A 72,089-nucleotide genomic window follows, 5' to 3' on the forward strand; every position below is an offset into this window, starting at 1 on the left:
TGTAGAAGGATACAGAAGAGGAGGCCGATAGGAACGACACCAACTGTGGTGTTAGTGTAGTAGGATGCGGGAGAGGAGGCCGAGAGGAACGATTGTAATAGGACTCGTTAGAGGAGGCCGAGAGGAGCAACGCCGGCGGCGATGCCAGTGTAGTAGAACGCGAGAGAGTAGGCCGAGAGGAACGATTGTAATAGGACTCGTCAGAGGAGGCCGAGAGGAGCGACGCCGGCGGCGATGCCAATGTAGTAGAACGCGGGAGAATAGGCAAAGAGGCTGGTGTAATAGGACGTGGGAAAGGAAGCCTCGAGGAATGTCGTCGATGATGGTGCTAGTGTAGTAGGATGCAGGAGACGAGGACGAGGGGAACGACCCGGCAGTGACGCCGGTGTAGTAGGAGCGTAGAATACGGGATAAGAGATTAAGTGAAAGAGATTAATGAGTGTCATTAAAACGTACCACACATATGTATATATACAGTTCATGAGAAGATGTAAAAAACATGCAACACAAAAGTCATGTAAAATTGCAAGATGAATCTGGTGGCCAAAGAAATTTCAAACGATCAACCAGCTGTGAAGATTTTGCCGAAATTTATCAAAAATCTTTAAACAGTAGCACGAAACTAGAGATTTAATTTGGAACAGATTGTCTGAATGAAACACGTTGATGTGCATCTTTTTTATTTAGAGTATATCTCGTATCGAAGCGTCATTGTGTAGATTAGAAAGGAAGATTAAGAGGTGATTAGAACAAAACCCGTGAGAATTATGTACACCCACGTGCACCTGTGCACGAGCCGGCTCCTGCCTCGTCGGATAGTGGCAGATAGAGGATTTGAAGTTGCCAGGGCAAAAATCAACGCCACGACAACCGATTAAATAAGAGATTCAACAAAATTAACTGGCCAAGTAGTATGCAATCAGGCAAAGCGATAATAAAAACTAATTATTCAAAGTAGATTCATTCTTAAAAACTAGATGAAAAATATATAACGGAACGAGAAATTCATATAAAGTCTAACTTGGACTTTTACAGCCTTGTATTAGGCCAACGTTACAAGAAAATAAAGAATGATATAATGGAACGGGGAGAAGCAGACCCAGTAAAAAACAAGATTACATGACGAAGAGAAGAACATGATGATTGCAATTTTAAGCGGGCCCCACCCAGCAAAAAACAAGATTACATGAAGAAGAGAAGAACATGATTATTGCAATTTTAAGCGGGGCACAGGGACCTCCTATACCGTTCGTTGTGCGCTGGGAGAAGACACAACATGCACCGCTAGCTGTGCTCTTTTGGGCAGACCCCAGTGCGGAGCGCTTTATTTTTAAAATGTTGTTTTTTCATTTATTTATTTTCTTTTTAAATATTTTATTTAATTTGGTATTTCAAAATGTTTCAAAATTTTAAAAAAATGTGCATTCTGAAAAATGTTCAAAAATCATAAAATGTTTGCGTATCAAAAATATGTTTGTGACTTTACAAAGGTCTCCTATTCAAATGATGTTCAAGATTTTGAAAACAATGTTAAAATATATTCCATGTATAGATTGTTAGGCAACCTGACACTTGGCGCTCTACAACAGGATATTGTGTATACCTCGGCAGGCTACCATCTCTCGCTTCAGTGCAGAGGCTGAGTATCGTATTGTCCCCCATGCTGTTGCCGAGTGCGGCTGGCTTCGCCAGCTTCTGCATGAGCTCCATCACCCTCTACGCTCAGTGATCGTCGTCTTCTATGATAATATCAGCGTTGTGTGCATGGCCTCCAACCCAGTGTAACATCGCCGCAACAAACATATCGAGATCGACATCCACTTCGTGCGAGAGAAGGTGTCTCTCGGTTAGGTAAGAGTTCTCCATGTGCCGTCTGATCAGCAGTTCACAGACATCATGACTAAGGGACTGTCATCCCAATTCTTCATGGACTTTTGGTACAGTCTATGCGTTCGCCCTCCTGAAGAGGCACAGACTGAGGAGTGATGTTAAAGTATATTCCATGTATAGATTGTTAGGCAACCTCTTCTACCGATTCTGTCAATATTCGGTAATTAAGATTGATTATATTCTTGCCTTGCAAGACACCTTGTACATGTGCTATAAATATATATGAGCTGAAGGCCCCAAGCGTGGCGATTTCCCTCAATCGGTTAGTTGTTTACAAACAAGTTCATGGATTTACAGATAACTTGTGATTACGAAAAAAAAATTGCATATCCAGAAAAGATTCATGTCTTCGAAAAAATGTTTGCGTATTCAAAAAATATAAAGAAATTGAACAAATGTTTGCAAATTCAAAAAATTGTCCATGGTTTTTATAAATGTTCAAAAAATTCAAAAATGTTCATGAATTACAAAAAATTTCATCGATTCAAAAAATGTTCATGTATTCGAAAAATGTTAAAGCATTTCAAAAATGTTCGCTAAAACAAATAAATGTTTGTGAATTACAAACTTTGTTCCCCCTATTTCCCAAAAATGTTCATCGATTCAAAGAATGTTTAATAGTCCAAAACAAATGTTCACGGGTTTAACAAAAATGTTTGCAAATTCATAAAAAAATGTCATCAATTAAAAAATGTCCATAATTATAAAAACTATTCATGAATTTGTGAAAAATATTTCTTGAATTTAGAAAATGTTCACGAGTTCGGGAAATGTTCATGATTTTTTTATGATTTGAGAAAATATGTTAACATTTTTTAAAGATGGTCACAAAAAAGATTAAGGAACAGGAAAAAAATGATGAAAAGGTAAAAAAAATAAAAGATAAAAAATCAAAAATAACATAAAGATACAAAAAACAGAAAATAAAAGTAAAGAAAGAAAGGAACAAAGACAAAGACAAAACGAAAAAAATTGGTCCAGGGAAGGTTTTAGAGCCTTCCCAAAATTGATGGGAATGAAATCAGATATAGATCAGCCCAAAAGAATCGGACGTTGTAAGGGGGGTACGCGCTAAGTCACTAACGCACCAAATAGGAGACGCCCGGGGCACGTTGTTATGGCGATGATGTCGCCTGTGCAGACGGCGCCCTGCAAAGGAACGGGTGTTTCCAGGTAGTCAAGCCCAGAGATGCTTTAAAGTTTGTATGAGCCAAAATTTTGATGTAACACGGACTACCAAATAGTCCAAAACTGCACCGCATGGGCCTGGTGGACCTAATGCAAGTAACTAAATGTAACCTGGATGCACGGGGCTGTTCCTGGCTGAAACACATGCGAACACAAGGGTTGTGTTTCATTGCCAGCATCGTTTTTGGGCACTTTGAATATTTGTCTTAGTTAGGCCCTGCTTACAAAAAGCAGACAAAAACACATTGAATGTATATCATTTGGTTGCTTGCCTGTAGGCTGACTACATTAGTGAGACAATTTTTGCTTAGTGTTTGGTTGTTTGCATTGGCTGAGCTAATGCACGTGCCCAGTATTTGGTTGCACACAAGCAACATGATTAAAAGTTAACAAAGTTACAGTAGGAATTCCTTGGCAGGGTGCTCGAGATGGTGGCGCCGGGCACAACATGGCGTCCATCCGGCAAGGTTGACGATTGGCACAACGAGGTAAGATCTTGAGCCCCCCTCCCCCCACCCCCTCGTCGTCCGCTCTCCTGCCTGGCACAACCGGTTGACGATTGGCACAACGAGTACAGACATAAGTTAAACAAGTCTTTCTTAAGAAGGCTAGCACAAACTAAGATACAGATCGAAAGAGGCGCATGCCTCCTGCCTGGGATCGACCTAAACTACTCCTGGTCGTTGTCAGCGGGCTGCACGTAGTAGTAGGCACCTCCCGAGTAGTAGTAGTCGTCGTCGACGGTGGCGTCTGGCTCCTGGGCTCCAACGTCTGGTCGCAGCAATCGGGTATAGGAAAGGGGAAAAGGGGGAGAAAAGCAATCATGAGTACACATCCAAAGTACTCGCAAGCAAGGAGCTACACTACAATTGTATGCATTGGTATCAAATGGAAAAGGGGGTATCATATGTGGACTGAACTGCAGAATGCCGGATAAGAGGGGAATAGCTAGTCCTGTCGAAGACTACGCTTCGGGTAACCTCCATCTTGCAGCAGGAGAAGAGAATAGACAGAAGTCCTCCAAGTAGCATCGCATAGCATAATCCTACCCGGTGATCCTCTCCTCGTCGCCCTGTGAGAGAGCGATCACCGGTTGTATCTGGCACTTGGAAGGGTGTGTTTTATTAAGTATCCGGTTCAAGTTGTCATAAGGTCAAGGTACAACTCCAAGTCGTCCTGTTACCGAAGATCACGGCTATTCGAATAGATTAACTTCCCTGCAGGGGTGCACCACAAAACCCAACACGCTCGATCCCATTTGGCCGGAGAGCAACCCGATGTGGCGCAGCAGGCGCCCGCATGCTACTTCAGGCGCGGCCAGCGGGGGGGAGGCACGGCAAGCCGGGGCGCGCGCTCGCCGGCGGGCGGTGGCGGCCAGAGGAGCAGCGATGCGCGGGGTAGAGCGGGCCGACGCGAGCGGCAGCTATCGCTAGAACAGGCGGAGCGGGACGCGGGGGGGGAGGGAGGCGGCGAGCAGGAGCAGCAGGGCGCGCGAGCGGCAAAGGGACGCAGCGGCGCGACGCGACACAGGCGGGACAAGCACTACAAGCGCGGGGCAACGGGGGCGTGGGCGCGGCCTCAAGTGGGTGAGCATGTACGGGCGCGAGTCCAGCGGCGCGAGGGGCAGGGCCGTCGCAGGTGCGACGAGCTATGGCACGGACCGAGCGGCGGGAGCGGGGTCGACGCGTGGTGACTGGACGGGAGGAAAGAAGGGTCAGAGGAGGGCCTCACATGCGGCGTCGATGCATGGGGCGGCGAGGCTCGTAGGAGCCAAGTCGAGGGGGAAGTTGAGGACGGGCGACGACGGTGGGGCGGTCCGGCAACGGGGAGGGGCTCCGCGCGACGGCGACGTCGAGGCAGAGGAGCTCCGGTGGGGTTGCCCCGACGAACGGCGACGGTGTTGCTGGAGATCCGACGAAGGTGCGACAACGGCCGCAGGGGAGGGGACGACGTGGGCGTCTTGGCGGTGGCGGAGTCCGGCGACGGGGTCGGGGCGCTGACGATGTGGGGTGATGGGGTCGGGGCGCTTGCTCGATCCAGATGGGGAGGAAAGGGGGATCGTGGGGGTGGGGTGCGAGTGGGGAGGTGTAGCAGTTAGGGTTTGCTGGGAGGGGGTCTAGTAGGCCAGGGGCGCGCGGGGGTGGGCCGTCAGGCCGCTCGGCCACACGGCCAACTGGGCCAAGGCCCAGTCGGGGGGGGGGGGGGGAGTTGTTTTCCTATCTTAGTTTCTGTTTTTATTTAATTTCTTTTTCCTGTTTTCTTTTACATACCAGTTTGCTTTTGTTTTATATAAAATACAAAGGTTCTACCTAATTTAGTATTAGTAGTTAATGCCACTGCCACAAATATTTTGGCACATTAAATAAAGTACTTGTATTTGTTTATTATTTTAAGAGCATTAAAAAAATAGTTTTGTCGTTGTTTTACATACTATAGTGCACTTAAATACTTTACAGAAGTGTGGTTTCATCACCAATATTTAGTATGGATTATTTGCCACAAATCAAACATTTTAGTTTTAATATTTGAAAACTTTTATTGTTTGCTTGATTTTGAATTTTGAATTCGAACCGGGTTCGAACTAACGCGGGTTTATCAACAGTAACCGAGGTGATGTGGCATCATTAGCAGGGAATTACTGTAGTCTAATTATCCGGGCGTCACAATTCTCCTCCACTACAAGAAATCTCGTCCCGAGATTTAGGAGGTAGAGAGGGGGGAGGTCTAGTTACGAAATTCTAACGGATCTTCTCGGCCTTGGTTGCCATTCTCGAAGAGATCGATCCATTACATTGACGTCTTCATTTCTTTGCTTCAGGTCATCATGATGATGTCGGCATCCTTTCTTCGGGAACTCCATCGTACTTACGAATAGGAAAGGGGCAGCCTGACAATGTTAGAACGCTACCAGGGGTAATCATCGAAGGTTATCCCACGAATGAACATTTGAGTATCTCTCGAGTTGAACGAATAAAACATGCCGAGAGCAAAATAATATGGTACAATAAGAAGTTTCAAACGGGTAGAAACGGGTAGACAATCGTTCGATGACTGACACAAGGTGTGAAAGGGGTACAGAGTAACGAGAATAAGTATTACGTCTGATACCATAATAGATCACTAGGAAGGTGGTTCACGAATTACACACGAAGCCTAGCATGAGGAATAACCTTGGAAACAGGGGGTGTACACGAGGGTCAGGTTTCGATCCTGGGAACTGTGGGTTATGGGCCCACCATGTGGTAAAAAGTAGGAAGGTCGGTGACATCTTGTACGATCATGTAAGCCAGGCATGTCAGAGGATAGTCTGTCGGTTATGTCGGCAACAACATCGGTACCAAGGGCGAGGGACGAAGAGAACCATTTTCCTGCTCGTTAAACGAGGCGGACCAATAGGCAAAGTTCTCGTCCATCGGTGGTTACCGAAATGCCATCAACAAATGCAATAGGGTCTTATTGACACGGTTGTACACCAAGGTGTTTACATAAGCAGGAGAAAATTGCTGCTTAGATCATATAGATCACCAGAAAGGTTAAACAAGACAACGAAAAGGAAAATGTGGTTATCAGATTAAACAGGACAATGGAAAGGAAAATGTGTATAAACACATATTTCAAGGATATATCCTTCCCAAGGACAAGCAGAGAATGATATCCTTGGCAGGATATAACGTATAAGACTCTTTAGGTAAGGTGAGAGAAATTTCATGACTTTACCCATACAACGGTGTTTGGATAGTTGAGCAGGAAACATTTAGCATTGGGCTTCAAATGTTCCGGTTGAAAATCGGATTACCATAGACATGTTTCGAGATAGCGTTGACATGGTCAACAGGTGAAGATCATACCTTGGGAACAAAAAGGATCCATCAAGAACAACTTATAACATAAGTCTTACAATTTCGTCACGAAGGAATGGATAACCTTGCTAAAAGGAAACTATAACAATAGGTCCTCCGGCCAGGTGTGATGGGCATGACATCACCTTACCGGGTCATATAAAGACCAATCTTATAACTCTGAAAATATGATCCAACCATCATATCTGACCGATATTCAGATCTGATTGGTGTCAGGATACCTCAGACTCAGGATGTCTGAGAAGAAAAGGTGCAACAAAAATTGACGGGATGACATTATTGACACAAGAGATGGTAATACTCCAAGGTAAAGAAGAACAATTGTTGGATAGCATGGATCTCAAGGTATAACACAAAACACTAACAAGTTTGTGTTGAACGGAAGGCAATAAAGTGGTCGATGATAACACAATCATCGAGGGGCAAGGATGGTATTTCCCATCATGAATTCGATTCAGACATGGAAGAAGGCATATCATTCTTGGTGATGATCACGACACATTTGTCGAGAGTTTTCCTGAAGATGTAATTGATCGACGATGACATCAAGTCAAATGAATGATGGAGCGAAAGGTTATTGGAACCACGGTTACAACACAAACTCGAAATCAAGCTTGTTGTTTAAGGTGAAAGGGTATGACGAGGAAGATCGACGTAAGCTTAGCTATCGTCCCAAATTGTGCTCCCGGAAGAAGGACCAGATAGTACAGTTAAAATTAGCACTATCATGATATAGCCGACCAGGCTAGGAATGACGTGATCGAGTTCAAACTCGTAAGTAAAGAAGATTACTAATAGTTGTTTAATCACGATGCGGACTCGATTCAGTTACCGATGTCCTTGAGTGTTTAATAACTCAGGGCCTGTGAAAAATTGGAATCAGTGAGAATGTAGCACTTGATGGAGAACTCATAAGAAGTTATGCAGTTCCATGATAATCTCGAGATACCAGGGGGGTAATACTCGACGACAGATCAAAGTAGAGGTTGGACTAGGGTAATGCTCTGCAGAAGACAAGTGCTTAAACTTGCACGAGAAATGGTATTTAAAAGAGAACATGTGCGGAATCCACGATCATAAAGGATCGAACCACGGATACAAGATGTACTTATAATCAAGGGGGTAATTGTTTTTACGAGCAGCTTCCATGATAAGTTATACATCGTGTCCATGGGCATGAACGCAAGGTTCAAGGTCGACTCCCACTTCTTCAATGTATAACCTTCCATTCACTTTTCGCTTTGATAAAGGCATTAGTGCTGAAAGTTTTAGCTGGTGAAATACCAGATGAGTATGACTCGTGAAAACTTCCGAGTTCACACATATAAAGGAAGGCATAGGTTCAACCTGTCAGGGTATTGTGGAAACATATACCACAAGCTTCAATAGTAAATACCACCAGCACAAAAGCAGAGCATGGTTGGCCAAGCAGATGATACAATTTACCAAAGGCATTATGTATCAGGTAAATAACTCACAAGAATTTTGGTTGTGAAGGACATTGTCGGATAATAACCCGGCAATGGGTATGGCGGTCCACAACGGGGCTGATGTGAATATCGGTACTCAATCAAAGGAAGAAGGAATGCCAAGGCATCGGATTATAGAAACAACTGACTAATTCAAAGCTTAATGCAAAGAAATTTTATGATTTCCAAATCAAGGGATCAGAAGCAATCGTTCTGATCGAAATTGAATAAGTTCAATAGACTTAGAAGCACAACTGACCAAGGCATTGATTGGTCAAGAACCAGCTCATACCCAAATGACGTCTGAGTCGGAAGGATAATCCTAGGATTTGACTGATGATTGTGAAAATTCGCAACGTATTGAATCAATAGACTCAAAAATGATAGTGACAAAGGATGCCAATAAGATTATTATACTTATAGGATTAACCATAATGCAAGCAAGTAAGAATTTCAAGAACAACAGGCTGTTGAGGATTTCCGCTAGATCAAATAGTATTTCGAAGGCTTTGGTGAAATACATGAATCAACTAGGATGAGCGGATACTCGATAAGTGCGAGGAATTATCCAAAGGGGGGGTATTCATTAGGCAAGAACTTCAGGGCAGTAAGCTCAAAGGATTCTCGGAACAACGGAGAGCAGTTCAGGGCATCTTGTAATAACAAGATCAATGGGATTAATGTAGGCAAGTGTGTTCAGTTATCCATACAGATAATAGTGGTAGGGATTTGCAAAAGCGGTCGGCACAAGCGTCTCGCGAAAACAATAAATAGCATCTACGGAACCTTCTGGTGCAGCAGGCGATCATTGTAATAAGGGGCTCTCCGGGAGGAAGTAGTTACGAGAACCTAGAGTCAGATTTAGTAAAATCATTTAACCCGAATAGAAGAAAGATCAGAGTCCCAGAGTATAGGTTGAGGAATAAAAGATCCTAATACCACCCGATGGCGACGTGGGCCCAGGGGTCGCACAGCCAAGTTAGTAAAACAATTTTCATCGACTAGACTCAACTTCGGCCAAGGAGCGTGGAAGGGGGATTCCTACAGGAAGTCGGCTCTGATACCAACTTGTGACGCCCCGATTCGGTCGTACACTAATCATACATGCAAACGTGTATGATCAAGATCAGGGACTCACGGGAAGATATCACAACACAACTCTACAAATAAAATAAGTCATACAAGCATCATATTACAAGCCAGGGGCCTCGAGGGCTCGAATACAAGAGCTCGATCATAGACGAGTCAGCGGAAGCAACAATATCTGAGTACAGACATAAGTTAAACAAGTCTTTCTTAAGAAGGCTAGCACAAACTAAGATACAGATCGAAAGAGGCGCATGCCTCCTGCCTGGGATCGACCTAAACTACTCCTGGTCGTTGTCAGCGGGCTGCACGTAGTAGTAGGCACCTCCCGAGTAGTAGTAGTCGTCGTCGACGGTGGCGTCTGGCTCCTGGGCTCCAACGTCTGGTCGCAGCAATCGGGTATAGGAAAGGGGAAAAGGGGGAGAAAAGCAATCGTGAGTACACATCCAAAGTACTCGCAAGCAAGGAGCTACACTACAATTGTATGCATTGGTATCAAATGGAAAAGGGGGTATCATATGTGGACTGAACTGCAGAATGCCGGATAAGAGGGGAATAGCTAGTCCTGTCGAAGACTACGCTTCTGGTAACCTCCATCTTGCAGCAGGAGAAGAGAATAGACTGAAGTCCTTCAAGTAGCATCACATAGCATAATCCTACCCGGCGATCCTCTCCTCGTCGCCCTGTGAGAGAGTGATCACCGGTTGTATCTGGCACTTGGAAGGGTGTGTTTTATTAAGTATCCGGTTCTAGTTGTCATAAGGTCAAGGTACAACTCCAAGTCGTCTTGTTACCGAAGATCACGACTATTCGAATAGATTAACTTCCCTGCAGGGGTGCACCACATAACCCAACACGCTCGATCCCATTTGGCCGGACACACTTTCCTGGGTCATGCCCGGCCTCGGAAGATCAACACGTTGCAGCCCTACCTAGGCACAACAGAGAGGTCAGCACGCCGGTCTAAATCCTATGGCGCAGGGGTCTGGGCCCATCGCCCATTGCACACCTGCACGTTGCAAACGCGGCCGGAAGCAGACCTAGACTAGCAGGCGTTCCAGTCCAATCCGGCGCGCGCCGCTCAGTCGCTGACGTCACGAAGGCTTCGGCTGATACCACGACGTCGAGTGCCCATAACTGTCCCCGCGTAGATGGTTAGTGCGCATAGGCCAGTAGCCAGACTCAGATCAAATACCAAGATCTCGTTAAACATGTTATCTTGAAATAACCGCGAACGCCGACCAGGGCCAGGCCCACCTCTCTCCTAGGTGATCTCAACCTACCCTGTCGCTTCGCCACAAAGATCCACTCAGAGGGCCGTCGGGACAAACGTCCTTTCGGACCCAATCCGTGAATCACTCGCGGGTACTCCTACGAGCCGACCCGTCTTTAGTCACCACAAGTATCATATATTATGTATAGGTATATACCCGTGATCAACTCCCGAGTGATCACGGCCCGATAGTATAGCATGGCAGACGGACAAGAATTTATGGTCATTGATGATAAACTAGCATCCTATACTAAGAATTAGGATTGCAGGTAAAGGTAACAACAGTAGTAGCAAGGACAGGCTATGCATCAGGATAGGATTAACGGAAAGCAGCAACATGCTACACTACTCTAATGCAAGCAGTATAGAGAGTAGAGTAGGCGATATCTGGTGATCAAGGGGGGGGCTTGCCTGGTTGCTCTGGCAAGAGAGAGGGGTCGTCAACACCGTAGTCATACTGGGTAGCAGCGGCGTCGGTCTCGATGTCTAGCGAGAGAAGAGGGGGGAGAAACAATAAATATAATGCAAACAAATGCATGACGATGCATGACATGACAAAGCGTGATGCTAGGCGTGCCCTAACGTGGTACGAGGTGGTACCAGTGAAGGGGGAAAACATCCGGGGAGTATCCCCGGTGTTTCGCGTTTTCGGGCAGAGGAGCCGAAGGGGGAAAGTTTTGTGTTCGCTATGCTAGGGATGCGTGGCGGACGAATGGGCTGCGTATCCGAGTTCGTCTCGTCGTTCTGAGCAACTTTCATGTACAAAGTTTTTCCATCTGAGTTACGGTTTATTTTATATTAAGTTTAAAAGATTTAAATCATTTTTAGGATTTATTTAATTATTTAAATCAACATTATCCATAATAGTAAATGATGACGTCGGCATGACATCATGCTGACGTCAGCAGTCAACTGTGCAGTTGACTGGGTCAACTACGTGTGGGTCCCGCATGTCATACACTGATTAGTTTAATTATGGTTTAGCTAATCTAATTACTGTTTAATTAAACTAACTAATTAATTAGATTAATTAAACATGATTAATTAGCTTAATTAACTAAATTAATTAATTAATTTCATTATTTATTTATTTATTTATATTTATTATTATTATTCTTTTTTTCATTTTCGTTCACAGGGGGGCCCATTCGTCTGTGGCCCAGAGGCCTATCGGGCGCAGGCTATCGGGCGCGGGCTATCGGGCGCGGGCACTGGCGAAGCCGCAACCCGATGTGGCGCAGCGGCCGCCCGCACGCTGCTTCAGGCGCGGCCAGCGGGGGGGAGGGGAGCCACGGCAAGCCGGGGCGCACGCTCACCGGCGGGCGGTGGTGGCCAGAGGAGCAGCGGTGCGCGGGGCAGAGCGGGCCGACGCGAGCGGCGGCTATGCCTAGAACAGGTGAAGCGGGACGCGGGGGTGGGGAGGCGGCGAGCAGGAGCAGCAGGGCGCGCGAGCGGCAAAGGGACGCATCGGCGCGACGCGACGCAGGCGGGACAAGCACTACAAGCGCGGGGCAACGGGGGCGTGGGCGCGGCCTCAAGTGGGTGAGCGTGTGCGGGCGCGAGTCCAACGGCGCGAGGGGCAGGGCCGTCGCAGGTGCGACGAGCTACGGCGCGGACCGAGCGGCGAGAGCGGGGTCGACGTGTGGTGACTGGACGGGAGGAAAGAAGGGTCAGAGGAGGGCCTCACATGCGGCGTCGATGCACGGGCGGAGAGGCTCGTAGGAGCCGAGTCGAGGGGGAAGTTGAGGACGGGCGACGACGGTGGGGCGGTCCGGCAACGGGGAGGGGCTCCGCGCGATGGCGGCGTCGAGGCAGAGGAGCTCCGGTGGGGTTGCCCCGACGAACGGCGACGGTGTTGCTGGAGATCCGACGAAGGTGCGACAGCGGCCGCAGGGGAGGGGACGACGCGGGCGTCTTGGCGGTGGCGGAGTCCGACGACGGGGTCGAGGCGCTAGTGATGTGGGGCGATGGGGTCAAGGCGCTTGCTCGATCCAGATGGGGAGGAAAGGGGAGATCGTGGGGGTGGGGTGCGAGTGGGGAGGTGTAGCAGTTAGGGTTTGCTGGGAGGGGGGTCTAGTAGGTAAGGCGTGCGGGGGTGGGCCATCAGGCCGCTCGGCCACACGGCCAACTGGGCCAAGGCCCAGTCGGGGTGGGGGGAGTTGTTTTTCTATCTTAGCTTGTGTTTTTATTTAATTTCTTTTTCTTGTTTTCTTTTACATACCAGTTTACTTTTGTTTTATATAAAATACAAAGGTTCTACCTAATTTAGTATTAGTAGTTAATGCCACTGCCACAAATATTTTGGCACATTAAATAAATTAGTTTATATTTGTTTATTATTTTAAGAGCATTAAAAAAATAGTTTTGTCGTTATTTTACATACTATAGTGCACTTAAATACTTTACAGAAGTGTGGTTTCATCACCAATATTTAGTATGGATTATTTGCCACAAATCAAACATTTTAGTTTTAATATTTTTGCTTGATTTTGAATTTTGAATTCGAACCGGGTTCGAACTAACGCGGGTTTATCAACAGTAACCGAGGTGACATGGCATCATTAGCAGGGAATTATTGTAGTCTAATTATCCGGGCGTCACACTCGGCCCTGGATCGGGGCGCCCCTCTGATCTGGCGGCCGGTGGGTCGGAGTTTGCCGGATCCGCCCGGATCTGGCCGGCTGGCCCTGCCTTGTCCTGACTGGCTTGGGACGCGGTGTGGCGATCCCTGGTGGTGGCGGTGTGGGTCTTTCTCCATGCTTCGACAGGATGTGTGCGGTGGGTGGATGCCGGGGCAGCGGCCTCGGGTGGTGTGGACGGCGTTGCCTCTGCGGGCGACGGCCGTGGGTGCTGGTGAAGGAAATATGCCCTAGAGGCAATAATAAAGTTATTATTTATTTCTTTATATCATGATAAATGTTTATTATCCATGCTAGAATTGTATTATCCAGAAACATAATACTTGTGTGAATACATAGACAAACTAAACGTCACTAGTGTGCCTCTACTTGACTAGCTCGTTAATCAAAGATGGTTATGTTTCCTAACCATATACATGTGTTGTCATTTGATTAACGGGATCACATAATTAGGAGAATGATGTGATTGACATGACCCATTCCATTAGCTTAGCACCCGATCGTTTAGTATGTTGCTATTGCTTTCTTCATGACTTATACATGTTCCTATGACTATGACATTATGCAACTCCCGTTTGCCGGAGGAACACTTTGTGTGCTACCAAACGTCACAACGTAAGTGGGTGATTATAAAGGAGCTCTATAGGTGTATCCAAAGGTACATGTTGGGTTGGCGTATTTCGAGATTACGATTTGTCACTCCGATTGTCGGAGCGGTATCTCTGGGCCCTCTTGGTAATGCACATCACATAAGCCTTGCAAGCATTGAAACTAATGAGTTAGTTGCGAGATGATGTATTACGAAACGAGTAAAGAGACTTGCCGGTAACGAGATTGAACTAGGTATTGAGATACCGATGATCGAATCTCGCGCAAGTAACATACCGATGACAAAGGGAACAAAGTATGTTGTTATGCGGTCTGACCGATAAAAGATCTTCGTAGAATATGTGGGAGCCAATATGAGCATCCAGGTTCCGCTATTGGTTATTGACCGGAGACATGTCTCGGTCATGTCTACATTGTTCTCGAACCCGTAGGGTCCACACGCTTAACGTTACGATGACAGTTTCATTATGAGTTTATATATTTTGATGTACCGAAGTTTGTTCGGAGTCCCGGATGTGATCACAGACATGACGAGGAGTCTCGAAATGGTCGAGACATAAAGATTGATATATTGGACGGCTATATTCGGACACCGGAAGTGTTCCGGGTGATTTCGGAGAAAACTAGAGTCCCGGAGGGTTACCGGAACCCCCCCCCCCCCCCGGGAGAAGTAATGGGCTTTATGGGCCCTAGTGGAGAGAGAGAGGGGCGGCCAGGGTGGGCCGCGCGCCCCCTCCCCCTCTGGTCCGAATTGGACTAGGAGAGGGGGGGCGGCGCCCCCCTTTCCTTCTCCCTCTCCCCCTTCCTTTCCCCCTCCTAGTAGGAGTAGGAAAGAGGGGAGTCCTACTCCTACTAGGAGGAGGACTCCTCCTCCTTGGCGCGCCCCAAGGGCCGGCCGGCCTCCCCCTTGCTCCTTTATATACGGGGGCAAGGGGGCACCTCTAGACACACAAGTTGATCTTCAAGATTGTTTTCTTAGCCGTGTGCGGTGCCCCCCTCCACCATAGTCCTCGATAATATTGTAGTGGTGCTTAGGCGAAGCCCTGCGATAGTAGAACATCAAGATCGTCACCACGCCGTCGTGCTGACGGAACTCTTCCCCGACACTTTGCTGGATCGGAGTCCGGGGATCGTCATCGAGCTGAACGTGTGCTAGAACTCGGAGGTGCCGTAGTTTCGGTGCTTGATCGGTTGGGCCGTGAAGACGTACGACTACATCAACCGCGTTGTCATAACACTTCCGCTGTCGGTCTATGAGGGTACGTAGACTACACTCTCCGCTCTCGTTGCTATGCATCACCATGATCTTGTGTGTGCGTAGGAAAATTTTGAAATTACTACGTTCCCCATCAGTGGCATCCGAGCCTGGTTTTATGCGTTGATGTTGTGCACGAGTAGAACACAAGTGAGTTGTGGGCGATATAAGTCATACTGCTTACCAGCATGTCATACTTTGGTTCGGCGGTATTGTTGGATGAAGCGGCCCGGACCGACATTATGCGTACGCTTACGCGAGACTGGTTCTACCGACATGCTTTGCACACAGGTGGCTGGCGGGTGTCAGTTTCTCCAACTTTAGTTGAACCGAGTGTGGCTACGCCCGATCCTTGCGAAGGTTAAAACAACACCAACTTGACAAACTATCGTTGTGGTTTCTGATGCGTAGGTAAGATTGGTTCTTGCTTAAGCCCGTAGCAGCCACGTAAAACTTACAACAAACAAAGTAGAGGACGTCTAACTTGTTTTTGCAGGGCATGTTGTGATGTGATATGGTCAAGACATGATGCTAAATTTTATTGTATGAGATGATCATATTTTGTAACCGAGTTATCGGCAACTGGCAGGAGCCATATGGTTGTCGCATTATTGTATGCAATGCAATCGCCCTACAATGCTTTACTTTATCACTAAGCGGTATCAATAGTCATAGAAGCATAAGATTGGCGAGACGACAATGATGCTACGATGGAGATCAAGGTGTCGTGCCGGTAACGATGGTGATCATGACGGTGCTTCGAAGATGGAGATCGCAAGCACAAGATGACGATGGCCATATCATATCACTTATATTGATTGCATGTGATGTTTATCTTTTATGAATCTTATCTTGCTTTGATTGACGATAGCATTTTAAGATGATCTCTCACTAATTATCAAGAAGTGTTCTCCCTGAGTATGCACCGTTGCGAAAGTTCTTCGTGCTGAGACACCACATGATGATCGGGTGTGATAGGCTCTACGTTCAAATACAACGGGTGCAAAACAGTTGCACACGTGGAATACTCAGGTTATACTTGACGAGCCAAGCATATACAGACCTCGGAAGACGGAGACCGAAAGGTCGAGCGTGAATCATATAGTAGATATGATCAACATAGTGATGTTCACCAATGAAACTACTCCATCTCACGTGATGATCGGACATGGTTTAGTTGATTTGGATCACGTGATCACTTAGAGGATTAGAGGGATGTCTATCTAAGTGGGAGTTCTTTAGTAATATGATTAATTGAACTTAAATTTATCATGAACTTAGTACCTGATAGTATCTTGCTTGTTTATGTTTGATTGTAGATAGATGGCCCGTGCTGTTGTTCCGTTGAATTTTAATGCGTTCCTTGAGAAAGCAAAGTTGAAATATGATGGTAGCAATTACACGGATTGGGTCCGTAACGTGAGGATTATCCTCATTGCTGCACAGAAGAATTACGTCCTGGAAGCACCGCTGGGTGCCAGGCCTGCTGCTGGAGCAACACCAGATGTTATGAACGTCTGGCAGAGCAAAGCTGATGACTACTCAATAGTTCAGTGTGCCATGCTTTACGACTTAGAATCGGGACTTCAACGACGTTTTGAACGTCATAGAGCATATGAGATGTTCCAGGAGTTGAAGTTAATATTTCAAGCAAATGCCGGAATTGAGAGATATGAAGTCTCCAATAAGTTCTATAGCTGCAAGATGGAGGAGAATAGTTCTGTCAGTGAGCATATACTCAAAATGTATAATAATCACTTGATTCAATTGGGAGTTAATCTTCGAGATGATTGCGTCATTGACAGAATTCTCCAATCACTTCCACCTAGCTACAAGAGCTTCGTGATGAACTATAATATGCAAGGGATGGTTAAGACAATTCCCGAGCTCTTCGCAATGCTGAAAGCTGCGGAGGTAGAAATCAAGAAGGAGCATCAAGTGTTGATGGTCAACAAGACCACTAGTTTCAAGAAAAAGGGCAAAGGGAAGAAGAGGGGAACTTCAAAAGGAACAGCAAGCAAGTTGTTGCGCAGGAGAAGAAACCCAAATCTGGACCTAAGCCTGAAACTGAGTGCTTCTACTGCAAGCAGACTGGTCACTGGAAGCGGAACTGCCCCAAGTATTTGGCGGATAAGAAGGATGGCAAGGTGAACAAAGGTATATATGATATACATGTTATTGATGTGTACCTTACTAATGCTCGCAGTAGCACCTGGGTATTTGATACTGGTTTTGTTGCTAATATTTGCAACTCGAAACAGGGACTACGGATTAAGCGAAGATTGGCTAAGGACGAGGTGACGATGCGCGTGGGAAATGGTTCCAAAGTCGATGTGATCGCGGTCGGCACGCTACCTCTACATCTACCTTCGGGATTAGTATTAGACCTAAATAATTGTTATTTGGTGTCAGCGTTGAGCATGAACATTATATCTGGATCTTGTTTAATGCGAGACGGTTATTCATTTAAATCAGAGAATAATGGTTGTTCTATTTATATGAGTAATATCTTTTATGGTCATGCACCCTTGTAGAGTGGTCTATTCTTATTAAATCTCGATAGTAGTGACACACATATTCATAATGTTGAAGCCAAAAGATGCAGAGATGATAATGATAGTGCAACTTATTTGTGGCACTGCCGTTTAGGTCATATCGGTGTAAAGCGCATGAAGTAACTCCATACTGATGGACTTTTGGAACCACTTGATTATGAATCACTTGGTACTTGCGAACCGTGCCTTATGGGCAATATGACCAAAACACCGTTCTCCGGTACTATGGAGAGAGCAACAGATTTGTTGGAAATCATACATACAGATGTATGTGGTCCGATGAATGTTGAGGCTCGTGGCGGATATCGTTATTTTCTCACCTTCACAGATGACTTAAGCAGATATGGGTATATCTACTTAATGAAACATAAGTCTGAAACATTTGAAAAGTTCAAAGAATTTCAGAGTGAAGTTGAAAATCATCGTAACAAGAAAATAAAATTCCTACGATCTGATCATGGAGGAGAATATTTGAGTTACGAGTTTGGTGTACATTTGAAACAATGCGGAATAGTTTCGCAACTCATGCCACCCGGAACACCACAGCATAATGGTGTGTCTGAACGTCGTAATCGTACTTTACTAGATATGGTGCGATCTATGATGTCTCTTACTGATTTACCGCTATCGTTTTGGGGTTATGCTTTAGAGACGGCCGCATTCACATTAAATAGGGCACCATCAAAATCCGTTGAGACGACGCCTTATGAACTGTGGTTTGGCAAGAAACCAAAGTTGTCATTTCTGAAAGTTTGGGGCTGCGATGCTTATGTGAAAAAGCTTCAACCTGATAAGCTCGAACCCAAATCAGAGAAATGTGTCTTCATAGGATATCCAAAAGAAACTATTGGATACACCTTCTATCACAGATCCGAAGGCAAGACTTTTGTTGCTAAATTCAGAAACTTTCTAGAGAAGGAGTTTCTCTCGAAAGAAATGAGTGGGAGGAAAGTAGAACTTGATGAGGTAACTGTACCTGCTCCCTTATTGGAAAGTAGTACATCACAGAAACCGATTTCTGTGACACCTACACCAATTAGTGAGGAAGCTAATGATGATGATCATGAAACTTCAGAACAAGTTACTACTGAACCTCGTAGATCAACCAGAGTAAGATCCGCACCAGAGTGGTACGGTAATCCTGTTCTGGAAGTCATGCTACTAGATCATGATGAACCTACGAACTATGAAGAAGCGATGGTGAGCCCAGATTCCGCAAAATGGCTTGAAGACATGAAATCTGAGATGGGATCCATGTATGAGAACAAAGTATGGACTTTGGTTGACTTGCCCAAAGATCGGCAAGCAATTGAGAATAAATGGATCTTCAAGAAGAAGACTGACGCTGACGGTAATGTTACTGTCTACAAAGCTCGACTTGTCGCAAAAGGTTTTCGACAAGTTCAAGGGATTGACTACGATGAGACCTTCTCACTCGTAGCGATGCTTAAGTCTGTCTGAATCATGTTAGCAATTGCCGCATTTTATGATTATGAAATTGGGCAGATGGATGTCAAAACTGCATTCCTGAATGGATTTCTAGAAGAAGAGTTGTATATGATGCAGCCGGAAGGTTTTGTCGATCCAAAGGGAGCTAACAAAGTGTGCAAGCTCCAGCGATCCATTTATGGACTGGTGCAAGCCTCTCGGAGTTGGAATAAACGCTTTGATAATGTGATCAAAGCATTTGGTTTTGTACAGACTTTTGGATAAGCCTGTATTTACAAAAAGGCGAGTGGGAGCTCTGTAGCATTTCTGATATTATATGTAGATGACATATTACTAATCGGAAATGATATAGAATTTCTGGATAGCATAAAGAGATATTTGAATAAGAGTTTTTCAATGAAAGACCTCGGTGAAGCTGCTTACATATTGGGCATTAAGATCTATAGAGATAGATCAAGACGCTTAATTGGACTTTCACAAAGCACATACCTTGACAAAATTTTGAAGAAGTTCAAAATGGATCAAGCAAAGAAAGGATTCTTGCCTGTGTTACAAGGTGTGAAATTGAGTAAGACTCAATGCCCGACCACTGCAGAAGATAGAGAGAAAATGAAAGATGTTCCCTATGCTTCAGCCATAGGCTCTATCATGTATGCAATGTTGTGTACCAGACCTGATGTATGTCTTGCTATAAGTCTAGCAGGGAGGTACCAAAGTAATCCAGGAGTGGATCACTGGACAGAGGTCAAGAACATCCTGAAATACCTGAAAAGGACTAAGGATATGTTTCTCGTATATGGAGGTGACAAAGAGCTCATCGTAAATGGTTACGTTGATGCAAGCTTTGACACTGATCCAGACGATTCTAAATCGCAAACCGGATACGTGTTTACATTAAACGGTGGAGCTGTCAGTTGGTGCAGTTCTAAACAAAGCGTTGTGGCGGGATCTACATGTGAAGCGGAGTACATAGCTGCTTCGGAAGCAGCAAACGAAGGAGTCTGGATGAAGGAGTTCATATCCGATCTAGGTGTCATACCTAGTGCATCGGGTCCAATGAAAATCTTTTGTGACAATACTGGTGCAATTGCCTTGGCAAAGGAATCCAGATTTCACAAGAGAACCAAACACATCAAGAGACGCTTCAATTCCATCCGGGATCTAGTCCAGGTGGGAGACATAGAGATTTGCAAGATACATACGGATCTGAATGTAGCAGACCCGTTGACTAAGCCTCTTCCACAAGCAAAACAGGATCAACACCAAAGCTCCATGGGTGTTAGAATCATTACTGTGTAAATCTAGATTATTGACTCTAGTGCAAGTGGGAGACTGAAGGAAATATGCCCTAGAGGCAATAATAAAGTTATTATTTATTTCCTTATATCATGATAAATGTTTATTATTCATGCTAGAATTGTATTATCCGAAACATAATACTTGTGTGAATACATAGACAAACTAAACGTCACTAGTGTGCCTCTAGTTGACTAGCTCGTTAATCAAAGATGGTTATGTTTCCTAACCATAGACATGTGTTGTCATTTGATTAACGGGATCACATCATTAGGAGAATGATGTGATTGACATGACCCATTCCATTAGCTTAGCACCCGATCGTTTAGTATGTTGCTATTGCTTTCTTCATGACTTATACATGTTCCTATGACTATGAGATTATGCAACTCCCGTTTGCCGAAGGAACACTTTGTGTGCTACCAAACGTCACAACGTAACTGGGTGATTATAAAGGAGCTCTACAGGTGTCTCCAAAGGTACATGTTGGGTTGGCGTATTTCGAGATTAGGATTTGTCACTCCGATTGTCGGAGAGGTATCTCTGGGCCCTCTCAGTAATGGACATCACATAAGACTTGCAAGAATTGCAACTAATGAGTTAGTTGCGAGATGATGTATTACGAAACGAGTAAAGAGACTTGCCGGTAACGAGATTGAACTAGGTATTGAGATACCGACGATCGAATCTCGGGCAAGTAACATACTGACAAAGAGAACAAAGTATGTTGTTATGCGGTCTGACTGATAAAAGATCTTCGTAGAATATGTGGGAGCCAATATGAGCATCCAGGTTCCGCTATTGGTTATTGACCGGAGACATGTCTCGGTCATGTCTACATTGTTCTCGAACCCGTAGGGTCCGCACGCTTAACGTTACGATGACAGTTTCATTATGAGTTTATATATTTTGATGTACCGAAGTTTGTTCAGAGTCCCGGATGTGATCACGGACATGACGAGGAGTCTCCAAATGGTCGAGACATAAAGATTGATATATTGGACGGCTATATTCGGACACCGGAAGTGTTCCGGGTGATTTCGGAGAAAACCGGAGTGCCGGAGGGTTACCGAAACCCCCCCGGGAGAAGTAATGGGCTTTATGGGCCCTAGTGGAGAGAGAGAGGGGTGGCCAGGGTGGTCCGCACGCCCCCTCCCCCTCTGGTCCGAATTGGACTAGGAGAGGGGAGGCGGCGCCCCCTTTCCTTCTCCCTCTCCCCCTTCCTTTCCCCCTCCTAGTAGGAGTAGGAAAGAGGGGAGTCCTACTCCTACTAGGAGGAGGACTCCTCCTCCTTGGCGCGCCCCAAGGGCCGGCCGGCCTGCCCCCTTGCTCCTTTATATACGGGGGCAGGGGGGCACCTCTAGACACACAAGTTGATCTTCAAGATCGTTTTCTTAGCCGTGTGCGGTGCCCCCCTCCACCATTGTCCTCGATAATATTGTAGTGGTGCTTAGGCGAAGCCCTGCGACAGTAGAACATCAAGATCGTCACCACGCCGTCGTGCTGACGGAACTCTTCCCCGACACTTTGCTGGATCGGAGTTCGGGGATCGTCATCGAGCTGAACGTGTGCTAGAACTCGGAGGTGCTGTAGTTTCGGTGCTTGATCGGTCGGGCCGTGAAGACGTACGACTACATCAACCGCGTTGTCATAACGCTTCCGCTGTCGGTCTACGAGGGTACATAGACTACACTCTCCCCTCTCGTTGCTATGCATCACCATGATCTTGTGTGTGCGTAGGAAAATTTTGAAATTACTACGTTCCCCAACAATCATTAGCAGGGAATTACTGTAGTCTAATTATTCAGTCGTCACACTCGGCCCTGGATTGGGGCGCCCCTCCGATCTGGCGGCCGGTGGGTAGGAGTTCGCTGGGTCCGCCCGGATCTGGTCGGCGTGGCCCTGCCTCGTCCTGACCGGCTTGGGACGTGGTGTGGCGATCCCTGGTGGTGGCGGTGTGGGTCTTTCTCCATGCTTCGACGGGATGTGTGCGGTGGGTGGATGCCGGGGTAGCGGCCTCGGGTGGTGTGGACGGTGTTGCCTCTGCGGGCAATGACCGTGGGTGCTGGTGGTCCGCGACTTCGGCCGCGCGGGCGGCGAGGTCTCGGTGGACGTCTACTACAGTGGGTCGGGGTGCCCCTGTTGGGTTCCGTAGTAATTTCAAAAAATTTCCTACGCACACACAAGATCATGGTGATGCATAGCAACGAGAGGGGAGAGTGCTATCTACGTACCCACGCAGACCGACTACGAAAGCGTTGACACAACGTAGAGGAAGTAGTCGTACGTCTTCACGATCCAACCGATCAAGCACCGAAACTACGGCACCTCCGAGTTCGAGCACACGTTCAGCTCGATGACGATCCCTGGACTCCGATCCAGCAAAGTGTCGGGGAAGAGTTCCGTCAGCACGACGGTGTGGTGATGATCTTGATGTACTACAGCAGCAGGGCTTCGCCTAAACTCCGCTACAGTATTATCGAGGAATATGGTGGCTGGGGGCACCGCACACGGCTAAGGAATAGATCACGTGGATCAACTTGTGTGTTCTAGGGTGCCTCTGCCTCAGTATCTAAAGGACTAGAGGGGGGAGGCTGGCCGGCCAAGGTGTGGCGCGCCAGGAGAGTCCTACTCCCTCTGGGAGTAGGATTCCCCCCCCCCCCAATCCTAGTTGGAATAGGATTCGCGGAGGGGGAAAAGAGAGAGAGGGGGCCGGCCACCTCTCCTAGTCCTAATAGGACTAGGGGAAGGGGGAGGCGCGCAGCCCACGTAGGGCTGCCTCTTCTCTTTTCCACTAAGGCCCATCATGGCCCATTTAGCTCCCGGGGGGTTCCGGTAACCTTCCCGGTACTCCGGTAAAATCCCGATTTCACCCGGAACACTTCCGATATCCAAACATAGGCTTCCAATATATCAATATTTATGTCTCGACCATTTCGAGACTCCTCGTCATGTCCGTGATCACATCCGGGACTCCAAACAACATTCGGTACATCAAAATGCATAAACTCATAATATAACTGTCATTGTAACCTTAAGCGTGCGGACCCTACGGGTTCGAGAACAATGTAGACATGACCGAGACACGTCTCCGGTCAATAACCAATAGCGGGACCTGGATGCCCATATTGGCTCCTACATATTCTACGAAGATCTTTATCGGTCAGACCGCATAACAACATACGTTGTTCCCTTTGTCATCGGTATGTTACTTGCCCGAGATTCGATCGTCGGTATCCAATACCTAGTTCAATCTCGTTACCGGCAAGTCTCTTTACTCGTTCTGTAATACATCATCTCGCAACTAACTCATTAGTTGCAATGCTTGCAAGGCTTATGTGATGTGCATTACCGAGAGGGCCCAGAGATACCTCTCCGACAATCGGAGTGACAAAACCTAATCTCGAAATACGCCAACCCAACATGTACCTTTGGAGACACATGTAGTACTCCTTTATAATCACCCAGTTACGTTGTGACGTTTGGTAGTACCCAAAGTGTTCCTCCGGTAAACGGGAGTTGCATAATCTCATAGTTATAGGAACATGTATAAGTCATGAAGAAAGCAATAGCAACATACTAAACGATCGGGTGCTAAGCTAATGGAATGGGTCATGTCAATCAGATCATTCTCTTAATGATGTGATCCCGTTAATCAAATGACAACTCATTGTTCATGGTTAGGAAACATAACCATCTTTGATTAACGAGCTAGTCAAGTAGAGGCATACTAGTGACACTTTGTTTGTCTATGTATTCACACATGTATTATGTTTCCGGTTAATACTATTCTAGCATGAATAATAAACATTTATCATGATTATAAGGAAATAAATAATAACTTTATTATTGCCTCTAGGGCATATTTCCTTCAGCCCCGTCACCCGGCATGCCTGCTTCGATGAAGTCGAACGCCTTCTCCGGCTGCGTGCGCTCCTCTGGCCAGGTCTTTGGCCGAGTGGACGGGATGGGGCAGGTCCGGGGGAAACCCTTGGCCGTCGGCGAAGGCCACGACAATGGCGGCGCCTTTGCTGGGCGTCGGTTCCCTTCTTGGAGGCCTTGTCGAGGTCCTCTCCCATCTTTCACTATGCTCTTCTTTTGGGCGAAAGCTCTAGTTCCCCTTGTGGGCGACGGCGTCGTACCCTCGTCGCGCTCCTTTTTGAAGGCGTGGCCTTGGGTTCCCGGAAGCACGGTGGGCGCTTTGCGGTGTGTGTGAGGTGTTTGGCAGCGGCAATGTGTGCAACGTTTCATCTATTCTACCGCCGGTCTTCATCTTGTGGTAGCGCTCCTTCGGCTTGGAGATGGAAAGGCATAGGTGGTGGTCGTCGTTTGGCGTCATGGTGCCATCGATGGCGGAGGAACCTGTCAAGGTTGGTACCTCAATCTGCTCTGAAATTGGACCAGTGGAAGATGGTGGCGATGACACATGTGAGTGCGTCGGACTGGATTGTGCCCCGAACCCGTTATGTGGCTCGGTCGGAGATTCCGGCTTTAGATATTAGGTTTAGGTGAGAGGTCTGGGTATATGGCCCAGTTTGCACCCCTTCATCATATGGATAGGAGTGGGGGCATATGTTGCCAAGATGGCGGTTTCAGGCATATTGTTGTACTACTTTGTAAGGTCCTCGAGAATAATCAATAAAATGGCTGCATGCATCTCCCAGATGCAGAGGCCGGGGGTCATCCTCCTTTTCTAAAAAAAAGTTGACGATGATCCGGGAGAACAGAAAGAAGCCACTCTAAAATTTGTCTAAACCATAAATCATCACATGACCACCTTAGTACAATACGAATATATGTATATGCACATATACTCATCTATGATGGTTGAAATGAAAAATGTACAACATGAAAGTCGTGTGAAACATTGAGATGAAGTTATTGGCACAACCATTTTCTTTCCGGGTCTGACTAGGATCGACACGGCCTACCGAACGCATCATGCCGACTCCAATGTTGTCAACAACAAAAAAAATCCAAGCCGACTCCAAAAGCACTTGCATGCTCGGCTACTGACTCGGATGTGGCTGCCGCGGCGTACGCTTGTATCTTCCTGCTTCTTCAGTCCCTGATCCGTCTGTATCATGCAGCAACACATGCAATTTTCCTTCAACCTAGCTGGCCACTGAAATCGTACGACAATGAAACTATGCAATACAAATGAAACATGAACTAGACCTATGCAACAAAGTTAACACTAACAGCCTCTCGGTCTCAACATCCGAAGATGCACACAACTGGTAATCAATGCGTGGTCAAGAAACACCTATTCGTAGGTTGATGTGGGCTCAAACTGTTTGCCGAAAAGGAACGCTGTCGACTTGGATCCACACCCGCGTGGGCTCGATGGGGACTTGGACAGTCTTCCGCTCGGCGGAGCTGGACTTATCACGTGATAGCCAAACCAAGTGCACTGACCACGTGCTACGTCACAATTCTACTAGTAGTATTATACCGTATATATTGCATCTAAGTACTAAGCTGCAGAGGATGTCCCCACCGATCTGTCGGAACTTGGAAAGTAGGAACAAGTAGCTACCTGAGCACAGCGCCAATAGAACAGCTGATGTTGCATAGATTCTGACACTAGGCACTAATAAAATTTACAAACAATCCCCTCCTGTTTAGAGGGATACGGAACAAACGCACCCCGTTTTCTATTCCTCAGTCCTTCGAGATGCTTCCGTATGCATGTGGCGCTTGCAGCTGCATGCAGGCGTGCCCACGTGTACACCCGTACAGAAACACTTCACGAAATAACACCAACCAAGCTTACACCAGGAGCCACAGGACAAGCAACAACACAACAACAGAAAATAATTTTCAGAAAAAAATGGCTTCAGTTCACATTATTTTTTGTGCTGGTGTGCTTTGGTGCGTGCGTCCAGCACCGCACTCCGTCCGATCGTTCGCAGAGGACAAGCTATAGGACGAAACGGATACAGTTGCCACGGTAGCTTTCGAGGCGCGTACGACAGCTCGGAGAAAAGCGACGTGGAAATTCGCGTGTTATTTTGCTCGGTCCTCGCGTGGGCTAGCTAGGCGCAGGCACTGATCGGGTCTTGTTTAATCCCGCCGTGGATTCATGCGATGCGTCATGGCCTCGTGGGTGGCGATGCCGAAACGAGCGAAGGGGAACAAACACCGGCGCCGGTCGAGGTAGTAGGAATAGAATCTCGTTCGAGTTCCGAGAATGCTTTTGGCATTGGCTCTCCATGCACGGGGCACACGGAGATGCGGTGGTACGAAGCAGCTAGCACCTACCGCAACATACTTATTCTGATGCTGCGCGCTCGAGTAGATCTCATTCTGATGCTGCCTCCGCTACGAACGGGAGCCTCGTTTTCAGTCCTCTAGTACGAAGAATATGGGTGAGCATGTACGAACGAGCAATTTAAGTTAGAGCTACAGTTTGATGCTTGTGACACTTGTGGATGGTGGATTGCATTGCACGCCCTACTGCGTATGAGAGATGACGTCGACACCCAAAACAGACAAGCACTCCAACAACTTGTACTCCTACACAAGAGCTCATGCTTGCGATTCATTGCTCACGAGAATAACATGAGAATTTTAGTTGTACAACTTTGCGATCGAATTGAGGCATCGAGGAAACTGGGTGACAAATGTGGAAATATACGCTGGGAGTCGCTAGGACTAGTTTTCCTACATCATCAGCGCTTCGCTTGATAAATTCTTCTGTTAGCTGTTTCTCTCTTGTATGCTGATTTCAGCTCCAGAACCGTTGGACAGCGACGTCTATCTGCCGTGCAAATTTCCAGATCTAAGAGTAAATTTCTCACAGCTTTGGGTTTCCGCGACAGAGTATGCATGTAGGTACCGAGCACAACCCCTTAGTGAAGATGAAGATGGTCGCGTGATGAAGATGAAGATGATTGAGTGGCAATGTATCAGGACTGCAAAAACAAGGGGCAGTCCAGCACAATCGCTATCGGTAGTACGTAGCCAATATGCAAAGCAGAACGGATGAAGCTGTGGTCACAATCAACTCCTGCAATGAGATGTCCACCGATTAGTTTTGCTGTTATTACTCTATAAAAAAAATAGTTTGCTGTTGCAAGATACTCCATCCGTCCCATAATATAGGAGCGTTTTTTGACACTAATGTACATAAAAGAGAATATTCGTTTTTTTAGAGTACATAAAAGAGAATATTCATTTTTTTATTCATGTTTTCCACCAGAAAAGCATCATGCACTTGCTCCAGTGACCTTTCTAGTTAAAATACTTTGAGGAGTACTAACTTGCTAGCTTTCTAGTTCATGCTAAATATCCTTTTTGGCAAAAAAAGAAGGAAGAAAAAAGTTGCCTCAGATGTTAAGTAAACCAAGCACATTGACTCATCCGTATTATAAACCTAAATGTAGTTTTAAACTCCAAGAACAAATATCCACAAGTTTGGCATAATAAAAATTGATACTTCTAATCCATCGTAAAAAAATGAAACCATACCAAGCAACAATACACACATATCGCCATGCATACTGTACCTGGAAGTTATAAACAACAGAAGGAATATAGTGACCAAGAAACTGGGAGAAATTGGCCAGTCCGGTATAACCCTGAAAGCAAAAGGATACAAAGAAGTCATACTGAGAAGCGATTAAGAAAGCTGGAGAAACAACACGGGAAGAGAAACTAATACAACTAATCTGGATTGCGCTGTATTTGAACAGTTCACTAACCAGGGATGCAGCAAATATCGATCCAAGTACCAAACCCAAACTACGAAGCACTCGCTTTGCCATATGTATACCTCGGCCTTCAACCTCACCGTACTCCTGCCATAAACATTGTATTTGGATATTATGTTCAATCACTCATCGAGTAAATAATATGTCTAGTGAATAGGGTAATAACTAATTAGAAGAAGTACAAGTGATCCAATATTCCATCTGTTGACAGCACCACCTTGTTCAGAACCCCAAAACTGCATTTAGCTAAATTTGGTGCACAACCATTATCCTCTTTAAAAACATGTGCATGTCTTCCTACTAAAATATATGAAAACAAACTTAAAACAAGCATGTACTAACATAATAAAGCATTTTCAACTCAAGGAGATGCCATTCACTCTATAAGATGTCTTCTTTCATGAAGTGTGAAGCTACAAACTATTGGCCTAGTAAAAAACACACATTGGACTATTGCACAGAAGAAATAAATGAATTTTAATGACAAGTGTGTTCTTCCAAGCATTATAATAAAAAGGGGGGAGGAAAAACATCTCACTTTAACTCCCATGATTCCAAAGGTATATTTTTGTTATTATATTTGTACTACCTAAACAAACCCTGGACCAATAGATCGTTCATGTTAATGCCAACATTGTGTAGAAACTACTCCGTACTTAGGAAGATCCTTACATTGTATACAGGAGTTATTACTGGCTCCGTAGACTTCAGTTTCTCAAGTACTCGATAGAAATAAGCAAAACACAAAAATTGCAAGGGTTTCCAGTCTGCATGGCCCATGGTCAATATGCACGTGATCCGCAAGAAAATATACAAACGAACATAATAGAACAAACTACATATGTTTGCTGATTCCATCAATATAATTAAGTGCGACGAGATAAATGTGCATACTGACCAGGGACCCCTCCCAGCCCCCGCGTCGCTCCCAGGGGCGACTCGGGAGGCGAAACCCTAGCCGCCGCCCAGGCTCCCCTCCTTCCCCTCCCTCTCCTCGCCGTCGCCGGAGGATGCCGGCGGGCAAAGCCCTCACCGGTGGACGGCGGCGGCGGGGCCCTCGTTCGTGTGCTCGCGCGCTGCTGCTGGGCGCGCTGGAGCGGCGGGAGCGCGCGGTGGCGCGGCGGGCGGCCGTTTGCTCGCGGGGAGGTCGAGATGGGGTGGACTGCGTGCGCGGTGGCGCTGCCATGGCGGCCGCCGGCCGCTGATGCGTGCGGCAGAGTTGAGGGCGCCCAGATCTGGGCCGCACGAGCCCGCCCAGGCTCTGCCCCCACCAACCCTTCTCCCTCCTCCCACCCCTCCCGGCCGCCGCCGGCGGTTGCCGCTGGGTTAGTAAGCACGCGTGCGGCGACCCTGACGGTTGCTGCTCCGCTGTGCCCCGGCGGATCCTGGCGGCGGAGGCTGCGGGCCAGCGCGGCGGCGGCGTGGTGCAGGTGGCTGCTGCCGCCTGCTGGACGCGCTCCCGATGGTGGCCGGCCTGCTGGAGCTGCGCTGGTCGATGCCCACTCCTGCGACGACAACGTTTCTAGGCTTCCCCCATGTGTGTTGGTCTTTTCCGACGATTCTGCGCCATGCCCGGTCTGCCACTGCATCTGAGGTATTCGTTCTTGGGTCGGGGCGAAATCCCCGCGTGGCGACGACCTGCGCTGTCTACGGCGACGCCCGAGGGTGCCGTCACCTCCTTGGAGGCGTTGGCATGACCCTGACCGGACCTCCTCCTCGAGCACCGGGAGAAATCCTAGGTCCGGCCTCCCGGACCGGGCAGCGGCGGCGTCTCAACGCCGTTCCCCTCTTGATGGCGCTGCTTTGGCTGCAAGTGGAGTTCTTGATGCGACAGATGGTGGTTGGCGATGCATCGCTCTGGCGTAGACTGCTACACAAGGAGCAGGTCGCAACGTTTGCCTGCGCTGGCGCTCCCCAATGAATGCTACACCAGTTCCAATCAGGCCCTGCCTTCACCCGCCGACTCTCTAGGCACATGGGTGCGAGGTACGTCGGCCTGGGCAGTCCTGAAGCTGCATTCGTCCCTGGAAGTGTCTTGCAATGGCAGTGATGCTGCCCTGTTGCTCCGAGTCTCGGTGCTTCGCCATTTTGGCTGGAGGCAAGGCTGGGCGAGGCCTAATGTCGTTGAGTGTCTGTAGTTGAGGGCACCTCCTCACCTAGCTGTAGTCATTTGGTGAGGACGGTCGTGTGTGTGTGTGTGTGTCCCTCCTTTCTGAAGGTTGTACCCCCGATGTCTTCCTGTTCAATGCAATGAAACGCAACTCTTTTGCGTTTTCTCGAAAAAAAAATGTGCATACTTTCATAGAACAATTTGAAAAGGTACAAATGCATAGAACATTTAAGCTAAAGCTAAATTATTCCGAAGTAATGCTAAAATATGAAAAAAGAAAAGAGAAACATCATTCAGTCGTTTCCAAGTTAAACTTCTGTGTTTGAGACAACATGGAGTGGAGCTGACCAAAGCAGTACTGCAGTTTTTTACTAAAACACAAAAAATATTAATAATTGCATATGGAATCATTTAGATTTTTTATGGATATTTCAGAAAAGAATTTCTTACAAATGTTGCTGATATTGCCATATTTATCTGGAGGTCCTTTGCAGTCGCTCTAGAGTATCTGGAAGATGACCAGTATCAACATATTATAAACAGCATTATCCAATGCCCAGCGTGAATATATTTTGCATAGAACTAGCATAAAGACTTCACATTTATCAGTAACATGTGAACAGATCAACATTCATCTAAGAGAAGTCAAAATAAGGGTCTATCTATAAGCAAAATAAATAAATAAATAAATAAGGACCAAACAAACCGATTAACCTACTCGCTCACTGGTTTGGTGTTCCAACCGTCAGCTCAGCCAGTCAACCCGTGGTTCAAAATTTCGAACATAATATATTAAATTGATTTCAAATTAAATATAAGCTGATAGCACTTCATATGCTCTAAAAATAGTCTACAACTTACTTGCCACATTTCTCACAAAGGCTATGTAGCCCATGTTTGTATTGGACCCCAGCTTGATGGGTTTGAGGCCTCAGCTTCACGCCAGGGTCACATGCTTTATTTTGGTACTATTTTCTCAGTTTTCAAGTCAAACAACCTTTTAGGCAAAAAGGACCGGATCAGGCACCAGTTCTGGTTTATTCTGGTTGGACCACAAGTCTGGTTTTGTAAACAATGTTTGTAAGGGCATATTTGACACGTGCAGCTTTCACAGAATTAGTTCCATTCCCACAGGAAACGAGACAACTCCCGCAAATCAAAGAGGCCCTAAGCGTTGAGTAAGTCAAGAGAAGGATGTTCAGTTGTTCATGTTCACGCATGCATAAACAAGGCAAGCTGAAGGTTCATATGAGTGCTGGGTGCATCCATGTAAATCAAAATGTACACAATATGATGAACAAACATATATGCAAGAAAAGTTTGGTTCTGATATCAAATGACTATACCTAGGTCCCCAGGGAACTATTGGTTGATTATCAGCATATTTGATGTCCTTTGACACCTAACATCCAAAAGAGTGAAAATATCAGAATAAAGAATTCAGATGATACTCCTCTCAAGGCTAGTGGAACAAACTCTAATTACTTCTAGGCCTAATAGATAGTAATACTCTGAATTCTGATGATTTATGGGTGTGTCTAGGGCACATCTAGATGTGCTCTAGTTATTGCACATCTAAGTGAGTGAATCATGCATAAAGAGGAAAAGGAAAAAGAAAAAGAAAATATCCACACGAATCTCAATGTAAGATCAATGACATAGGACTTAGATGTGCAATATTTATGGCACATCTAGATGTGCTTTAGCAAAACTGATGATTTATTGATCATGGGAGAAGCCCAATATATAGGAGGAATAGCTTGGCTGACAAGCCGACGCAAAAGGAAATACAATCTGGACTCTGAAACAGGTTCTAATCTGGACTCTGAATCTAATACGAATCTGAACCTAATAACTAATCTAGACTCTGAATCTAATACGGATCTGAACCTAATAACTAATCTAGACTCTGAATCTAATAACTTGTAGCAGTACAGGAATCCTAGCCTGTTATGGCGCTGCTAGAAGGAGGGCGCGAGAGGGCCGGCCGGGGACCTTTTGCCCACGGCCGGGCAAGATGGAAGGGATTTCCTTCTTAATTCTTGCTTGATTAGATTGATACATCTCTCTTTATATAGAGAGATTTACTTGACTCCCAAGCAAGGCTTACTTGACCCCTAAGCAAGCGACCCTTATCTCTAATTAACCCTAAGACTAACGGGCTATACCGCCAGCCCAAGCCATTAGGCCCATTACGTACTATAACACTACACCCCACCTGGACATGCAGCTTGTCCTCGAGCTGCAGCCTAACCAACTTATAACCATGACTCGACGCAACACAGACCTAACACCTAAAAACAAGCCTTTTACATCTCGGCTTGTTTTATTACTCTCAACCTGAAATGGACTGGGATGATTTATTTTGAACCTCTTAACAAAAAGTGGATACCATCCGCACGTCAGACATGCACGTGTACAGCCACCTGGATCCCATGGACACCATCTGGACAAAAGGAGTGCATGTGTATGGCCACCTGGAAGTGGTCGCAAGAGCGACCAGCAGAGGCGCCCTCGCGGCGGCCAGCGGCGGAATGCAGTGGTGCTACGCGGTGCGCTTCTGTCGGTGACACCATGCCTTCTCCCCGCCGGACGGCTGTTGGTCGGCACCGCACATAGAAGAGTGGAGGGCTTTCGATGGAGAATGGCGAGAGGGGTGCACCTCCCCAACCGCTGATGTCGCAGACTTTGAGGGCGTTGTCCGTGGGGAAAACAGCATGCCCAAGATCCCCGACGCAGCGGACGAGATCGAGGTCCTTTGCGCGGCGAAGCGCAACTGGGAGGAGCGCTAGCTGTAGACCACGCAACTCCCGCACACGCCGACGCGCTAGGAGGCCGCGTGCAGCAGCCTGCAGCCTCACCTCCGCCGACACGTGGCGGCTGGCGGGTAGTGATCCAAGCTGGAAGAGGTGACGGCGACGTCGGGAACTTGATCTGCTGGATGGGGACGCCCCGGGGAAGCGGTGATGGCGACGGCGGTAACTTGATCTGGTGGATCAGGACTCCCGTCGGTGCAGTCGATGCGGGGCCGGAGCTGACCGGCGATGGCTGCTGTAGTTGCAGCGGCTGCTGCGGCGGAGCGCCGGGTGCGGCGGAGGTCGCCAGGAGCGGTGGCTGCCACTGCAGCCAGGGCGTGGCGGTGGTGGCGGTGGGTGGCAGCTGCTGCAGCGGCCCGGTGAGCGCGGCGGTTGCCACGGCAGCCAGGACGGGGCGGTGGTGGCGGTGGATGGCAGCTGCAGCGGCTCAGCGAGCGCGACAGAGGCCGCCTGGTGCGGCGGCTGCCACGGCAGCCAAGACGGGGCGGTGGATGGCAGCTGCAGCGACTACTGCAGCAGCCCGGCGAGCGCGGCGAGGGCCGCCTGGTGCGGCGGCTACCACGGCAGCCACGGCGGCGCAGCCGGGTGCGGCCCGTAGGACCCGGCCAAGAACAGACGGATCTCCTGGACCGCCTGTGTTAGGTCCCGCAGTGCCCCAGACACCTCCTCCGGGGTGAGGACGACGGGGGCGGGCTCAATGGAGGATCCCGATGCGGGTAGGAGCGGGGCGACGATCGTGGTGGTCGCCGGAGGCGACGAGGTGACCTGCAGCGGAAGAGACGGGTTGGACGGCGGTGAAGACATGATCGAACCGAAGCTAGCTGATACCAAATTGTTATGGTGCTGCTAGAAGGAGGGCGCGAGAGGGCCGGCCGGGGACCTTTTGCCCACGGCCGGGCAAGATGGAAGGGATTTCCTTCTTAATTCTTGCTTGATTAGATTGATACATCTCCTCTCTTTATATAGAGAGGTTTACTTGACTCCCAAGCAAGGCTTACTTGACCCCTAAGCAAGCGACCCTTATCTCTAATTAACCTTAAGACTAACGGGCTATACCGCCAGCCCAGGCCATTAGGCCCATTACGTACTATAACATAGCCACTTTGGGCTGGACCAGGGGGTGGTGCGGCCAGGGCTGAGGCCCTCCGACCATATGTGGTTCCTCACATAACAGCTAGCCAAAGATTTTGATGGATTCCAAGAAGTACAAACTCCTTGCATCCAGCAATATATCCATGAAGCCAAATGAAGTTGAATTCAGTGCAACATAATTGACAGTGCTCGACAAAGCAACCATTCTAAAGTGACCAACTAATCATAGACCCATAGATGGTTACATATATATCTCTATACAAAAATTTAAAACATTTGTTAAACAAAACTATGTGGCTCATCAGCAAATAATTTGCAACATAGCAATTATGTGCTTATTTCAGCATTAAGAAACTTATCAAGGAGCGACAATGAATTGGACAATTGGTTGCAAGCATCCACTGATCCACTGATTGAGAGACTCCGGGCAAGCATCTAAAGCAAGGTAGTCAGAATGGCAATTTTATTGTACGGTTATACGACTTTACGATTCAAACTAACCACTCTGGTTCTATGATTTTCGTTAGTAGAATTCACATCTCAATGATTCTGATAGTTAAGATTCTACAATTTGCGATCCTATCATCAGAGCTCCATTAGGATTCAGAATCACGGTTCTCACTACCTTGATCTAAAGGACTTGTTTCGAAAAACAGCATATAGATTGCCGATGGTCCTGCAACTACAATACCTCTTACATCTCATCCTAAGCAAAGTCGTATACCAGCTGATGTGAACATTTGATTGGATGGACAACATGAATTTCCATATTTAACAAGGGCAAGCCCGTCATGAAAGCTAACCTGGACTGATCCATATGCCACACCTTTCTTCCGGTTCTGCACCTGTTCCATCATGATCGTATCATAAGCCGTCTCTAACTGAAATCAGAAGAGCTCTAACTCATTGACACACTAACACCAACACAAGCACCAAATACAGAATGACAAGGACCCAAAACTACCTTCAACAAGTATGCAGCATCACCACTGTTCTCGGCGTTCTTTCGACGCCACTTGTAGGCCATCTTCACCTGGTCGAACCCATCAAGCGGACTGATGGCCCAAATCTGGCAACAGGGACCATAAGTTACAGCAAGGCCGGCAAACATGCTCACAAGAGCGGCTCCCAATTGCTAAACATGAAAATAACCAATTCTACCTCGTACGGGTTATCATTCTCCCCACTGCCGAAGTGAGGGCTTCCTGCCCCTGCCGCCGATGCAGTTGCAAGCACACATCCGCCGCGCCTCAACGGCACCGCCACCGCAGGGAACCTTTTGGTCATCATAAGGTTAAGTTTATAAAGCATTGCGATAATTGAACGGAAAAAATGAAACCCCACCGACAGCGTCAAATTGGGGTAAGGAATTTCGCCACATTGGGATCACCCGGCACGCTACGATTCTACGAACATACATGAATACGTATTCGTTGGTGTGTGGGGAATTGCCTCGTGGGGCGCGCGACGAGAGGAGCGAACCGGGGAGGCAGGATTGTGAGGCGCAGGTGGAGAGAGGAACAGGAGGAACATGCGATATTCCGGCGGCCGAAGGAGGAGGGGGAGACAAAGGTGGCCGCCGCCGCCCTCGTTGCTGCCATTGAGAGCGTGGACGGTTGCGTGGTTGCCAGTTCCGATGGGCAAAGGGGGCTGGCTACCGGCGGAAGCGGAGGCGAGGAGGTGGTGGCGAAGCCATGGAAGAGGGTGGCGGTGAGCTCTATCTGCGGCGTTCGGTAACTGTAAAAGAAACGAGGATTTAGTGGGCCCAACGGGGCCTTCTCGGCCTTTGTATGGGCCTGTTATCTGGGCGTACCATCCGGCAGATTTCTCTTTAGAGCCTGTTTTTGGTTGGGAGCCCCAGCCTGCGAAATCACTAATTGAGAATTACGCTTGTGTGAATTTTGCGTTCTTTTCCCCTAGGGTTTCTAGGGTTCCCTGTTTTCCTCTGGCGATCTATTCGGCGAAGTCTACGTATATCCTGCCAAACGCTCGGATCCGTCCAGCGGCGGGGAATCCACACCATTATATTGCGAAAAGGAACACGGGTTGTATGGGGGATCCGTCATACTCCCTAGCGGCGGCGGCGGAGCAGGAGGGCTCGATGGGAGATTCGTCAGAACCCAGGTCTGAGGCGGCGGCGGCTGGAGCGGATCCTATGGCAGAGGGAATAGAGGCGCAAGAGGTGGATGAGCTGGACCGGGATGAGGAAGAGAAAGGCTATGACCATTACGGACCAGAGCCATATCTGGTTGATTAGTTTGAGGGGATGAAGTTGCACGGTGAAGAAGAGGAGGATCTGGACTTCTCGGAGGTTGTTGATGACCTGATTCAGGGAGTTCGTTGGCTGGCTCTGTTCAAGGTGCATACCACCCACCCGTTCAACCATGGGGCGCTGCTGACCCAGATGTGTAATGCCTGGGCATCAGCTAAGGGGATTACTTTCAATGTGAAGGGTCCAAATCTCTTTTTGGTGCAATGCCATTGCTTGGGGGCCTGGAAGAAGATAATGGAGGGAGGACCTTGGCTGTTTCGCAAATCACTTGTTGTGCTGCAGGAGTATGATGGTTTCTCAGATGTCACCAAATACAAGCTTAACAAGGTCCCGGTTTGGGCTAGGATCCAGGGTCTCCCGGATGGCTTGACGGCGAAGAAGGAATTAGCGGAGAAAGTTGCTGCAAAGGTGGGTGAACCACCATTCACTGTCATAGTTAATGAAGGTGTTATAAATCCAGGCAAGGCGTTACGGGTGAGAGTTTTTCTGGATGTGGCCACCCCACAAGTACGGTTTGTACCAATTACTCTCAAGGAAAGGAAGAAATACAGTGTCTTTTATGACAAGCTGTCGGACTTTTGCTTTGTGTGTGGCCTAATGGGACATCTAGCTGACGAGTGTAGCGATGGAGTCCCTGATCCGAGAACTTATGAGTGGAGCGAGTGGCTGCTCTAGAACTCTGATACAGGCCCTAGCCGACCGGTTCCAGGCCGTCGTGCAGGATGGGAGGAGGTATGCGTGATAGGATGGGAGGAAGAAGTGAACGCGGTGGGAGACAGGGAAGAGGACCAATGGGGGAAGCAAGAAATTCTGATGACGCTCGAGGGCAAGTCGGGATGGACTATACGCATACTATACTGTCCAGTTCTAGGGATAAAAATATATGGACGCGTCTAGTATCTCCTGACGGGACAGTCAACGTAAGAGGGCAGCCAGTTCCAAATTTAGCTGGCAAAGTGGTAGGTACGGTGATGCTAATTGAAGGAGCATCTTCAACAGTGGCTGATGATGGAACTGCTGGAACACCGGGCAAGGATTCGATAGTGAAAAGAACGAAACAGGGTGGAGATGGTAAAGAGACTGAGTTAGATCTCATGAATTTGGTGGCCTCCGAGGAGGAGGACCGCCGGTCCCAATGAATGCCTTATGTTGGAACTGTCGAGGTTTGAGTAACCCCTCGACAGTTCGCGAAGTCCGTGAATTCATGGCTAAATTTACCCCGGCAGTGTTGTGCCTAGTCAAAATGCATATCTCTCGTGCATGTGCCGATATTTTAGCTCAGCCGTTTGGTTTACAAATGCTTTTGCCGTAGGTAGCTCGGGTAGGAGTGGAGGTCTTGTAATTTTCTGGAACAATGAAATAAAGCTTGAAGTTTTTGGTTACACTAGATATCATATAGATTCTACAATCCATGATCTTGGCCCAAGTCAGTGAGAGATACACAACTTGGGATACATAATTTTCCCTTCCTGGAGCTTCCAATATGCCATGGTTAGCATTTGGTGACTTCAATGAGGTTTTAACACAGGTGGAACATGAAGGAGTAAATCTTCGACCTCAGGGACAGATACAAGGCTTCAAAGATGCACTAGATATATGTGGTCTGATGGATCTGGGTTTCAAAGGAAGAATGTGGACTTTTGAAAAAAGAGTAGCGGGGGGATCTTACACAAGGGTCAGGCTTGACCATGCTGTTGCTGATGCGCAGTGGAATGCTATATTCCCAAGTGCCGAGGTGGAGAATGTTACGGCAGCCTGCTCAGATCATGGTCTGATAGTCTTAAAACACTACGAAAAATACACTTCCGTGATGATACGTGTTTGTCACAGTAGGTCACATTTTCTATCATGCATGTACATCCATGACGATTTTATGATAGAATCAAGATAGTCATACCTATGTTGTCGTAGAAGTGTTCCATGACATTACCAAAATTATCATCACGAAAGTGTCCACACTTCCATGACGATAAATCGCGCGTCACAGAAGTGCTTTCGTCAAGGGTGACCGACACATGGCATCCACCATAATGGGTCGTTGTTAATCTATCGGGTTCCGGTTTGGATCCGATAACCCATTAACAACCCGGGCCAATGGGGATTTTCCACATGTAAAGTTCTCATTTGGCGGGGGAAACACGTGTTGGCTCACTGTTGGGACAGATGTCATCCACTCAATGGACAGGAGGTGCCTATGATAGGTTGACATGTGGCACTGCTACCTCTTGAGCACTGCGTTGGTTTTTCCCGAAGAGGAAGGGATGATGCGGCAAAGTAGCGTAAGTATTTCCCTCAGTTTTTGAGAATCAAGGTATCAATCCAGTAGGAGGCTACGTGCGAGTCCCTCGTACCGCACAAAACAAATAAATCCTCGCAACCAACGTGAATAGGGGTTGTCAATCCTTACGAGAGTGAGATCTGATAGATATGATAAGATAATATTTTTGGTATTTTTGTGATAAAGTGTCACAACCCCAGATCAGCCCTTGCTTGATTTTTCTTGCATCCATGCATCATGTCTAATTTCTTTTAAATTTGAATTGGGGAATTGGAGAGCCTCAGAAATCAACATTAAAAATTGCTTCAAATGTTTCCAAGGAAATGTTCCTTTTCAGCTTTGAAAAATATTGGCAAGAATAAAATTCAAACCAATATTTTTGGAGGTTCAAAAGTATTTATCTTGGGCCTTTGAGTTAAATCCTATAGTATTTGAATTGGATTATATTCATAATAATTATTTTACTAATCCAATAATTCTGAAAATTGGTGGGTGGCTCTGAATATATTATACATAGCCACATGATTATTTTCAGAAGCAAAAAAATAGTTTAGTGCCTGAACTAAATCAGAACACAAAAAATAGAAAACAGAACAGAAATTATGAAAGACAGAAACCTCACCCAGGCCTTACCTGGCAGAAGAGGCCCAGCCCACCAGGGGCTGAGTGGTCTTCTTCCTCCGGCCAGGAGGACAGGCAGGTGCGTGGCGAGCGCGCCGACGACGCCTTGCCACCTCCTGCTTCAGCCGCACGACCCCGGCCCTCCAGATGTGCCACGGAGATGCCCAGCGCTCCCTCTCGCTTCCCCTCCTCTCCCTGGACCTCACTCCCCTCTCTGCTCTCTCTCTCTCTTTCTTGCGACCGAGCGGAGCTTGTCGCCGTCGTTCGCCGTTACCGCGGCCACCGGCCACCAGACTCCTCACCGACGAGTCCCCGGGCTCCGCTTCCTCGCGCTGAAGCTCTCCGCCAAGCCAAGCATCTCCATACAACCTACATCGCCGTCACCATCACCGTCTTCAACCTCGGCCGCCCGAGATCGCCGGCGACATTCCATCGTCACTAGCCCCTCCCCGAGCTCGCCATCTCCTTCGTACGAACCGCTGTGAGCCCCTCTTGCTCCTCCCCTTATCTCCACACCCACGCGCGTGCTCTGGCTCCGACCCCACCGTACCCGCAAACTCCACGCCGCCGGCAATGTCACCGTCGTCGCTACAGCCACCGGGGCTCAAAACCGAGTGAGGCATCGTACTCCACACCCTCCCAGGAGCCGAAAAGCCCCACCTGCTCGATCTATGGCGCACCACATCGCCGTTCCCGAGCACGCCGAACCACGACCGCCACAAAGCTCGTCGCCGGTGCCCCACCAGGCCACCCCAGCTCCAGCCGCCACCACCACTGGATGCGCCCCTCCGCCAGCTCCCTGTAGATGCTCCCCGCGCGCCAAATCGGGCCCTGCAGCGAAATCCCGACTCCCTCCGCCGCAGATTTGGTCGCCGGCGGTTAAACGCCGGCAGCTGACGTGGCAACGTCATTAGCTTGAGCTAATTACTGCATTAATCTCACCCTGTGCCACTAACAGATGGGCCCCACACCCTAATTAACCACGGGGTAAACCCCTGTTTAGATTTAACCTAACCACAGTGGCCCACGCGTCAGCTGACGTGGCCGTTGACTGGGCCCACAAGTCAGCGACCCTAGCCAGTACCGTGACACTGACCTGTGGGACCCACAGGTCAGGTTTGACCCGGACCAACCCCTGTTGACTTGCTGACATCACACAGACGTCATGCTAACGCAGTTAACCATTTTCTGGTTTTAAAAATAATCAGGAAATTCCAGAAAATGTTTAAAACTTCAAAAATTCATAGAAAATCAACCATAGCTCAGAATGAAATAAATTATATATGAAAAATGATCAGAAAAATCCAAAGAATCTGTTTATGCCATGATCATGCATGTTTGAACAAGTTAACCTCACTGAATAGGACAAATGATGATTAGGGCAAATTATGAAATAACATTTGGAGTTGGAATTTGATCTTGTTTGAGTTCCACTTCAATTAAATTGGCTAGATATTGCATTAGGTCAATTCAGTACCTTAATATGTCATATCATTCATTCGCTTGTGCATTGCATTAATTGAATGTTGTTTATGTTCCCTTGCCGGTAATTGTCCCCCCTCAGTAGATGTGTTTCGATGGTGAATTCGATGACACCGATGAAGAGCTATAATATCTTCAGAAGTGCCAGGAAAGCAAAACCCCTTGTTCATTCCGATACAATCCCACTCTCTCGCTCCTGCTCTCTTTTACTACATTAGGACAACAACAATTCAATTGTTACATGTTGCGGTAGTTGAACCCCTTTCCCCTGCATGACCTGTCATTGCCACAGTAAATAGATGAAACCCACTAGCATGAGTAGGAGTTGTTTGAGCCCTGATGTGCCTACTCATTCATGTTTGTTTGTCATGCCTGCTATTGCTTAGAGCCGTGTCAGGTCTGATTCATCGGGGATGAATTGGAAAGTTGTGAACATGTCCTACTGTGTGTGAGCTAAGTGTGTTGAACATGATTTGGTAAAGGTATCGATGAGAGGCCATGTAGGAGTACATGGTGGGTTGTTTCATTGGAACCGTCCTTAAGCACCGAGATCTGTATGTGTGATTTAAGAACCAGCTACTACCATGCATTGGGCCCGAAACCAATGGACCCTCTCGGCTTCTTAACCACTCTAGTCCTCTGTCCAGGAGTTGCAACTAGTTTCTGGTGTTTATAGGATATGTGTTGGCGGCCGTGCGTAGCGCTGACCCTAGGGGTGGGCTATGATGCGGTAGATACACCGTGGCCGGGCATGCCGGGCGCCCGTTTGTTGTCTCGGAACCCTGTACACATCGTTCGGGGCCGTATGTGGAAACCTCGGCCGGACTCCCTGCGGATGGAACCTGGATAGGTGATAAACCTGGAGTAGAGACTTGAGTGTTTAGGTAGGCCGTGGCCGACACCCTCGTTGGGCTTCCGCTTGAAGGTTGCCGAGTACATGTCGTGTAAATGGCGGTAAGTGGTGAGAGCGTGTGTGAAGAAGTACACCCTTGCAGGGTTAACATCATCTATTCGAATAGCCGCGTCCGCGGTAAAGGACTACTTGGTTGCCTATACAGTTCATAGACAAGTGAAAGTGGATACTCTAAATTGCGCAAGATAAGCGTGAGTGCTATGGATGGCGTTCTCGTAGGGAGACGGGAGCGGATCCATAGTGGTGTATTGATATGGTGAATATGTGGACTCGTGTGCGCCACCTCAAAAGAGTTGCTTGTAGTTGTAGTTCAGGTTAGCCACTGAGTCAAAGCTGGCTTGCTGCAGTTAAACTCCACTACCCCTTTGTTGATACCGATGCATATGTAGTTAGTTCTGATGTAAGTCTTGCTGGGTACATTTGTACTCACGTTTGCTTAATTTATGTTTTGCAGAGAGACTTCAGTCTCGCTAGTAGTTCCGCGTGGACTTCGACGCTTAGCTTAATACCTCAGCTACGATCTTGTGCCCTCGGCAGGATCTGGTAGATAGTCAGGCTTCTTAGCCTTTTTCATTTGTAGATGTCTGTACTCAGACAAGTTAAGCTTCCGCAAGTGCTTTGATTTGTATGCTATGATTGTTGGGTCATGAGACCCATGTTTGTATATCTCGCTCCTCGGAGCCTAATGAATAATACTTGAGTCGTAGAGTTATGTTGTGATGCCATGTTGTATTTACACATATCGAGCATATTGTGTGTATGATTGAAATGCTTGGTATGTGTGGGATCCAACAACCTAGTTGTTTATCCTTGGCAGCCTCTCTTATGGGGAAATGTAGTCTAGTGCTTCCATGAGCCATAGTAGTCTGCTACAGCCTGGTTCACCGGAGTCCTGCTAGCCCAGCACTACTGCTCAGGAAACTTGACTGGCCGGCATGTGTTTCACTTTGTTCCTTTGTCTGTCCCTTCGGGGAAATATCACGCGGTGACATCCGGAGTCCTGCCTAGCCTGCTACAGCCCGGGTTCCCGGAGTCCTGTTAGCCCAGTGCTACAACCTGGATTCACACGCTGCTGACCGACATGCTCGATGTGATTCATGTATGCTTGTCCCCATAGGTTGGTGCCGCTTTGGGTTCACGACTAGCCATGTCGGCCCGGGTTCTCTGTCATATGGATGCTAGCGACACTATCATATACGTGAGCCAAAAGGCGCAAATGGTCCCGGGCCATGGTAAGGCGACATCCATGGAATACCGTGCGTGAGGCCGCAAAGTGATATGAGGTGTTACCGGCTAGATCGATGTGACTTGGAATCGGGGTCCTGACATAAAGATGCAAAGTAAAATAAAGGCAAAGTAAAAAAGCAAAGGAAATAACTAAGTAGTAGGAGATTAATATGATGAAGATAGACCCGGGAGCCATAGGTTTCACTAGTGGCTTCTCTCGAGAGCATAAGTATTCTATGGTGGGTGAACAAATTACTGTTGAGCAATTGACAAAATTGAGCATAGTTATGAGAATATCTAGGTATGATCATGTATATAGGCATCATGTTCGAGACAAGTAGACCGACTCCTGACTGCATCTACTACTATTACTCCACTCATCGACTGCTATCTAGCATGCATCTAGAGTATTAAGATAAAAACAAAGTAACGCCTTAAGCAAGATGACATGATGTAGAGGGATAGACTCATGCAATATGATGAAAACCCCATCTTGTTATCCTCGATGGCAACAATACAATACGTGCCTTGCTGCCCCTACTGTCACTGGGAAAGGACACCGCAAGATTGAACCCAAAGCTAAACACTTCTCCCATTGCAAGAAAAATCAATCTAGTAGGCCAAACCAAACTGATAATTCGAAGAGACTTGCAAAGATAACCAATCATACATAAAAGAATTCAGAGGAGATTCAAATATTGTTCATAGATAAACTTGATCATAAACCCACAATTCATCGGTCTCAACAAACACACCGCAAAAAGAAGATTACATCGAATAGTTCTCCACAAAAGAGGGGGAGAACATTGTATTGAGGTGAACTACTCACACTTCATCGGAGGGGCTATGGTGTTGATGTAGAAGCCCTCCGTGATCGATACCCCCTCCGGCGGAGCTCCGGAACAGGCCCCAAGATGGGATCTCGTGGATACAGAAAGTTGCGGCGGTGGAATTAGGTTTTTGGCTCCGTATCTGATCGTTTGGGGGGTACGTAGGTATATATAGGAGGAAGGAGTACGTCGATGGAGCAACAGGGGGGCCACGAGGGTGGAGGGCGCGCTTGGGGGGGGGGGGGTAGGCGCGCCCCCTACCTCGTGGCCTCCTCTTTTGTGTCTTGACGTAGGGTCCAAGTCTCCCGGGTCTTGTTCGTTGAGAAAATCACGTTTGCGAAGGTTTCATTCAAGTTTGGACTCCGTTTGATATTCCTTTTCTTCAAAACCCTAAAACATGCAAAAAACAACAATTCTGGGCTGGGCCTCCAATTAATAGGTTAGTCCCAATAATAATATAAAAGTGGATAATAAAACCCAATAATGTCCAAAACAGTAGATAATATAGCATGGAGCAATAAAAAATTATAGATACGTTGGAGACGTATCAAGCATCCCCAAGCTTAATTCCTGCTCGTCCTCGAAATGATAAAAGCAGAATTTTTGATGCGGAGTGCTACTTGGCATAATTTTAATATAATTCTTCTTAATTGTGGAATGAATATTCAGATCCGAAAGATTCAAGACAAAAGTTCAAATTGACATAAAAATAATAATACTTCAAGCATACTAACTAAGTAATTATGTCTTCTTAAAATAACATGGCCAAAGAAAGTTCATCCCTAAAAAATCATATAGTTTAGTCATGTTTCATTTTCATCACACAAGAATGTTCTCATCAGGCACAACCCCGATGACGAGACAAGCAATTGTTTCATACTTTAGTAATCTCAAACCTATAAACTTTCACGCAATATGTGAGCGCGAGACATGGACATAGCACTATGGGTGGAATAGAATATAATGAGGGGGTTATGTGGAGAAGACAAAAAGGAGAAAGTCTCACATCAACGAGGCTAATCAATGGGCTATGGAGATGCCCATCGATTGATGTTAATGCAAGGAGTAGAGATTGCCATGCAACGGATGTACTAGAGCTATAAATGTATGAAAGCTCAACAAAAGAAAACTAAGTGGGTGTGCATCCAACTTGCTTGCTCACGAAGACCCAGGGCACTTCAGGAGGCCCATTGTTGGAATATACAAGCCAAGTTCTATAATGAAAAATTCCCACTAGTATATGAAAGTGACAAAACAAGAGACTCTCTATCATGAAGATTACGGTGCTACTTTCAAGCACAAGTGTGGCAAAGGACAGTAACATTGTCCCTTCTCTCCTTTTCTTTTTTGGGCCTTCTCTTTTTTTATGGCCTTTATCTTTTTTTGGCCTTCTACCCTTTTTTGTGGCCTTTTCTCTCTCTTTTTTTAATTCCTCACTTGGGACAATGCTCTAGAAAATTATGATCATCACACTTCTATTTATTTACAACTCAATGATTACAACTCGATACTAGAACAAAAGATGACTCTATATGAATGCCTCCGGAGGTGTACCGGGATTTGCAATGGACCAAGAGTGACATGTATGAAATAATTATGAACGGTGGCTTTGCCACAACTACTATGTCAACTACATGATCATGCTAAGCAATATGACAATGATGAATGTGTCATGATGAACGGAATGGTGGAAAGTTGCATGGCAATATATCTCGGAATGGCTATGGAAATGCCATAATAGGTAGGTATGGTGGCTGTTTTGAGGAAGATATAAGGAGGTTTATGTGTGAAAGAGCGTATCATATCACAGGGTTTGGATGCACTGGCGAAGTTTCCGCCAACTCTCAATGTGAGAAAGGGCAATGCACGGTACCGAAGAGGCTAGCAAGGATGGAAGGGTGAGAGTGCGTATAATCCATTGACTCATCATTAGTCATAAAGAACTCACATACTTATTGCAAAAATCTACAAGTCATCAAAAACCTCGGTACTACGCGCATGCTCCTAGGGGGATAGATTGGTAGGAAAAGATCATCGCTCGTCCCCGACCGCCACTCATAAGGAAGACAATCAAATAACACCTCATGTTTCAAATTTGTTACATAACGTTTACCATACGTGCATACTACGGGACTTTGCAAACTTCAACTCAAGTATTTCCCAATTTCACAACTACTCAATTAGCACGACTTTGATATTATTACCTCCATATCTCAAAACAATCATCAAGCATCAAACTTCTCTTAGTATTCAAAACACTTCTTAAGAAAATTTTACTAATCTTGAATACCTAGCATATTAGGATTTTAAGCAAATTACCATGCTATTAAGACTCTAAAAATAATCTAATTGAAGCATGAGAGATCAATAGTTTCTATAAAACAAATCCACCACCCTGCTCTAAAAGATATAAGTGAAGTACTAGAGAAAAACTATATAACTCAAAAGATATAGGCGAAGCACATAGAGTATTCTAACAAATTCCAAATCATGCATGGCTCTCTCAAAAGGTGTGTACGGCAAGGATGATTGTGGTAAACTAAAAAGCAAAGACTCAAATAATACAAGACGCTCCAAGCAAAACACATATCATGTGGTGAATAAAAATATAGCTCCAAGTAAAGTTACCGATAGAAGTAGACGAAAGAGGGGATGCCTTCCGGGGCATCCCGAAGCTTTGGCTTTTAGGTGTCCTTATATTATTTTGGGGGTGCCATGGGCATCCCAAAGCTTAGGATCTTGCCACTCCTTGTTCTATAATCCATCAAATCTTTACCCAAAACTTGAAAACTTCACAACACAAAACTTAAAGTAGAAAATCTCGTGAGCTCCGTTAGCGAAAGATAAAATAAAAGACCACTTCAAGGTATTGTAATGAACTCATTCTTTATTTATATTGGTGTTATACCTACTGTATTCCAACTTCTCTATGGTTTATAAACTATTTCACTAGCCATAGATTCATCAAAATAAGCAAACAACACACAAAAACAGAATCTGTCAAAAACAGAACAGCCTGTGGTAATCTGTAGCTAGTGCAAGATCTGGACCCAAAAAATTCTAAAATAAATTGCTGGACCTGAGGAATTTATCTATTAATCATCTGCAAAACGAATTAACTAAATAGCACTTTCCAAATAAAAATGGCAGCAGTTCTCGTGAGCGCTAAAGTTTCTGTTTTTTACAGCAAGCGTAACAAGACTTTCCCCAAGTCTTCCCAACGGTTCTACTTGGCACAAACACTAATTAAACACAAAAAACACAACCAAAACAGAGGCTAGATAAATTATTTATTACTAAACAGGAGCAAAAAGCAAGGAATAAAAATAAAATTGGGTTGCCTCCCAACAAGTGCTATCATTTAACGCCCCTAGCTAGGCATGGCAAGCAAGGATAGATCAAGGTATTGCCATCTTTGGTAGGCAATCCATAAGTGGCTCTCATAATAGATTCATAAGGTAATTTAATTTTCTTTCTAGGAAAGTGTTCCATGCCTTTCCTTAATGGAAATTGCAATCTAATATTTCCTTCCTTAATATCAATAATTGCACCAATCGTTCTAAGGAAAGGTCTACCAAGAATAATAGGACATGAAGGATTGCAATCTATGTCAAGAACAATAAAATCTACGGGCACATAATTCCTATTTGCAACAATAAGAACATCATTAATTCTTCCCATAGGTTTCTTAATAGTGGAATCTGCAAGGTGCAAGTTAAGAGAGCAATCATCAAAATCACGGAAACCTAACAAATCACACAAAGTTTTTGGAATCGTGGAAACACTAGCACCCAAATCACATAAAGCATAGCATTCATGATCTTTAATTTTAATTTTAATAGTTGGTTCCCACTCATCATAAAGTTTTCTAGGTATAGAAACTTCCAATTCAAGTTTTTCTTCATAAGATTGCATCAAGGCATCAACGATATGTTTAGTAAACGCTTTATTTTGACTATAAGCGTGAGGAGAATTTAGCACGGATTGCAACAAGAAAATACAATCAATCAAAGAGCAATTTTCATAGTTAAATTACTTGAAATCTATTATAGTGGGTTTAGCAACATCTAGGGTTTTAATTTCTTCAATCCCACTTTTATCAATTTTAGCATCAAGATCAAAAAATTCTGAATTCTTGGAATGCCTTCTAGGTAAAGGTGGATCATATTCAGTCCCATCATTATTAAGATTCATATTGCAAAACAAAGATTTAATAGGGAACACATCAATAACTTTTAGATCTTCATCTTTATTTTCATAGGAACTAGAAGAACACGCTCTTATAAAGGCATCTTTCTTAGCACACATCCTATCGGTTCTTTCTTTGCACTCATCAATGGAAATTCTCATGGCTTTGAGCGACTCATTGATATCATGCTTAGGTGGAATAGATCTAAGTTTCAAAGAATCAACATCAAGAGAAATTCTATCAACGTTCCTAGCCAACTCATCAATCTTAAGCATTTTTTATTCAATCAAAGCATTAAAATTCTTTTGCGAAGTAATAAATTCTTTAATATTAGATTAAAAATCAGAGGGCATCTTATTATAATTTCCATAAGAATTGTTGTAGGAATTACCATAATTATTAGAGGGATTACTAGGATAAGGCCTAGGGTTGAAATTTCCTCTATACGCGTTGTTACCAAAATTGTTCCTACCAACAAAATTCACATCCATAGATTCATTATTATTCTCAATCAAAGTAGACAAGGGAATATCATTAGGATCAGAAGAAACACTCTTATTAGCAAATAATTTCATAAGTTCATCCATCTTTCCACTTGTCGGATTTCGGGTTCCGGCAGACCCTTGAGGTTCGAACACTGGGATGCGCGTGGAGATTTCGCCTTCTACCTACCTGCGCCCCACCGCCGCGCTAAGATCTAAGCTATGGAAAGAACAGCACAAGAGACACGGAGTTTATACTGGTTCGGGCCACCGTTGTGGTGTAATACCCTACTCCAGTGTGTGTGTGGTGGATTGCCTCTTGGGCTGATGATGATGAGCAATACAAGGAAGAACAGCCTCGCGAGGGTCTGTTCTTGGCTGGGGCTATGAACTGCTGGGAGCAGTTCAATCACCCTTCTCTCTCTCTCTCTCTCTCTCTCTCTCTCTCTTCTCGATTCTCTCTCCGATTTCGATCCGATCTCCTCTACCCTGTGGGTGGCTAGTCCTATTTATAGGCAAAGGCCCTGGGCCTCTTCCCAAATATTGAGCGGGAGGGCGCCAACAATTGGCCATTTTGAAGGGGAACATCTGGTACACTTATCCTGACTAAAGTTGGTCCTCGCCTGCCAAAGGCTCTGGCGATGACGCTGGCTTGGGCTCCACAATGACTTCCTTCCCGCTGTTGGGCCGGTCTTGGTCTCGTTGCACCGAAATGGGTGCCTTTGCTTGATGCTCTCGCCTGCGCTTGCTCCCTTTGCACCAAAGCGGAAAGGAGGACAATGCGCGGGCTGGCACCCACCTGGCACCCTTGGTCGTCATGGCTTGCGTCACGGGCACCTCGTGAGGTACCCCGCCTTGATCTCTCCGCCTCCCCGCGAGCCAGCCTGATGAGGCCATGCCTGAGGAAGCTCCGTGTCGTCCGCCCCGCGAGGCTTGACCCCTCGCGAGGGTCTTGGGTCTGTGTTGATGAAGATGGGCCATGCTGGGCCCCTCCTCGAGCCACGCCGCAGGCCGCAGGCAGGCAAGTCTGGGGACCCCCGTTCCCAGAACGCCGACAGTAGCCCCCGGGCCCAAGGCGCGCCCGGACTTGGCCGTGCAGGGAGGCGAAAGGGCAAGAGCGAAGCGCCGCGGGCCCTAACAGCTTGCGGCCTTGGGTTCCGCGTGGCGGTTGATTGGACGTGGGCGTATCCACTTCCCCACGGCGCCTCGGCAACTGCACGGATTGGACAAGTCCCTGCATGCAAAGCAGGTCATGATTACCTGCGATCGTGGGGGCCGATGGTTGGCCCTCGCCGGCTATAAGTATGGATCGGCGCGCGCCCTTCCAGTTCATCCCCCCTCGCTTCTCCTTCTTCTTCATGGCCCCGTCGAGGAGGTTCTCGGCCGCAGAGAAGGGGAAGGCTCGCCAGGTTGAGCCTGCCTCTCCCCCGCCCAAGCGCGGCCGAGGGCGCCCTCGCAAACATCCTGTGGCCACCACGGCAGCTCCCCGCGGCCGTGGAGACAATTTCCAGCATGGTGACGGGCGGACTGCTGCGGCCGGGGGCGCGCTTCGGTCACGCGTTCCCCTAGGCCACGCTTTCGCGCTGCAGAGGTGCTGTCGGAGTTTGTTGTGTGGTCGGCGAAGCCGACTAGCACCCGGCTTCAACTTCCTCGCTTCCTCCTCGGCGAGCTCCCGGCCGACGCCCCGGGCGGCCTCTGGCTTCAGGCAGACGGCTGCTGCAGCCGGGCCTCTTGGGCTTCACTGGAGGTCTCCACAGCCGGGAGCCCGGCCTTGACCCACGGTTGGCAGACGTTTGCCCGCGCGCATGGCCTGAGCCGTCGGTGGACCCTGCACTTCAAGTTTGACGGCGATGCCACCCTCTATGTGAGGGTGTTTGGGGAAGATGGTCGCCGCGCAGGGTGCTGCCCTGAGGACGACGACCGCGGCCAGGAACCCAGCCCCGGCGATGATGGAGAGGACAACGCTCGCGTGATTGGCAGTGCTCAGGGTTCCCCAAGCTTCACCGGTTCTTCTTCAGGCGGCGACTCTTCTAGCGGTGGCCGCAGTCAGCCTCCACACCGTCGTACCTGCTTGGGAGGTGGTAGCGTGTCTGCCACCGTCGCGCCTTGGTGAAGCACGAGAGGGAGTCTGCCTGAGCCCCAGAGGCAGCTCGAGTCTTCCCTGCAGCCGGTGTGAGGCGAGCTGCGCCTGATTTGCTCTTTCTTTTCCTTTTTCCTGCGTAAAAAGACAATAGCGTGGAGCCCTGCGGGGGCGTGTTTGGGTTATTGCTGTTAATCATCGCTTTGCTTCCGTTATCGTGCCTTCCGGCTACGTGCCCGTGCGTGGATAGTTGCCGGCCCCAGCCATGGGGGGGCGACCGACCCAGGCCCTGTGTTTGTGTCGCGGTGCCCGTGGGGCACGGACTGGAGGGGTGCTCCTGTAATGGACCCAGGTCGCGAAACCTTTGAACGACTAGGACAGGAACACTCGCGAGGGCGCTCAGCTGCCCCCCTCGCGAGGCCTTGCGTAAGAGAAATCGAGGCAGGAGAGTGAAAAGTCGAAGAACCACAAGCCAAAGACGGCAACAGCTTCAATAAAACTTCGAATGAGAATGAACAAGCCAACTGCGGAAAGCAAATGAAAAAGCCACGTCCGGCACCTAATCTAGTCTTCGATGTCTTCTCACCAGCGCGGAGCTAAGTGCTGCCACTGGGCATGGGAGGGAGCCCCAGGGCCTGAGGCCGGCGCTCCTGAGACTCCGGGGCGTGTACAGCCCCAACTCATTATTACGTGAGAGTGTCACGGGCGGCGAGCTTCACAGGCGTTGTCCTTCTTCACAGGCTCCGGGCCTTTCTTGGGGGAAGCAAGCTTCACGGGCATTTGCCCTCTTCACAGGCTCCGGGCCTTTTCCAAAACGCGACAGCTTCACAGGCATTCGCCTTCTTCACAGGCTCTGGGCCTTTTCCAAAACGCGACAGCTTCATAGGCATTCGCCTTCTTCACAGGCTCTGGGCCTTTTCCAAAACGTGACAGCTTCACAGGCATTCGCCTTCTTCGCAGGCTCTGGGCCTTTTCCAAAATGCGACAGCTTCACAGGCATTCACCTTCTTCACAGGCTCTGGGCCTTTTCCAAAACGCGACAGCTTCACAGGCATTCGCCTTCTTCACAGGCTCTGGGCCTTTTTAGGGGTAGAACCTCCGGAGGTGCTGGATGTTCCATGCGTTCTGGACCGGCACCCCCTCCTGAGTCTCCAAGCGCGCGGAGCCGGGCCTGGAAACATGAACAACCTTGAACGGGCCCTCCCACATGGGAGGGAGCTTGTGCAGTCCCTCCCTGGAGAGAACCCGCCTGAGCACGAGGTCTCCTACCTCGAGAGTTCTGGGGCGGATGTTGCGGCAGTGATATCGTCGCAGCGCTTGTTGGTACCTCGCCACTCGCAGCGCGGCTTCTCGGCGACGTTCCTCCCCCAGCACGAGGTCCATCCCCCGCATGGCGTCCTGCTGCGCCTCATCGAACGCCAGGACCCGCGCGGAGCGACATCTGACCTCGTGAGGGAGGACCGCTTCGGCTCCGTAGACCAGGAAGAACGGGGTCTCTCTAGTCGGCTTGGTCACGGTTGTGCGGATGGACCACAACACAGACTGAAGCTTGTCGTACCAACCTCTGCCACAGGCCTCCAGCTTCTTCTTGAATGTCCTGGTCTTGAGGCCCCTTAGGACCTCTGCGTTGGCTCGCTCGGCCTGGCCGTTGCTTCGGGGGTGCGCCACCGAAGCGTAGCATATCTGCGTTCCAAGGTTAGCACAGTATGTTTTGAAGAGGTTACTGGTGAACTGCGAACCGTTGTGTGTGATGATGCGGTTCGGCACCCCGAACCGGCTCACGATGCCCCTGATGAACTTGACCGCGGAACCCGCGGGGATGGTGCGGATGGCCTCTACTTCAGCCCACTTGGTGAGCTTGTCCACGGCGACGTAGAGGTAGTGGTAGCCCCCTGGCGCCCGAGGAAACGGGCCCAGGATGTCCAGCCCCCAGACTGCGAATGGCCATGAAAGGGGTATAGTCTGCAGGCCTCCTGCCGGCTGATGGATCTGCTTGGCGTGGAACTGGCAGGCCTCACAAGATTTCACCAGTTTGACGGCGTCATTGAGTGCGGTGGGCCAATAAAACCCACTGCGGAACGCCTTGCCGACGAGGGTCCGTGATGATGAATGATGTCCACAGTCTCCGTCATGTATATCTTCTAGCAGTTCCTTTCCTTGCTCCCTGGAGATGCAGCGCAGGGATACATCATTTGGTTGCTTCCGGTAGAGCTCTCCATCCTTGATGCAGTATGCCGTGGCCTGCCGCGCCACATGCTCCGCTTCCTCCTCCTTCTCCGGCAGGGTCCCTTGTGTTAAGTAACTCCGGAGCTCCGTGATCCAGCACCCCTCCTGAGGTTCCATCATCAGGAGCAGGCGTGCTCCTGAGGCCGGGCCACAGACCGGGGCTCCTGAGGCAGGTGGCTGGGGGAGCTCCTCCCGAGGCTGAGCCGTGTTTGACAATGAAGACAGGGCTGAGGGCTTGAAGAGCCGCTCCTCGAAGATGCCAGGCTCCTGAGGTAACCGCCTGGACGCCCGTTTGGCGATGTCGTCGGCCTCCTGATTGGTGCCATGGGGCACATGCTGCAACTCCAACCCCCAGAACTGCTTCTCCATCCTGCGGACCTCCGCAAGGTAGGCTTCCATGTGCTCATCTTTCGGCTCGTACACCTTGTTGGAGAAATTGACAAGGAGCTGCGAATCGCCCTTGATGGTGAGGCGTTTCACCCCCAGGGCAGCTGCGGCCTTCAAGCCCGCTATTAAACCTTCATACTCCGCTATGTTGTTGGAGACCTTTTCACCTTGCTGGAAACAGAGCTGTACAGCATAGTAGAGCTTGTCCTGAGTGGGCGATATAAGCACCGCCCCAGCCCCAGCGCCATGCCTGGAGAACGCCCCATCGAAGTACATGACCCAGCCTTCTGGCGCCTCGCTTCCCGGGAAGAGGGACCGATCCTCGTCGGCCTTGAGGCCTGGTGCCTCCGTCCATTCTGCCACAAAATCCGCTTATGCTGCTCCCTTGATGACTCTGGTCGTGCTGAATTCGAGCTGAAACGCTTGCAGTTCTATGTTCCACTCAGCGACCCTTCCAGCTGAGTTAGGGCTCCTGAGCACTCTCCAGGGGGTATGACGAGACGACCTTGATGGGGTGACCCTGAAAATAGTGCCGCAGCTTGCGCGAGGCCACCGGTAGCGCGAGGAGGAGCTTCTGAGGCATGGGGTACCGTGCCCTCGCGCCCCGCAACACCGTGCTAACGAAGTACACTGGGTGCTCAACGAGGTTGGGTGCGTCAGTGCTGGTGACGCCCTCCGGAGACCATGGCGCCTCCTGAGGTGATGAGGCCTCCTGAGGCTGGCCATCTAGGAGAGGGGCCTCTTCCGCCTCCGGTGCACTCCTCTGCGGCGGCTGATCCTCCTCAGCCGCGGTGGCGGTTTTTGTGGGCCTTCCTTGTTCCTATTTTGCCTTGTCCTGGGCTGCTGCTGTGGTTTTGATTCGACGCTCCTCCCTAACCGCCACCAGGGCTGCGCTGGCGGAGTAGGGAGTGGTGGCGAGGTAAAGCACCAGGGGCTCTTGAGGGCGCGGAGTCACCATGACCGGAGGGCTGGTCAGGTATCTCTTCAGATCCCGGAACGCCTTGTCGGCCTCTTCAGTCCATTCAAAGGGCCCCTTTTTCTTCATTAGCTGGAAGAAGGGCAGCGCTCGCTCCCCCAACTTGGAGATGAAGCACCCTAGCACGGTCACGCGTCCAGTGAGCTTCTGCATTTCTCTGAGGGTCTTTGGCGGGCTCATGTCCTCAACCGCCTTGACCTTTTCCGGGTTAGCCTCGATGCCTCGGTGGGACACGAGGAAACCCAAGAGCTTGCTCGAGGGGACTCCGAACACACACTTCTCTGGGTTGAGCCGCAGGTTCACTGCATTGAGGCTCGCAAAGGTTTCCTCCAGGTCTTGTATCAGGGTCCTGGCCTCCCGAGACTTCACCACAATGTCATCGACGTAAGCCTCAACATTCTTCCCGAGCTGCGGGCCCAAGGTGATGTGCATCAGCCGCTGAAAGGTCGCCCCTGCGTTACGCAGCCCGAATGGCATGCATGTGTAGTAGTACACCCCACATGGGGTTAGGAAGGCTGTCTTTTCGACGTCTTCTACCGCTATCTTGATCTGGTGATACCCAGAGAAGGCATCCAAGAAGCATAGCAGGTCACATTCTGCGGTGGAATCGATGATCTGGTCGATGCGGGGGAGCGGGAACGGATCTTGCGGGCATGCCTTGTTGAGGTTGGTGAAGTCGACACACATGCGCTCCTTCCCTCCCTTCTTTGGCACAATGACAGGGTTGGCCAACCAATCCGGGTATCGGACCTTGCGAATGACCCCAGCGGCTTCTAGTTTGCGGGTCTGTTGGACGATGAAGGCCTGCTTTTCTGTGGACTGCCGCCTTGCCTTCTGCTTCACAGGGCGCATGTTGGGGCACACGTTGAGGTGATGCTCGATTACGCTCCTAGGGATCCCCGCCAACTGGTCAGGCTCCCAAGCGAATACCTTCTTGTTTGCGCGCAGGAACCTGACCAGGGCCTCCTCCTGCTCGGGCTCGAGGTTGGAGCCTATGGTGAAAGTGGCGTTGGTGGACCCGTCCTCATCGACGGGTATCTGCTTGGTTTCTGCCTTGTCTTGGGTGAACAACTGTTTCTTCTTGGCGGGTGCAGCCCCCTTGGGCTCGGGGGTCTCCGAGTCGGTGGGCTGTGCCGACGCCGCCGTCTTGAAGGCGAGGTTGAGCACTCGCAGCGCGTCTCCGGTGTCCCCGTGCACGGTGAGGACACCGCTGCTCCCGGGCATCTTCATGAGGTTGTACGCCGGGTGTGTCGCGGCCATGAACTGGGCCAGCGCTGGGTAGCCAAGGATGGCATTGTAGGGGAGGCTGATGGGGGCGATGTCGAAGTCGACCAGCTCCGTGCGGAAGTTGTTGTAGGTGCCGAAGGTTACTGGGAGCCGGATCTGTCCCAAGGAGCTGGATGATCCGCCCCCAACGCCTGAGAAGGGCCAGCTGGGTTGCAGCCGTTCCAGGGGTATGTAGAGGAGGTTGAAGGCCTCAACCGAGAGCACGCTGAGGCCCGCACCGCCATCGATGAGAGTTCTGGTGACAGCCACCTGGCAGATGGTGGGGGTGCACAACATGGGGAGCACACCCGAGCAGGCCGAGTTGGAGGGGTGGTCCTCCAAGCTGAAGGTCAGGCCGGCCTTGGGCACCGCCCGGTCCGGGAGAGCCCCCTGCCGCGTGGAAGCGGCGCTGACCCGGCGGATGAACGGCTTGACGTGGTGACTTGTAGGCGGCACCTGCGAGCCGCCCAGGCGGGCCGCGATGACCGGGGGTGTTGGTGTAGCGTGGTGCGCGGGGAAGAGGATGCGGAGCTCTTCCCAAGAGGCCACGGAGGCTGCCGGCAGGTGGAGCAGCCATGCGCGCGTAGCGCCGGTGAGGGCCATGGGGAGCCAGTTGGCCATGACCCTATTGTCACCTCCAGCTTCGAGGATGGCCTCCTCATACGCCAGCAAGAAGGCCAGCGGATCAGTCGCGCCGCCGTAGCGCGGTGGCGTCGTTGGCTTGAACTTGTCCGGCCACCGTACCCGTTGCAGGGCTGGGGCCAGGGCTCGGAGCCCCCTGGCCCCCGTGCTGGCGCCGGCGGCCGGAGCGGGCGACGCGCTACTCATCGCGAGGCAGGTCGTGGCGGCGGCGGAAGGGAAAACTCCGCTGCTCCCCTACCTGGCGCGCCAAATGTCGGATTTCGGGTTCCGGCAGACCCTTGAGGTTCGAACACTGGGGTGCGCGCGGAGATTTTGCCTTCTACCTACCTGCGCCCCACCGCCGCGCTAAGATCTAAGCTATGGAAAGAACAGCACAAGAGACACGGAGTTTATACTGGTTCGGGCCACCGTTGTGGTGTAATACCCTACTCCAGTGTGTGGTGTGGTGGATTGCCTCTTGGGCTGATGATGATGAGCAATACAAGGAAGAACAGCCTCGCGAGGGTCTATTCTTGGCTGGGGCTATGAACTGCTGGGAGGAGTTCAATCACCCTTCTCTCTCTCTCTCTTCTCGATTCTCTCTCCGATTTCGATCCGATCTCCTCTACCCTGTGGGTGGCTAGTCCTATTTATAGGCAAAGGCCCTGGTCCTCTTCCCAAATATTGAGCGAGAAGAGCACCAACAATTGGCCATTTTGAAGGGGAACATCTGGTACACTTATCCTGACTAAAGTTGGTCCTCGCCTGCCAAAGGCTCTGGCGGTGACGCTGGCTTGGGCTCCACAATGACTTCCTTCCTGTCGTTGGGCCGGTCTTGGTCTTGTTGCACCGAAACGGGTGCCTTTGCTTGATGCTCTCGCCTGCGCTTGCTCCCTTTGCACCAAAGAGGAAAGGAGGACACTGCGCGGGCTGGCGCCCACCTGGCACCCTTGGTCGTCATGGCTTGCGTCGTGGGCACCTCATGAGGTACCCCGCCTTGATCTCTCCGCCTCCCCGCGAGCCAGCCTGATGAGGCCGTGCCTGAGGAAGCTCCGTGTCGTCCGCCCCGCGAGGCTTGACCCCTCGCGAGGGTCTTGGGTCTGTGTTGATGAAGATGGGCCGTGCTGGGCCCCTCCTCGAGCCACGCCGCAGGCCGCAGGCAGGCAAGTCTGGGGACCCCCGTTCCCAGAACGCCGACACCACTGAAAACATTAATTTCTTCTATCGCATGCACCTTTTTATTAGTAGATCTTTCAGTATGCCATTGAGAATAATTAACCATAATATTATCTAGGAGTTTAGTAGCTTCTCCTAAAGTGATTTCCATAAAAGTGCCCCCCGCAGCCGAATCTAAAAGATTTCTAGAAGCAAAATTCAATCCGGCATAAAATTTTTGTATAATCATCCACAAATTTAAACCATGAGTAGGGCAATTACGTATCATTAGTTTCATTCTCTCACAAGCTTGTGCAACATGTTCATGATCAAGTTACTTAAAATTCATAATATCGTTTCTAAGAGAGATGATCTTAGCGGGAGGAAAATACTTAGAGATAAAAGCATCTTTGCACTTGTTCCATGAATCAATACTATTTTTAGGCAAAGACGAAAACCAAGCTTTAGCACGATCTCTAAGCGAAAAAGGAAATAGCTTCAATTTAACAATATCATTATCCACATATTTTTTCTTTTGCATGTCACACAAATCAGCGAAGCTATTTAGATGGGTAGCGGCATCTTCACTAGGAAGGCCGGAAAACGGATCTTTCATGACAAGATTCAGCAAAGCAGTATTAATTTCACAAGATTCAGCATCGGTAAGAGGAGCAATCGGAGTGCTAATGAAATCATTGTTGTTGGTATTGGTGAAGTCACACAATTTAGTATTATCTTGAGCCATCGTGACAAGCAAGGAAACTAACACACAAGCAAACAAAAAGCAAGCGGGCAAAAAGAGGCGAATAGAGAAAGAGAGGGAGGATAGAGAGAGAGAGGGCGAATAAAACAACAAGGGTGAAGTGGGGGAGAGGAAAACGAGAGGCAAATGGCAAATAATGTAATGCGGGAGATAAGGGTATGTGATGGGTACTTGGTATATTGACTTTTGCATAGACCTCCCCGGCAACGGCGCCAGAAATCCTTCTTGCTACCTCTTGAGCACTGCGTTGGTTTTCCCTGAAGAGGAAGGGATGATGCAGCAAAGTAGCATAAGTATTTCCCTCAGTTTTTGAGAACCAAGGTATCAATCCAGTAGGAGGCTACGCGCGAGTCCCTCGTACCTGCACAAAACAAATAAATCCTCGCAACCAACGTGAATAGGGGTTGTCAATCCCTACACGGCCACTTACGAGAGTGAGATCTGATAGATATGACAAGATAATATATTTGGTATTTTTGTGATAAAGATGCAAAGTAAAATAAAGGCAAAGTAAAAAGCAAAGGAAATAACTAAGTAGTAGGAGATTAATATGATGAAGATAGACCCCGGGGCCATAGGTTTCACTAGTGGCTTCTCTCGAGAGTATAAGTATTCTACGGTGGGTGAACAAATTACTGTTGAGCAATTGACAAAATTGAGCATAGTTATGAGAATATCTAGGTATGATCATGTATATAGGCATCACGTCCGAGACAAGTAGGCCGACTCCTGCCTGCATCTACTACTATTACTCCACTCATCGACCGCTATCCAACATGCATCTAGAGTATTAAGTTAAAAACAGAGTAACGCCTTAAGCAAGATGACATGATGTAGAGGGATAGACTCATGCAATATGATGAAAACCCCATCTTGTTATCCTCAATGGCAACAATACAATACGTGCCTTGCTGCCCCTACTGTCTCTGGGAAAGGACACCACAAGATTGAACCCCAAGCTAAGCACTTATCCCATTGCAAGAAAGATCAATCTAGTAGGCCAAACCAAACTGATAATTCGAAGAGACTTGCAAAGATAACTGAGGGAGTCCTGGATTGGGGGGTCTCCGGACAGCCGGACTGTTAGACTATGAAGATACAAGATTGAAGATTTCGTCTCGTGTCCGGATGGGACTCTACTTGGCGTGGAAGGCAAGCTAGGCAATTCGGATATGTATATTTCCTCCTTTGTAACCGACCTTGTGTAACCCTAGCCCTCTTCGGTGTCTATATAAACCGGAGGGTTTTAGTCTGTAGGACAACATACAATCATACCATAGGCTAGCTTCTAGGGTTTAGCCTCTCTGATCTCGTGGTAGATCTGCTCTTGTACTACCCATATCATCAATATTAATCAAGCAGGACGTAGGGTTTTACCTCCATCAAGAGGGCCTGAACCTAGGTAAAACTTCGTGTCCCCTGCCTCCTGTTACCATCCGCTTAGACGCATAGTTCGGGACCCCCTACCCAAGATCCGCCGGTTTTGACACCGACATTGGTGCTTTCATTGAGAGTTCCTCTGTGTCGTCGCTGTTAGGCTTGATGGCTCCTACTATCATCGATAGGGATGCAGTCCAGGGTGAGACTTTCCTCCCCGGACAGATCTTTGTGTTCGGCGGCTTTGCACTGCGGGCCAATTCGCTTGGCCATCTGGAGTAGATTTAAAGCTATGCCCCTGGCCACCAGGTCAGGTTTGGAAGCTTAAACTACACGGCCGATGTCCGTGGAGACTTGATCTTCGACGGATTCGAGCCTCTGCCTTGTACGTCACGCGGTCACGATGAGTACGATTTAGCTCTACCATCAGACAGTGTTCAGGAGATCGCACCGGCAGCCGCTCCGACCCTCAATTCGGAGCCAGTTGCGTCGTCCATGGACGGGTGGATGGACCCCGCCACGGAGGCCTTACCCTCAACGGCGATCGAGCCGAACATCAACCTTACCTTGCACGAGAGCCATATTGTTAAACTGCCAGATCTTTCTCCGGCCACGGACTCCGAACCGCCTGCGCCCGTTCCTATCGAATCCGATTGTGCGCCGATCATGGAGTTTACCTCCGTGGATATCTTTCAACACTCACCCTTCGGTGATATACTGAACTCATTAAGGTCTCTCTCCTTGTCAGGAGGATCCTGGCCGAACTATGTCTGGTAGGATTGGGATGCGGATGATGAAGAAATTCGCCGCCCACCCACCACCCACTTAGTAGCCACTGTCGATGACTTAACCGACATGCTCAACCTCGACTCCGAAGACATCAACGGTATGTGCGACGATGCAGGAGACGAACAGGAACAACTGCCCATAGGGCACTGGACGCCCACTTCATCACATGATGTATACATGGTGAACACACCAAAAGAAAACGACGACGAGGAACGGAAGGACACAACAAAGGGCTGTCCCCTCGAGAAGCAGTCAAAGCAGTGGCGTAAGCGCCGCTCCAAATCCCGCCTCGACAGAAACAACGATCATATAGACCCAGCGTTAGAGCAGGGTGAACCATCGCCGGACCACGGCAACATGGAGAGTCAAACCGAACAACCTGACTCTGTCAAAGATAATAATCCGGACGACCTCACACCGGACAGACACCCGGAGCAACAGAATGTCCGTCAAAGGCTTGTTACCACCGCGAGGAGTCTAAAAAAGTAGAAGCAAAGACTCAAGGGTGCACAAGACACACTCGGAATCAAATGGAGCAAAGTACTCAACACAGGAGCGAAGTACGGCGGTAATCGCCCCACCAAGAGCTACCCGAAGCGGAAGTTGCTACCTAAATTCGATGAGGAGGCCTTAGATCCCCCACAACCAAAAATCAAAACGGCCACCTGGCCGGATAGACGTCCTCACGACCAACATAGAGCGGCAAACAATGCCACACATAAGCCAATACGCGATCCACGCGAGGGCTCGCATCAAAAGGACGGCGCAACCAGATCCATCTATGGACCACGCAAGCGCGATCTAGCATACGATGCAACACAACAAACATCCGAACAACGCGGTACACCCAGATACAGGGGTGCCGCACACCCCCTATGTTTCACCGATGAGGTGCTGGACCATGAATTTCCAGAGGGATTCAAACCCGTAAACATAGAGGCATACGACGGAACAACAGACCCTGGGGGTCTGGATTGAGGACTATATCCTCCATATCCATATGGCTCGAGGAGATGATCTCCACGCCATCAAGTACTTACCCTCAAGCTCAAAGGGCCAGCTCAGCACTGGCTTAAAAGTCTCCCCGAAAACTCCATTGGAAGCTGGGAAGAGCTCGAAGACGCTTTTCGGGCAAATTTTCAAGGGACTTATGTCCGACCTCCGGATGTGGACGATTTGAGTCATATAACTCAACAGCCCAGAGAGTCAGCCCAAAAGCTTTGGAACAGGTTTCTTACTAACAAGAACCAAATAGTTGACTGTCCGGACGCTGAAGCCTTGGCAGCTTTTAAGCATAGCGTCCGCGACGAATGGCTTGCCAGACGCCTCGGCCAAGAAAAGCCGAGAACAATGGCAGCATTAACAAGCCTCATGACCCGCCTTTGCGCGGGTGAGGACAGCTGGCTAGCCAGATGCAGCACCAACGACCCAAGTACATCCAAAGTTAGAGATGAAAACGGGAAATCATGACGCAACAAAAATAATAAGCGCCGGAATAAAGAAGACAACCCTAAGAGCACGGCGGTAAACGCCGGATTCAGAAGCTCTCGGCCAGGTCAGCAAAATCCGCCCTCTAAAGGCGCCAGAGATGAACTGTCCAGCCTCAACAAAATTCTGGACCAAATATGTCAGATCCATAGCACCCCTGGTAAACCCGCTAATCATATCCACAGAGAATGTTGGGTCTTCAAGCAGTCCGGCAAGCTCAACGCCGTACACAAGAGGGAGGATACACCAAGCGAAGACGAGGATGAGCCTCTCAAGCAAGGCACTGGGGAACAAAAGAAATTTCCATCAGAAGTCAAAACAGTAAACATGTTACACGTGATCAAGGGGAGAAACAAAGCGGCACTCCCAGATAAATATGCCCAAGGGCCTATCACCGCGGAGTCCTGCCACTGGTCGTCTCAACCGATCACTTTTGACCATCGGGATTACTCAGCAAGTATCTGGCATGCAGGATGGGCTGCCTTGGTATTAGACCCAATAATTGACGGATACCACTTCACACGAGTCCTGATGGACGGTGGCAGCAGTCTAAACCTGATATATCAGTACACAATCCGCAAAATGGGGATAGACCCAACGAAAATTTGCCTCAGCAATACTACCGTTAAAGGAGTAACGCCAGGCCCAGGGGCTCATTGCACGGGCTCCTTGCTACTAGAAGTTATATTCGGCTTCCCCGATAACTTCCGTAGCGAAATTTTAACCTTCCACATTGCTCGGTTCCAAAGTGGCTATCAAGCACTACTTAGACGCGAAGCCTTCGCTCGCTTTAATGCAATACCGCATTATGCTTCCCTCACGCTTAAGATGCCCGGTCCACGTGGCATCATTACAGTAAATGGAAATATTGGGCGATCCCTGAGTGCCGAGGAGGGTGCGGTTGCCTCGGCAGCCGCACACTAAAACGGCCTCACCAACTAAAGTATTCGATAGGTCGTCAAGACCACGGACACGGTTAGACGAGTCCGACGCAGCTATATGAAATTCATACAGGTTTGATGGCCACACCCCTATCAAAAACACAAGGGGCTCAACGCGCGCAGACAAGTGGCAATTTTTACTCATCTTGAAATTTACATGGTTTCTTTAAAACCTACCTTTTTGCACGACAACTTTTCACCTAAGTTCCTCTCTTTTATAGATGACCACCGTGCTACACCCGTCCAGGATACGGCACAACGGAGACACAGGCGTAGACGTGCAACAGGGACCCGTCCCAAGGATTCTTTTTAGATTAAGACCCTGCGTCAACCTTTTTTACTGTCTCTTATTGATACACATCCCTCGGATTCTCAATATAATTGATAAGGATGCTGGCGTCTTGGCATGTGGCCACGTCAGAATAATGCACGTACCTGGACACCAGGGGCTTCTTACAAAGGGCACTGTTTAGGCCTGGTTTATACCATAAAGACCGAATACCTTAGGGAGTGTTCGGCGTCGCGAGTTTGGCCTTATATGCATCAGCTCCGAATCATGTCTTTGGTCAAATGTTGGGTTTTCCCGGCTCCTATGTTTTGGTACCTTACGTTCCGCTCTATCGGCTAAGGTAGCACTAGGAGAACTACTACGATTGTGCCCCGGGTCATCCGGACGAGCACCTCAGTAGAGAAAGCCGAAAACTGACTGTCATGATATAGCGTGAGATTGGTCAACCACTCGATGACCTATCGGAATGTTAGAATTCCTCCGCCTTAACGAAGGGCCATTTCCTGGCCAGGCATGTACGCGCCCCGAATTCTGGAGAGTGCGGAGCCACCAAGGGCTATATAGTAGCCCCAACGTCAAACTCCTATGGCTAAGTGAAAGTGTTAAAGCATTATAGTCCGGTTGCCTCGTTTGCTGCGCTATCACCTCCTTAATAGGGCCAAGACGTACGGTTAAGTGTGAATACGCGTCTTCTGCGAACACCTCTGCATTATATGCGTGGGGGCTGAAGCCGACGACTGCAATCTTTCAGGTTATACACATGTATACATAAATGGCCGCACAGGAGGCATCATATTATTTTCAGGCAAAAGTATAAACACAGCCTTAATAAATTTCATAAAAACATTGTGTTTACAGTGGGAATACATGTCACTCAAACATAATATTCTTCGAGCACTGGGCCTCTATCAAACGAGCACCCTCGAGAACCTCTTCGAAATAGTGCTCGCCAGCCACTCGGCCTATGGCCGAACCCTGCGCCGCAACAGTGGTAGCATCCATCTCCGCCCAATATGCTTTAACACGGGCAAGGGCCATTCACGAGCCTTCTATGCACGCCGAACTCTTCATCGCATTGATGCGCGACACCGCACCAAGGAACCGCTGCACTAAGCTGAAATAGCTATTCGGCTTCGGCTTTTCCGGCCACAGCTGATCCACGACAGACCTCATGGCGAGTCCGGACAACCTATTGAGTTCGGCCCATTTGGCTAGCTGATCAGTCAATGGAAGCGGACACTCTGGAACGTTAAATTGCGACCAGAACAGCTTGTCCACTTCACGATCTGTTTGATCTTGGAAGTATTTGGCCGCATTGACAGCGCTCGCCGCCAAGTCCGTATATGCGTCTTCCGAACTCCACAGCCGATCCAGAGGGGCATACCATGGATCTCCGAACTTCCTCCGCAGCATGAAGGGCTTCCCAGCCGCAATATCCCCGGCTTCATGCAGCTCCTCCTTCTTCACTCTCATAGCAGAGCGGGTGTCTTTGGTTGTCATCATGGCCTTTTCAAGGTCCGTCGCCTTCACTCAGTTTTCTTCTTCAAGGAACTGGCAACGGTCGGCAATGTCTTTTAACTTTACAGCCATCTTGGCCATTTTCTCTTTGCTCTCGCAATGCGCGGCCTTCTCGGCCCTCAACTCTTCGGCCGCCTTCAAAGCAGCCGCATTACTACTCCTTGCTTGTTCTTTGGCTCGGGAAAGTTCCGCCTGAAGGGTCTCCACGGTGGCAGCTCCATCTGCTGTCACAACATATTAAAGATACTAGCATCATGCTGCTCTTACTATGTGACATTCACCAGAAAGCATTACTTACCTTGTGTCTCGTCAAGCCGCTTGTTAACAAGCTCGATGTCGGCATCTGCCGCATCCAGTTGCCGCTTTAGTTCGGCAAACTCATTAGTCCGGCTAGCCACCGGAGCTTCCACCACCTGCACATAAAGGCGGTTTGGTTACTACCTGGGACTATGATCCTCTGTTTGCCGCCGTTCTCGACGACAACCAGAGTCTCAGGGGCTACTATCTACACAGGGCACACCTAAAAATGTGCGGTACTATCAAAAAGTATCACGTACCTCAAAGCCTGTCAGTAGACTCATAAAGGCTTCATGCAATCCGCTTTCGGCGGACGAAATTCTTTCCATCACCGTAACCATTAATGTATGGTGTTCTTCTGAGATGGCCGCTCGCTCCAACAGCTCCCTCAGTACGTCCGACCGCATACCAGACGGTGCCGAACTCTTTTGTTTGCTCTCTTCAAGAGCCGGACGCTGAGGACTTTGGGTGACTATAGGATTATCTTCTGGCCTCACCGGATCCGGAGAGGCCCTCCGTGATGACACTTCAAGGTCGCCCGCTTCTTGAGCGGGGGAGTCCGGGGGAGGCGTTTCGCTCTCCATCATCTCCGGAAGAAGATCCCCCGAAGACGAGCTCTGCTGAGAAGGGCTAAGATCTGAACTGCAAGATAAATGCTTCGGTTATTTTCCTCAGAAGTGAAGTAGTATATCTTCACTATTAAAGTACTTTTTGATTACTTATAGCTCGTTAGAGAGCAGATCCCCGCGCGGACTTTGTGCGGCAAGAGCACTCTCCAAGGCAGGACCCTCTGGTGGAGACTTCTTCTCCCGTTTGGAAACCGTGGTTTCCAGATCTTCAGGGGTAGTCCTCTTCCTTCCCCGGGGTGAGAGAATACCAGATTCCTCCCAGGGTTATCCTCCCTCACGGAGGCGCCCGTTCCCTCGGTCGGGATGGGTAGCGGTGGAGGCCCGCTTTCGCCCCCTTTATTCCCCCCTTTATCTTCCTGTGAGGGCTCCGGGCAAGGTGCTAGCTCAAGCATCTTTTCCAGCACCGGATTCTCCAAGCCTTCCGGAAGGGGGGCCGAACACCGGATCATCTTCGCCTTTGTTATCCAGTCCTGGTCAAAGAGCGATTTCTCAGAATGACGTCATGATAAATGAAAGACGGTGTGTTCGGCTAGAGGATAACTTACTTGGTCGGCGGTGCGGTTGCTGCTCAGGCCCACGTCCTCGGTAGTGTCCGGGCACTCTATCTGGGGTCTGAAGAATGATTTATACATCTCCTCGTGCGTCAGGCCGAGGAAATTTTGAATAGCGTGCGGTCCTTCTAGGTTGAACTCCCACATGCGGAGGGGCCGGCGTTTGCATGGTTGGATTCGTCGAACCAGCATGACTTGAATTACCATAATCAAACTAAAATCTCCTTCGAAGAGATCTCGAATGCGGCTCTGCAGTACAGGCACGTCCTTGGCTGGACCCCAGCTCAGCCCTCTGCTAATCTATGACATCAGTTGTGGTGGAGGGCCTGAGCGGAAAGCAGGGGCAGCCGCCCACTTGGCACTTCTGGGAGCTGTGATGTAAAACCACTCCCGTTGCCATAATCCGAACACCTCTGGAATGGAACCCTTTGGCCATGGAGCTCCAGCGATCTTGCTTATTAATGCGCCTCTGCAGGCTACATGCTACCCCTCCACCATCTTCGGCTTCACATCAAAGGTCTTGAGCCACAGGCCGAAGTGAGGGGTAATGCGGAGGAAGGCCTCACATACGACAATAAATGCCAAGATATGGAGAAAGGAGTCCACGGCTAGATCGTGGAAATCTAGCCCGTAATAAAACATCAACCCCCTAACGAAGGGATCCAGAGTGAGGCCTAGACCTCGGAGGAAGTGGGAGATGAACACGACGTCTTCGTTGGGTTCAGGAGTAGGGACAACCTGCCCTTGGGCAGGTAGCCGATGCGGAACCTCGGCGGTCAGGTATCTGGCCTCCCTCAACTTCTTGATGTCTTCTTTCGTAACGGAGGAGGGCATCCACCGGCCTTGAAGGCTAGATCCCCGGACATGATTGAAGGTTCGGAGCACCTGACCTGGTGACGGTGTCCTGGACTAGGGGGTACTCAACACGTCATCTCCCGATCTGATAGATTGGGCCGAGGACCCCTATGACGGTATACTCATGGGCCAGTTCGGACAACTGCCGCATACAAGGAAGATTCCACAAGACTTGGCGATCAAGGAAAGGACTTCTCCCCACCCGCGTATTCGGCTAGGACTCTTGTTAACCTAGGCCTCTCGTGCATTATATAAACCAGGGCCAGGCTAGTCGATAGATCATATATACACATCAACAATCATACCATAGGCTAGCTTCTAGGGTTTAGCCTCTCTGATCTCGTGGTAGATCAACTCTTGTACTACCCATATCATCAATATTAATCAAGCAGGACGTAGGGTTTTACCTCCATCAAGAGGGCCCGAACCTGGGTAAAACTTCGTGTCCCCTGCCTCCTGTTACCACTGATCCTAGACGCATAGTTCGGGACCCCCTACCCGAGATCCGCCGGTTTTGACACCGACATTGGTACTTTCATTGAGAGTTCCGCTGTGTGATTGACAAAAGGATCGATGGCTCGCCTGCAGATCAACTGCGACTTCGGCATCTTCATTACCAGCTCGACTGGTCACCTTGGTTTGACCAAGAACTACGCCCCGTGTTCGGATCACCATGTTCGGACGAGGGCCTTCATCAACACCAACTCCGATCTCTGTCAAGATCATGGAGGAATCGTCCATGGAGCTCGGGAGCTCAACGTCAACATTGCCCTCGGGCGACCGTGCTGTTTTTTTGACAGTGAACGCGTATCCGCCGCCACCGCCTCCTCGAGCGTCACTTTAACGATCTCTTCGGTGGAATTGTGCGGAATCGAGTCTACAACAACCCTGGAAAATTTCGTCGAGTTCCGATGGAGGAATCTCTGGCAATCTATGATATACGGGAGCCCTGTTAAATCTGGACGGGAATCTGGACGAGTTTAGGGCATGGTGTCCAGCTTCTAGCTCGGACGTCCTTTGAAAGATCCAACCGTTGATCGGCTGCAGAATTCCTATATCTACCACCTCTCAAAATTTTAGCTCGATCCGACCGTCCAAACTCCGGGAACCTTCCGATTAGTGCATCACTTTTTGGATCTGTTTTCTGCGCGAAAACGAATCCGACCCGAGTTCGTCTTTTTTATGAACAGGATTTCGGACATCCCTTTTGAAGGAAGTTTTGTATGGGGTATTGTGTTTTGTTTCCGAACACATCCCACTAACTTTAAGATCTTTTGAACATGATCTTCAACATCATGCTGGTGTCAAACCAGTTCGGCAATATTGCTCCACGGCTGCCGACCTGCGCTAGACACGTCGTCACTTTGTTGAGCCGAGCTCAACTTCTTCGGATCATCATCTCGGCAAGCCGAACAAGAGTCCGGCATCGTGAAGGATAAATCATCACTAACATCGCCGCCCCACGGATTACACGGAGCGGGCATACCGGCATCACCGCACGGTCGCTTCATCAAGCCGGCATCGACCACGTCACGACCTACATCGGCAGGGCTGCACTATTGCTTCTTCAAGCTGGTGTCCATCACGCCGACCTACTTCGACTCATCGGCTGACATCGAGGCTTCGACATCTCGGCTGGACCGGGGGCTTCGCCATCTCTTCATCAACCTACTCCGGACACTTCGGTGTCACTAGCCGACCAGCTCCGTCACGTTAGCTGGGCCGAGGGCTTTGCCTCAGCGAGCCAACCTTTGCCAGCATTGCCATGCCATCGTTTTATCGCCCATCAGGCAATGGGTGTGCATATCGAGTCCCAATTTTAGGAATCACCTTCCTTCAGATTGCTACAACAAATAAACCAGGTGCTATTAATCACAGTATTTTTGCTTGTTTGGGTTCATTTTTCCCAATGAATTATTACTCTAGTTTGTCCATCATATGTACACAGGTCTATCAAATGGTGGCCACATTGACGACAGTCGCATGGTGGTTCGGTCAGTTTCCGTACATAGTCCGGTGAACGCCGCATCCAGAGCTCGGACCGACCTACGAATTCAGGCTTTGCCACGCCTTTACCGCATCACGCCGATGCCCTGCATCGACATTGACTTCGGCGCCAGGCCATATTTCTTTTATTACTCACTTTGCATAAATTATTTATTATGAAATGATTTTTTTAATTATCATTATTACTATTATCTCCGGTTTGCACTATTTTTTGTGCACAGGAAAATGATCCGGGGACTTCGGCGTCACTCTGCCGGTCTGCATTGACCGTGCTATGTCACCACTTCGTCGTGTCGAGCTCTCCGCTCCGCCACCTCGGGACCGGCTTGGGGGATGGAACCTTGCCCCGCATCAAGCTCGGACCGCGTCATCAATACCGAACACATTAGCCAGCTAAGTCGCTTTCATGCTCAAAGCTTTAATTTCTAATTTGTGTTCGGTTCGACCAAGCATTATACTTTTTTGGAAAAAAGTTGCTTGTAAATTTTTTTCCTTGTCCAAACTTTGTTTGTGACACACAAATTCAAGGACCCAATTCACTTGGGGGCTTCCTTTATGAAGCTTTTTCCTCTTGCATATGATTATACTTGTACGGCTTCGTTCCTTGTTCGTGTATTATGCCACAATATGCACCATATTGACTTAAGCGATTTGCAAGCTGGGTTGCCTCGCTCCTGTGTTTACCCCTACGTTCCCGATTGTTCGGCTAGGGAGTAAAGGGAGCACCTCTGCGATTGTCACTATCGGGTCACCCGAGCCGGACCTCAGACTGGGTGAAGCCGAAAGCTAGCGCTCTTATAGTTTTCAATGATGGTCGGCACACAACGGAACTCATGAGTACAAAAAATCTATTGCACAAGTCTCATAATAACAATGAGCACCGAAGAAAGGTATCGGTGGGGGTACTATTTTCTTCGAAGATGCTTCTTACACTTCACGGTAATATAGCATAAGTTCCCTGAGCGCGCTTTGTCTGTTACAGCCTTATGGCCTGATTGCCTGGTTATTGGAAACACCGTCGATATTCTTGACCGATGGAGTACATAACAATTTTCGGTCCTTGACCAAAGTGGGAGAAGCTGACGGTCGGTTAAGACGCGTTTAAAGTTCGGTTGAACATAGATATGATATAAGTACTTCGGTACATGCAATCATTCTTCTACCCAAGTCACTTGGGGGCTCTTAAGTTTATTTGAGCCGTTTTATAATAAGTGTTCTTCTTCTTAGTCGTTGCAAAGTTTTATTATTATTTATCACTCCTTTTTTCAACACGAGTGTGCAGTCACTAGCCGGGGAGCCTAATTTCTCTCTCAAAGCCGCTAGAGTTTAGTTTGCTAAACTGGCCTGATGAGAAGTACTCCGCCCTCGGGATAGGAGGTTGAAGCCATAGGCTGACCTGCTCGAAGTCTTGAGATAGGATGTATCATGTTAAAGCACGACAGAAGCACTTTTTTTTCTTCTAAAACCAATTTTTGGATTGGCACCGAACACTTGATCTTGTTCGGACGTCAAGTTTTTACTGACGTTTTTGGCTTTTCGAGCCTATGGCACTTTTAAACTATTTGTGCTTTTCCAGCATTAGTCTCGCAGTGCAACGCCAGACACCTTTAGGGATTCGGCAAAAACATTCTCAGATATTGCTATATATGCATCGGTTTCGAATTGTGTCTTCGGTCAATAGTTGGGTTGCCCGGCTTCTGCACTTGCTTCCTACGTTCCGTTTTGTTCGGCTAGGCGTGCAAAGGGAGAACCACTGTGATTGTGCTTCCAGCTCACATGGTTAAGCACCTCAGTGGAGAAAGCCGAAAACTGACTGTCACAATAAGCGTAAACTGGTCAGCGATCCGATGACTATGTTAAAAGACGGGCCGTTCATAACATTGGCCGAAGTGTTTACGGCTTGACCCCGACTGTCGCCGAACACTACCGGGGGCTATTAACTGCCCTCCCAAACTAAATCCTTGATATTTTGCTCTTACATTAGAGCTGAGGTTTAATGATCATGCTTAGCATGACAACCCAAAGAAAGGAACCAATAGCGGGACTATTTTCCTTGGAAGACATTTCTTCTGTTAAACAGTAATATAACATATCTCTCTGCGTACCTTTGTTTATAAAACCGTATGGCCAGATTGCCTTGTTTGTTGTAAACCTTTGCCCTCATAAAGGCTTTATAAAGTAGGACAAACACTCCTCGGCTACTGGCCGAGGAGGTGGAAGCCGATGGTCGGTCAACAAAGTTTTGTACAATGCGGATCCGAGCATTAATGACGTAAAGTACTTGGATACATAGAGTCATTACACATAATTTGTGATTTTACTATGGATATTGATCCTTAATTCGGCCACCCGTGCCCGCATTAAGGCTCGGGGGCTACTGGGCTTCGGGCTTATTATTTACAAATATTAAAGGGGCACATCGATCCCCTGATCTGGTGTTGCCACCCGACCAGTGTCTCGGGGGCTACTGCATTGCTTGTCCAATGCAGAGAATTGTATGTGCAATATAGTTTCCGAGGAGATTTTGATCCTCAGGTTGGTCGGCCGCACCCAACCTGAGTCTCGAGGACTGAGCACGCCGCTTTTAGTGTCCCGAAGTATTCTGCCGAGCTAGGACTTGATCCTCAGGCCGATTTTGCAAATCAACCCGAGTCTCAGCGGCTACTGGGATCAGCGGTCTTACGTCATCCTTCATGTGCATCTCGGGTTTTACACCGATACACACCTTGAGGGCTAATGGCTATATATCTCGGCAGAGAATAAATTGCACCAACAAAAAATATTCACAAAAATCAGCCCACATTCGGGGTGGTGCACCACCTCGGAAGCAGTCCGACATAAAGCTCGGGCGCTAGTGGCTGGCTCCATAGAGGGCATTTCCGCCATTAAGCTCGGCTAAACTCCTTCAACTTTTTTGAACCAAGGTGATATGACACCTCGGATATAGTCCGGCGTTGGAGCTGGGACACTGTCAGGCGTTGGAGCTTGGACATAGTCCGGCGTTGGAGCTCGGATACATTCCGGCGTTGGAGCTCGGAAGCGGTCCGGCATTGGTGCTCGGCCGCAAAAGATACCTCGAATGCAGTCCGGCGTTAGAGCTCGGACGCAAGAGGACACTGCCTCCCGGGAACAACTTCAAACCCGAGGTGTGGCATAAAAATAATAAGGTATTGGTAAAGGCCGGAAACTTAAAGGGGCTCCTCGGATACCCGATGTATAAACTTGTCGAATTCATTTCGGCGATCCTTAAGATCGAAGATGAGAAGATTTGTTGAACC

The 72,089-nt window shown here is 48.6% G+C and overlaps 1 protein-coding gene and 1 pseudogene across 1 annotated transcript; one reads left to right on the forward strand and one right to left on the reverse strand.

Annotated features, from left to right (window-relative positions):
* Positions 1-27,086: 27,086 nt before the first annotated feature.
* Positions 27,087-36,001, reverse strand: LOC125531263 (protein CHLOROPLAST J-LIKE DOMAIN 1, chloroplastic-like). Its single transcript, XM_048695706.2, has 10 exons — positions 35,755-36,001; positions 35,464-35,578; positions 35,267-35,371; positions 35,106-35,183; positions 31,741-31,796; positions 30,845-30,902; positions 28,957-29,082; positions 28,276-28,371; positions 28,081-28,152; positions 27,087-27,581 (listed from the first exon to the last, which is right to left on the reverse strand). The coding sequence occupies exons 1-10, from the start codon at positions 35,901-35,903 to the stop codon at positions 27,519-27,521; spliced, it is 918 nt and encodes a 305-aa protein (XP_048551663.2). The 5' UTR covers positions 35,904-36,001; the 3' UTR covers positions 27,087-27,518.
* On the forward strand, positions 28,927-30,810 carry LOC125531162 (uncharacterized; annotated as a pseudogene).
* Positions 36,002-72,089: the final 36,088 nt, after the last annotated feature.

Source organism: Triticum urartu, chromosome 1A (assembly GCF_056163025.1).
Source record: "Triticum urartu cultivar PI428250 chromosome 1A, HENAU_Tu73, whole genome shotgun sequence".
Classification (NCBI taxonomy): Eukaryota; Viridiplantae; Streptophyta; class Magnoliopsida; order Poales; family Poaceae; genus Triticum; species Triticum urartu.

Bases quoted from the DNA above. Each gene is read 5' to 3' on its own strand.
- LOC125531263 (XM_048695706.2), bottom strand. From the start codon at position 35,903: ATGGCAGCAACGAGGGCGGCGGCGGCCACCTTTGTCTCCCCCTCCTCC. The intron at 30,903-31,740 runs GTATAGTCATTT...GTCATCTTCCAG, and splicing joins ATAGTTCCCTGGGGACCTAG to ATACTCTAGAGCGACTGCAA. The intron at 28,153-28,275 runs GTTAGTGAACTG...TTTTGCTTTCAG, and splicing joins CGATATTTGCTGCATCCCTG to GGTTATACCGGACTGGCCAA.